The following is a 72,089-nucleotide window of genomic DNA, read 5'->3' as shown; positions in this document are numbered from 1 at the left end:
TTTGCTAGACATCTGGACTTTATGGAAATGAGCATGTTGATCACATTGTCATGTTATTTCCATAATTATACTTGTATACTACTACATGATCACGTGTTTATAAGTGTCTTGTTATATGGAGCATCCTGTCGGTGCACATATGATTTGATATTTATGGCACATTTTGGACTTGTTTATGTTTTGGGTGATTGCTTGTATTTGACCTTTTGTTATAGTCACATATTGATTAATTCGGTTGTTTTCAAAATATTATTTTATTTTAAATTTATCATTAGAGTGATTTTTGTCGTCCAAGTGGGAGATTGTTAGATTTATTTCTCACATTATGTGGACTGACATAAATCATTCTAATTATTTTCTATATTTTACCGAATTAATACGTGACTAAAGTCAAATATTGTTGAGCAATTTTGACATACCCTGTACAGTAGTATATTATGGACAAGTATATCCTTAATTGTGTTATTTTTGCCCATAATGGGATGGGCAATTTTGTACTAACACATGAGGGGTCCCTGCACTCAACCGCTGTATTTAAGTAACTTCAGCCCATTGGGAGTTAATTGTTGGAAAAATCAGTGGCATGAGTGTAGTGCACCTCTCTCTCTCCCTCTCCCTCTTTTCTCTCCCGTGAGTGTGTGTACAGCAAATTTTGAAGCAAGCCGATCCTTGAACTGAGGCAAGAGAAAGGAATTCAGAAGCTAGATCAAGCAACTAGCAACTCTCTTGAGGCTCCATAACAAGCTTTCAAGGTCGGATTCATGGGAGATCACGGTAATTTTCGAAATTCCTGAAAATATGTGTTTAATTTGGAAATGCACGATTAAGGGCATAAAGTTTGTGTTTGTTTCATCAATTCATTCGATGAGACGTAAGAAATGGAGGATTGGGCAGATGGCCATTAAGGTGGATTTGGAAAAGGCGTATGATCGTTTAAGCTAGGATTTTATTTATGAAACCTTGAGGGAGTTTGGATTGCCTACTGTTTTGGTTCGACTTATTATGGAATGTATTACAACGGCGACTATGCAACTTCTATGGAATGGAGAAATTACGGAGAGTTTTACCCCTTCTAGGGGTATTAGACAGGGAGACCCCATTTCCCCATATATCTTTGTGTTATGTATAGAAAGGTTAAGCCATGGAATAAATGACGTTGTGAAGAGAGGGCACTGGAAACCTATTAAACTGTCTCGTGGAGGTACCTCTTTATCTCACTTATTTTTTGCTGACGATCTTATCTTGCTTGCAGAGGCTTCCTGTAGGCAAGCAATGGTTATAAATGAAGTGTTGAATGTTTTTTGTATGAGCTCTGGAGAGAAAGTTAGTAAAACAAAGACACAAGTTTTTTTCTCCCACAACGTAAAGTCTGCTGAGGCTAAGGAAATTGGTGATTCTTTGGGTTTTTCTGTCACAAAAACCTAGGGAAATATTTAGGAATGCCAATTATTCATTCACGGGTTAATAAGCTGACTTATCAGGGAATTTTGGACAAAGTGAACCAACGTTTGTCGGGGTGGAATGCGATACATTTGTCCTTGTCGGGTAGGATCACTCTCACTCAATCGGTAATCCAGGCGATTCCTATTTATGCAATGCAGACCACGAGGATTCCGTTTGGTATTCGGGAGAAAATTGATCAGGCTTGTAGGAGGTTTATTTGGAGCGGGGCAGCAGACAAGAAGAAAATCAGTTTGGTGAAATGGGATACAATATGTCAACCGAAACCTAGCGGAGGCCTTGGTCTTAAGCAGCTTAATTTAATGAATGATGCTCTGCTCATGAAGATTGGGTGGGGTTTAATTGCTTCTCCAAATAGTTTATGGGTGAAGGTTCTCTTGTCTAAGTATGGGCTGGCTCCTAATGCTATCCCCAGCACATTACCTACGAAATATGGCTCTTACATGTGGAAGGCTGTGGGAGGCATTTGGCATGAGGTTTTAAAAGGGATCAAATGGGACATTGGAAATGGCAACCGAGTTAGATTTTGGTGGGATAATTGGGTAACAGAGGAATACCTTTTGTATACTTTCGCTTTGCAGCTGATACTTTTAGAGTGTGTGGCAAGGTTTATCACTGTTAAGGATACTTGGAATTGGCGGCTTTTTGAGAATTTATTGCCCCATCATTTACTTCTCAAAATTGCAGCCACCAAGCCTCCCAGTGTGAATGATGAGGATGATTACATGTACTGGGCATATTCTAAGTCAGGAGATTTCACTACTAATTCAGCATATAGGGCTTTGTCAAAAATGGAGGTTCACAATGAAGAATCCTTTTGGCGCATTCTTTGGCAGTGGAGAGGTCCCCAATGTATCAAAACCTTTCTGTGGGTGGTGGGTCAAAATAGACTTAAAACTAAAGCAGAACTTTTCTGGAGACATATTGTTGATGATATGAGTTGTGCAAGGTGTGGCTGTGTTGTTGAAAATACTCTTCATGTGCTGCGGGATTGCCCCAGTGCTAAGCATGTCTGGTCGTCATTGATACCCCATGGGATTAGTCATCAATTTTTTAGTTTGAATCTCCGAGATTGGATGCTATATAATTTGAGGAACTTGTGGAAGTATGATGGTATGTTTGATTGGCCGTGTCTTTTTGGGGTCACAGTTTGGAGGCTTTGGTTTTGGCGTAACCAAAATCTGCATAATGGTGTTTTTACCAGCAAGAGTACTGTTGTAATGGATATTAAGATCCGTACAGAAGAAATTCAAAAGGTTAATCAGAGTTGTTTGGTTCCTGCTGCCATGAAGATTGAGAAATATTTTGGATGGGTGGCACCTACTTGGCCTTGGTTTAAACTCAACACAGATGAAGCTCGTAAAAGTTCTGGTCTGTCTAGTGCGGGTGGCTTGATTAGAAACTGTTATGGAGAGTGGATAATTGGTTTTGGAATGAATATTGGTGTGGGTACCATCACTGGTGCTGAGTTATGGGGCCTTTATCAAGGGTTATGTCTGGCTTGGGATAATGGAATTCGACAGCTTCAGGTGGAGGTTGACAGCCTTTGTGTTACTCGTTTGGTGGCGGATGACGAGATTAGGCCAAATGCACATGCGTCTCTTGTCAGGAGTATCAAGGAATTGCTTAACAGAACCTGGCAAGTGCAAGTCAAGCATGTTTACAAAGAATCAAATTTTGCAGCTGACTTTCTTGCAAACTCTGCTCTTTCACTACCTGTTGGATTGCACATTTTCAATTCTCTTCCTTTAGGGGCTGGGTTTTGGATTCGTCATGATTGTATTGGGGTTTCACACCCCCGTTTTGTTTTGCCCTAGTCTATGCTAGGCACGTCTTTGTACCAAAAAAAAGAAAACATACTTAATATTTTTGGAAAAACCAAATCAATATTAGTAGCCCAACACACCTATCAGTTACGTCAGCTCATTTTGGGTCAATTATAAGTTACGGTTAATTTTATCGTGCTCTCTCTTGTAATGTGGCCACATAATTGCATATGGAAAATAATTTTTTTTTTTTTTTTGGGCCAGACAAATGAAATTTATAATTAGAAAATATTGCTCTTCCGATATGCTGCATAACAAATGCCACAATCCAACGTTTTCTGTTTAATTACACAATAGTTCAAAGATGAAAAAATGTATATCTGAAAACGAAAATTAATGGGAAGAAAAGAGAAAAGTTTAATATTTTTATTTTTTCAATTTATTGAATTAATTGATCTAATTGCAATCAGCTAAGTCATTAAGGTGATGTTTATTTTTTTGTCTGAAATTTGAATAGACTTGAATTGGTTTAAATTCCTAATAGAGTTGAATGTGTAAATCTAAATGGTATGTTTGTCTTTTTTCTCTGAATCGCTAAAAATAAATATTAAGTTGTTTATTTCATTAATTTAAAAAATCTGAAAACTAATATTTTTACATTTATGCCCTTGCAAATTCTAAATTTTAAACAAATAATAAACATCTCAAAGAATATAAATGAGATAATATATTATCATAACATAAATCATATTCAATTGAATAAAAATCTTAAATATTTTATATTATATATGTTAATCAATTTTATTGTATTTTATGATGTTTTTATATGAAAAATATTCATAAGAAATTATGGAAATAAATAATGCTAATTTGAAGCAAATAAAAAGATAAAATAATAATAATCTACAACTATCTATTATCACAAGTTATATAGAGATGGGTAATAATACTAATTATTAAATTTTATTTAGGTAAGGATGAAAATTAATTTATTAGATAATGTTATTTTGGAGAATAAATTTAATGATATTATTCAGACTTTTTAGATTAAGTAAAAAGTTAAAAAATTAGCTTAATAACCTAATGACTTAATGGTTGAAATTTTTTATTAAATTGAAAAAATAAACAAACTTAATGCTTAACTAATTAAAATTAATTAAATCAATTAAAAAATATCCCCACTTTATGCTTAACTAATTAAAAATAGACATTAAGTCAATTTTCAGGTAATTAAAAACAAACAGACTTAATGCTAAACTAATTAGTGACGTAAAGTGACTTGACTTAATTAATTAAGTTCATTAGAGGTGTTTTTTTATAACTTAATGAAACTTTTCAGATAATTTTGACTTAATAAAATAAACCAATTTTTTTTAATCTTTTCATTGAATGGGGAAATTTGAATTAGCCAACTAATTTCTATTGTAAAAAATGTCCCTACTTTATTATTTATTTTTCTACCTATCCCAAAACTCATCCATACACGTTTACCAGCTAATAATCTCATCTGTTTTTTTTTTCCTTGTCGTCATGGAATCCCTCCTCACTTTACTTCTCTCATCAAGTTCTTGAATCTCCCATTATCGGTAGTTAGGTATTGTTGTTAAGCTTTTTTTATGTAATTATATAATCTATTTTTATAAAAAAAATTATATATCATAATTTCAAAATCATTATTTATTCACTTGAATGTTGATTTACTTATTTAATTACATATAATATTATGGTACTTATGTTTATATATATCTGACATTCAAATTTCTAATAAGGATACAAATGAAAAAGTACATGTTTTTAGTTTTTAAACTTAAAAAAACAAGTGAATACTTATTTTCAAAGATTCAGACAAAAAGAACAACCATATTATTCAAATTCAGGCATTCAACTCTATTCAGAATTCAGATCAATTTAGGTCTATTTAGATTTCAAATAAAAAAATAAGTGCCAACATCATTAAGATATTAACCTTTTTCTGTGGGACTATTTGAACCCATCAAACTCATTAAACTCACTTTTGAAAATAAATTTTAATGACTAAAATACTCTTAAATCAAATCACAATCATAAACACTAAAATATAGTAAAAAAAAGGATTTTTTGCTCTTTGAACCCATCTTTTTTTAATTACAAATTAAAAGAACATTTATATATCTTAATTAGCATATCAATGATAGCCAATTGTTGCCTTGAAGACTTTTTCGTAATCATCTTCGAGATGCATTTCGTTATCAATAATATTCTTCCAATGGTATCTCGTAAGAACTTGATCAATTTCAAAATCAAAATAGCAATAAGATCCTCCATCAAGCCTTTGTTGCGGAAGTGTGTGGTTGAGCAATTACTAATATTCTGATGACTGCGATTTTTAGAGAAATATAAAGGTGGTAATAAACAAATGCAAAGAAAATAGGACACAATAATTTACATGGTTCGGCTTAAAGCCTACGTCTACAGGCAAAAACTAGAAGATAACTTTACTAACAAATGGGAATTTACAAAAGTAGGAAAAGCTCTCAAAACCCACAACCCCAATACACCCAATTGAATCCTCACTAGAACACTCAAGTGGAAGCTCTCTTAAATCTCCCAAATTGCTTCACTTGCAATTGATCTCAACTCTCTCAATTGGATTATTAAAAAATGAAGAATGACCCTTCTATTTATAGGGAGCATTGCTCACATACCATAAGTTTCAATTTGGCTTCAATTTGCCAAATTGGAAAAATTTGGCAATCAGTGCCAACTTTGTCATGCAATTGTAGTCAAAGTCTACATACTATCTCAACAATTGCATGCTTGAAATTTGCATGCTAGCTATCTCATGCAACTACTCAAAAATTGCATGCTTGAAGCTTGACTTTTCAACAATTCTCCACCTCGGCGAAAATTTTTAAATTTGAGCCGACTATCAATAAATCATCCTCCAGTCTATGCCTTCTCCGACTGCTTTCAAATGTGTAACATATTGATCAAGTTTAGACCATCCTCAAACTTGATCGCCGTCACTACCCTGGTTAACATATCTGTGGGCTTCTCTGCAGTCTTATTTTTTGTAAAAGAATCTTCCCCTCATCAATAATTTCCCGCAGAAAGTGAAATCGTACATCGATGTGCTTTTTGCATGCATGATAAATTTGGTTCTTTGCTAAGTGGATAGAACTTTGATTGTCACAATACACGTTAACATGTTCCTAGACCAATCCTAAGTTTTCAAGTAAGCCTTGTAACCAAATTGCCTCTTTAATAGCCTCCATAATTGCCATGTACTCAACCTTTGTGGTTGATAGTGCAACTGTAGACTATAGTGTAGACTTCCAACTAATTGGCCATTTAGCAAAAGTAAATATATATTAGGTGGTTGACCGTCGTTTGTCCAAATCACTAGCATAATCAGAATCGACGTACCCAATTACACTTTAACTAAGTGTATCATCTCGCTCAAATAGTAAACCAACATCCACGGTCTTATGAATGTACCGTAAAATCCATTTCACATCTTGCCAATGTCCTTTACCAGGATTATGCATATATCTGCTCACTATAACAACTGCATGTGAAATGTCAGGCCTTGTACACACCATTGTATACATCAAGCTACCCACTATTTTTTAATACGGAACTTGTAACATGTATTATCGTTATGCATTTGTCGAAGGAGATAGTTGTGCAGATAGCTTAAAATGAGAAGCCAACGGAGTACTCACATATTTTGTTTGCTCTGTCATGCCAAACTATTGTCGTACCTTCTTCAAATATTGCTTCTGAGATAAGTTGACTCTGCCACGAGCTCTATCTCTGCATATCTTCATGCCAAAAATCTTCTTAACTTCACCAAGATTTTTCATCTCAAACTCTTGATTGAGTTGAGTCTTCAACTTCTCGATCTCATCTTTATTCTTGGATGTTATTAGCATATCATCAACATACAAGAGCAAATATATGAAGGAACCCTCTTATAACTTTTGAAAATACACACAATAATCAAATTTATTTCTTGTAAACCTTTGCCCTCTCATAAACCATCAAATCGCTTATATCACTTCATCGGAGATTGTTTCAACCCATAAAGTGACTTTGTCAAATTTTCAAACCCAAGTTTCTTTTCCAACAACCTTGAATCCATTTGGCTAAGTTATGTAGATTTCATCTTCCAAATCACCATGTAAAAATGCAGTTTTTACATCAGGCTGACTTAACTCAAGATCAAATTACGCAACCATGGCTAGCAAAATTCGAATAGATGAGTGTTTCACAACTAGAGAAAATACCTTATTGTAGTCTATTCCTTCCTTCTGAGCGTAACCTTTCGCTACCAATCTGCCTTGTATCGAATTTTATTCTTATGAGGAAATCATTCCTTCTTTGCATATACCCATTTGCACCCAATTGCCTTCTTTTCCTTGGGTAGTGTAACTAACTCCCAAGTTCCATTTTTATAAACATACTGCATTTTTTCATCTATTGCTAGCTTCCACTAAACATTTTCAAGGCTGCTTACTGCTTCTCTATAAGTGGAAGGAACATCATCATTTATAATTGGAAGTGCATAAGTCATCATATCAATAAAGTGAGCAGACTTACAAATCTCTATTTGTGGCTTTCTATATACAATTGAATCTTGTTGCTCTGAAGGTTCATGGGTTAGAACCTCTTCTTCATCTCGTCGACACCAGCTGGATTAGCTTTAACATTTTCAAACTCCACTTGTTGCAAAGTTCTATTGGTCTTATCTTTTTCTTGAGAATCTTTTTGTTTCAATATGGCTGATTCATAAAAAGTCACATCTCTGCTGAAAATAATCTTTTTTGTAACAGGACAACAGAGATGGTATCATTTTACTCCACCAGTTATACCCATGAACAATGCTTTCTTTACTCTTGGGTCTAACTTAGATTCCTTTACATGATAATAGATAGTGGAACCAAAAATATGTAAAGAATCATAATTAGTAGCAGGTTTACCAGTCCACATCTCCATAGATGTTTTGTCCTCAATTGTAGCTGATGACAAACGATTGATCAGATGACACGCATATATAACTGCCTCAACCCAAAACTCTTTGTCCAATCCAGCATTGGACACATACATTGAACTTTCTCCAGTATAGTCTGGTCATACGCTGCTACCCCATTCTGTTGTGGTGTATCTCAAACAATGAAATGTCGCACAATGCCCTCATCTCTACAGATTTGTAGAAATGGATCATTCTTGTACTCACCATCATTGTATGAGTGAAGTCTTTTGATCTTTCGACCAGTCTGAGTCTCGACCATTTTATTCCATTTCAAAAATGTGCCCAAAACTTCATTTTTGTTCTTCATCAAATACACCCACACTTTTCTTGAATAATCATCAACAAAAGTAACAAAATAGTGCATACCTCCCAAATAAGCTATTTTGGTAGGTCCGCACACGTCATTGTGCACATAGTCTAGAATCCCTTTCGTATCGTGAATTGTTGAACCAAACTTTACCTTTGTTTGTTTGCCTAGAACACAATATTCATAAAATTCCAATTTGTAAGAATTTGCACCTTTCAATAATCCTTGTTTTACCAAAGTCTACAATGTTTTTTCACCAGCATGTCCCAAATGCATATGCCACAACTTGGTTACTTCTGAATCTACATCTTTTCCAGAAACTATTGATGGTGAACCAATAATTGTACTCCCTTAGAAATAATACGAATTATTTCTTCTTGTGTCTTTTATCACCGTTGGTGCACCAGCTACTACTTTTAAAAATCCATGCTATTACTTTTAAAAATTAATCTCTCAAAGTGATTGTGAGCCTTTTAGATTGTAGGACTCCTAATGACATGAGATTTTTCTTCAAGCTTGGTACGTAGCAAACGTCTGTCAAAACTTGGATTGAGTCGTCATGATTCTTTAATTGAATTGTACCTATACCCATAGTTTTACAAGCATTCTCATTGCCCATAAAAACAACTATACCTTTTAACTCCTTGAAGCTAGAAAATCAGCCCTTCTTAGGACACATATGATAAGTACAACTCGAATCCAAAATCTATTCATCTGAGTGACATGTCAACATCATGCTTACCAGACTAAAGTTTGACTCCTCATTATGTTTTGCTACACATGCAACCGAAATAGCCTTGCCCTTTTGTATTTTAGAACAATTCTTTTTTCCAATGCCTTTTCTCTTGACAAAAAGCACATTCATCTTTGTCAGGCCTCATTTTAAACTTACTTCTTTTTCCAGGTTTGTAGCTTTGTGAATGACCTCTCATTATCAATGCTTCTGCAACTGTATCTTTGTGATCCTTTCTATCTTTCTTTCTGGTATCAGAATTGTACAACGCACTGCATATAGCATCAAATGTGACATTGTCCTTCCCATGAAGCAAAGTAGTGGTGAGATGATCATACTCCTCAGGAAGGGAATTCAACAACAACAATTCCTTATCTTCATCTTCAAATTTATCATCCAAATTAGCAAATCCGCTAATATTTTGTTGAATGAGTCCACAAGATCATTCATCGGCATGTCAAGTGCATACATGAATCAATAGAGTTTTTTTCTTCATATAAAGCCTATTTTCAAGGCTTTTCTTCATGTACTTTTCTTTCAGGACCTCTCACAATTTCTTTGCTGATATCTCCCTCATGACTAAGTACTTCTTATCTTTAGCCAAACATAAGCAAACAATACCACATGCCTGTTTATTGATCTTTATCTACTCCTTGTCATCCATATTGTTAGGTTTTTCTTCAAGAGCAACATCCAACTGTTGCTGACATGAGATATCTAATACCTCACATACATACCAAAATTATTGGTACCATCGAATTTCTCCACTTCAAACTTCGCATTAATCACAGTAGTCCTCATTGATAAAGATGACGACGATGCCTTTGCCATTCTTCTTAATCCAAATGACCAATACCTTCAACAACTATTTACACTTAAGAAATAGCCTCTATGATGTTAATTTCGCATGAATAAATGCACCAGGAAAGTTCCCAAGAGAATGGAAGGGTGACAAGGGTTCCACTTAAATCCCAAACTCCTTAGGCTCTTATCACCTTATTGTCAGAACTTTCCTAGACATGCATAAATACACACTACTTATAAAAGATTGTCTCTCAAGTACAAATGGCCGTCTCCACTGTATGCGTGAACAGTACCGTATACGTCAATGGTACCATATATGTGCATATTTTCGTATCTATGAACAGTGCCGTATACTACAAGCACAAACCTCCTGCTCTGATACCAATTGCTGCAGAATCGTGTGGTTGAGGAATTACTAATATTCTGATAACTACAACTTCTGGAGAAATATAAATGTGGTGATAAACAAATGTAAAGAAAATAGGACAAATTATTTACGTGTTTTGGCTTAAAGCCTACGTCCATGGGCAAAGACTGGAAGATAATTTTATTAATAAATGGGAATTTACACAAGTGTGAAAAGCTCTCAAAACCCACAACCCCAATACACCCAATTGAATCCTCACTAGAACACTCAAGTGGACGCTCTCTTAAATCTTTCAAATTGCTTCACTTGCAATTGCTCTCAACTCTCTCAATTGGATGATTAACAAATGAAGAATGACCCTTCTATTTATAGGGAGCATTAGTCACCTACCACAAGTTTTAATCTGGCTTCAATTTGCCAAATTAGAAAATTTTGGCAATTGGTGATAACTTTGTCATGCAATTGTAGTCAAAGTCTACATACTAGCTCAAAAATTGCATGCTTGAAATTTGCATGCTAACTGTCTCATGCAACTACACAACAATTGCATGCTTGAAGCTTGACTTTTCAATAGTCTTCCTCTTAGACTAAGAGTTACATCACATATATATTAATATATGGATGAGAATCAAACCAATAATACTGATCAATACCGTCTGATGGATCAACAAGATCCACAATTTGATAATCCAGTTCTTATGTTTTCATAATTGGCGAAGACAATACTTTAGTTATATTTTCATAAATATGTAATGTATAGCCTCCCAACTTTAGTATCTTTTCTTGAAAAAGATTCTTCTATGTGATAGCCCTACTAGCATTACTCGTTTCTTCATTATATATTCTTAGACATTTCATATAAAGAGAAGAGCATATTTTAGTTACCTCTTCTATAATATTATATGTGAAGTACTGGCATGTGACTCCTATAAGATATATAAATTCAATAGTCTTCCAATTATGCATTATTGGGCGGGTGGTTCTTTTCTTTGACGTCAATCATTTGGCTTACTTGAAAGGTGATATTTTGATTTTGAGGTGAATGGGTCATCTTCTAACTTGACCATGGCATCACCAACATGAGTATGAGTTTAGTGATTGATGAGCTGCTAGATATATTTTTTGGATTTTGAATAACTACATAAAAAATTCCATGCAACATTCATTAAGGGCTTATAAATGAATTTAATGGGTTCAATCAGTAAAACCACTATTATTATATAAATTAGGTTTAGTAAGGGTATATTGGGTATTTAAGTGAGTTTATCGAGTAAAATTTAAAATTTCAAAATATGAGGATGGGTTTATTTCGTAAATAGGTTTAGTGAGTAACTTAGTAGGTTCAAATAGCCGCACCTTTTTTTTTAACTTTTTTTTTAATCTAAAATGTCTAAAGATGTTCTCTAAAATATCCCTATTTAATTAATCTATTTTCATTCATACTAAATAAAATTGATCAATTGGCATTATTATTCATCTCCATAACTTATGATAATAGAGTAGCATATTATTATTTTTTTATCTTTTAATTTTCTTCAAATTAGCATTATTTATCTCTACAATTTTTAGGAATGTTTTTTCATTTAATACATTATTACAATAAAATTGATTAACATGTTCTGATTCAGAACATTAGAACTATATTCACTTATATATGATTTATGCTCTGATAAAAATATTATCTTACTCATGTTTATTGAGACTTACTTAATATTTAAAATTTTTAAGAGAACAAAAATGTAAAAGTACTGATTTTCAAACTTTTTAAGTTGAAAAAAACAACCATTTGATACTTATTATTAGACATTCAAACAAAACAACAAATATACCATCTAGATTCAGACATTAAGCTCTATTCAGAATTCAAATTAATTGAAGTCTATTTAAATCTTAAAAAAAAGAAAAAAGAAAAACATACTCCAAAGTTACCAGGGAAGCATAGTAGTGAGTCAGGTTTATAAAATTAATTTATTAGTCTTTTTGGTACTAGCCCTTTTGTTGGTCCAGATTTTAAAACTTACCTCATGACATCAAAATACACTCACCGTTACATGATTAAAACACATAATCTACCTAAATTCCATCAGAAATTTAATATTTTCAAAAGCCTATTGACTTGAACGAAGACTTGTAGAGAAGGACATGATTTTAGCTACTTCAGTGCACATTATAAATCAAGAGGCAAATGGGCTTCCACTTCAACTTCGGGGTAAACACTCACACATAAATTAGTTGGATAGACTATACGGATGACAATTGCACAAGCAACAAGATTTTATAAAAGGACTAATGAATGGTGTTGAAGTTATGAATCTTTTTAAGCAAAGCAATACCAGTTTTATTTTATTTCTATCAGGCTTTTTCATTATTTTTTGTGTTCACCACCTCCCCATTTCAATTGAGATGGCAAAGCCTAACTTGAGGGGTGTTTGGAACTTCACAAAACCTAAGGTCGTGAGCGGCAATGAAATCCTTGAGATGTACACGAAGTACATTAACCCATAATTCAAGCGGGTGAACTTCACATTAGAAGAGCAAGCAAAAGTGATGGTTGCCCCAAGAAGCAACAACGAGATGGATGCTTCCATGTTGAAGGAGTTCCCTGAGTTGCTATCCATCAAGGATTCAATCATCATCTTACCTTGAGCAGTTGGTTCACATAAAATAACCAAGAACCCAATACTAGAGGGAAAATTGTGTTCCAATTTAGACAGTGTCTTTGCTAATTATTTCTTGACGCAATTGGTCAAGAATTTATCGATCTCGCAATTCGAGCTTTTCAAGTTGAAGGTGGCAAATTTTTTATTCTAGTTGAAGTATGGATAATGAGAATAACCATGGTCATTCCAACCCCCACTGAAAGGCTGTAAGTACAACTTTTTCGATCCTTGCTCGATATTCCAGTTAATTATTTAAATATTTATTTTAAGATTAAATATTAATCATGCACATTAATTTATCGTATAGTATATTAAAATTTATATATTTTTCTTTTAATTTATCCCTTAAAGAAACCATTATTAAAAGAGGACTATATATATATATATATATAGACTTCCCCGCACTTTAAAATCTTAGATTGAAAATTTTCTATATATATCCATTTAACTACAGCATAATCATTAGATACTCTCCTTAGAGACTCTTCTTCTGTTTCTGGAACATTGATTACACCAATAAATTTGGCTGAACAGGATCTTCGTGGCATGTGTGAGCAAGACATGGGATGTCTTCCTTCAATCTGGCATCTTTCACATGGATACACTAGCCTAGTTTCCTTAGGAAAGGAAACTGATTTTCTGTCATCTTTTAGCCTGTCTACTTTTGTTACTTCATGGACTTGCAAGGGCTTGTTATTCTACTCATATTCATTTATCCATTGTGGGGGAAAGCTCAATTGGTTTTGTTTGAAAGTTTTGGGTTGGATAATTCTTCATTCTCCAGCAGTAAATCTAGTGATAAGAAGGTTACTATGGCTCATGGAAAACATGTGGGTTTGGACTTTGTAGGTCATGGTATGGTGAACTGCAAGAGCTAATTCATTTGGCTTCATGGTTAGTCCATTTTTTTAGACTAAGACTTTCATGGTTTCTGGAAGGGTTAGTTTGTGTAGATTTAGGGTGAAATTTGGTTCCACATGGACAACTACATGCCCATGGTTCAGTCCTACCTCAACTGCTGAGATCAAAGCTTTTTCAAAAGTTTGCCATCCTGTATCAAGAATGGCAAGAAAGCAAGTGACATTTTTGCTTGTAAGGAATAAAGGTTGGATCCCAAGACTAATTGCACCTAAATGCAATCCGTTGTATCCTGCAGTCCTAATCTCTTGATATCTTGTAGAGAGAGAATATGAAGATAGGTTTCTTTAGAGCTAGAGGAAATAGACTATACTACAACTTCAGAAGACTTATACACAGACTTGAGTTTTGGCTTATGGAAAGGAACAACAGACTTTATGGAAGAAATTAAGGTATTTACATCATAGGACTTGTAAGGATTTGGAGGATCTAATCTAAGAGGTTGGATAGCTTTTTGGTTGATTTCTTCTTGGGTTTCGAAATGGAAATTTACAATAGCAGAATTATTATTTAGAGAAGAAGAAAAGGAAGCCTCTATACTAGAGGTCTGTACCGCAGACTTGGTTATATTTCGGTTGTCCATGGTCCTCAACCGCCCTAACACCGGGTCTTAATATCCAGGAGGATACACAATAGACTTATTTTACTAGTGATAAGCCCAAAACCAACATAGCTCTCCTTGACCTAATAACAGGGCGCCACACCTCATAAGGAAATATTTTCTATGTATCTCTTGACCAAATAACCTAGTTTTGATAACACAAGCTTTATAGTCTTCTATAATGTTTCTAATGTAGCAAATCCGTTCTAACGACGACCACATAGCATACTTTATTATAGAAGGGTTTTTGGAAACTCCTTTTGGGAGTACTAGCTCTGATACCAATTTAAGATTAAGAAGATTTAGCGGATGATTTTATTACAAGAAAAGAGAATACAAGTTTCACCAAAGAACTCTTACTACAACTCAAGACTTAAAGTCTCGATGATCCAACGCACTACTAGGGAGTCCTTTTTTACCATACATTCTTATCTTTAAAGAATCTACTTTACAACTCAACACATGTGACTCCACACACTTGTCACTTATAAATTGGTAATTATAATTAAGTGACAAGTAGATTCCTTGTGTGATGTAACATTAAGGAGTAATGAGTCATAAAGTATATTATTTTAAGATAAGATGTAATGATGTAAATAGTGAAAGGAGATTTCTAGAAATTTTTCAATCCAAGATTTTAAAGTGTGGGAATTTTCAAGAAAACTTTAAAATCCTACGATTTTAAAGTGTTAATTTATATATAACTCCTTAATTTTAGTTAAAAGAGAAAATAGAGTGTATCATAATTGACAAACAAATACATTAGAAGAATCATTTTGAAAGCTACAAGTAAAAAGGAGGTGGATGAATTATTATGATAAATAATATAAACAAAATGATAGTTTGAAATATTTTTTGAAATTTATTCAACTTACATGTTAGTGTAAGCTTAAGTATGACCTTAACTTTTATAATAAATGTGCTTGACGAATGAACTACATAAGCAGTTTTTTTCTTTATAGAATACAATATATGAAGAATAATAATTTTAAAAAATGTATGTGGATGGTCATCATCTTTTTTTTTTTTTGAGTGATTATTGGTTACGATAGCCCAGCTATTATATCAGACCGTCTATCAAATATGCGCAATTAAAGTTTAGTTATTTAATTATTTAATTGAATGAAATATCTCTGGTTTTAAAAAAGATTAATAGGATGAAATTTTTTTCCTCAATGTTTTCATAATTCAGTGACAAAAACTGGTTTGCTTAAAAATAATAAGGTAAAAAAATTTAAAAAAAAAAACCTAATCTTAACCGCTCAAAAAATAAAGAGAACCAAAGGAAAAATAAAAAGATAAAGAAAAAGATCTCTGTGCAAAAACAAATTTCGGAATATCTTTAACTCCAACAACCCATTATTTGGCAATTACAATTACCCCATAATTTTATTGCAAATAAAATAAAGTCAGCCAATCAGAATGTTCAGTCAAACTCAAGTCCAAATAGGCAAATACCCACTTCCCATGAGAAAGTCAAAAGCCCAGCAAACCCCAAAACAATCGGATTCGGATTCAAACCTTCACGGGTCGACCCAACCGCCCAATAGACTTTACAGGTTACAACGAGGCAACCAGCAAAGCAAAAGCAAAATATGTTTCAAACTTTTGTTGGTTCATCAACAAAATTGTTTGTATCAAAACACGTGTGATTTTGAGCATTAAATAATTGAATTCTCTTAAATATACATAACATCAGTGAAATAATACAAAGTAGTGGTGTGCAGAGCCATGCGTATATGAGAACTGAGATTAACAACCCTACAAATAACTGACATGCCGGAAGTGGTTATGTCAAAGACTTACACTGTGGGAGCAAGCTTCAAGGGTTAAGTTTCAATCTTATCTTTTACAGATATATACTTTTTTTGTAAATATATCGTTGTTTATTTGCTTGATTGTACCTGGTTCAAATCCAGCGAAACTAGAAGCATCGAATTCTTTTCTTACTAGCATTTTGTGTTTATCCACCCTGGAAAGGAGTCTAATTGAGGCTCTGAGTTGACAACTCCATTAATGGGAGTTGGTTATTAGAAATGCCTTGAAAAAATAAAAAAGGCATATTTCAATTGCTTTATAGAGTAATGATCGGTACATGCTTTCATTTACTTTAAACATCTAAACTTTTTCCTCAAGATAAGGCGCATCAATAATATCGTCAAACTAAAGATTAAGCATATTTGCACGTGCCAGTTACTTTTTGGATGTGATTATATTATAGACTGGATTTCAAGTTTTCCATAATAATTTTCAACTCCTATGTTAGTTTTCAAGTTTTGACTCTCGCGTTAAAATTTTTATGTCAGTAACCTAGACCTATGAACTAGCAAATTCCTTATTGTAAAGGTACAAAACGCAAACATCACTTTCCAAATATCTAAATATTATTGTGTGCGAAATACAGAATCAAGCGCACCAAATAATTACAGAAAAATAAATAACATAATTATTTAACGTAATTCGGTAACTAAACTATATCCACAAAAGCAAGAAAGAATAATTGTTTATTTAACAATTAATAAAGTACAAATATTTGAGTAACAAATCTCACTTTCCAGAAACTCAAATATACTCAGTACTCTTTCACTCTGCAGGAAAAATAAATTCCCTAAACACACTTCTCTCACTTCTTTCAAAAGCTTAAAAACTTATAAGTTTAACAAATTTTATAGCCAAAATGGTTGTACTGTTGCACCAAACCCTTAGTCAAATTGTCAATTAAATCTGCAACTAAATTCTTCAAAATTGGCAAACACATGCATGCGGTGCCAACTTCTTCCAAATTGTCAATTATGCATGTGGCTTACCTTTTCTTTTTCAACCAATTTGAATAAACAACTCACCAAAAATCTTTGACTTTTCAATAATTTTCCACCTCGACGAAGATTTGTCTAAATCTGAGCCGACTACCAATAAACCATCATCCCCAAAGTGGCTGCATCTCTGTGAATGCCTACATTCCCAAATTTAGGATCAAACCAACTGTAGTTCAAAATTCTCCAAACTCAATGCATTCGAAGAATTTGAATTAGTTTCAATATGTACAAAGATTTAATCATTCTGCACACACGATTCTCATTTCTAGCAACTTTGAAACCACAAGGCTGAGTCATATCAATTTCTTCCTCCAAATCTCCATGCAAGAATGCCGTTTTGACATCCAATTGAGCCAACTCTAACTCATATTTAGCTACCAAGGCAAGTAGGATACGAATGGAAGTATGTTTTACAACTGGAGAAAATACTTCATTATAATCAATACCTTTCTTCTGAGCAAAATATTTTGCAACGAGCCTTTCCTTATATCGGAGAGTTGATTGATTTAGAGATCCTTATTTCTTGGTGTAGACCCATTTATTACCAATAACCCTTTTCCCCTTTGGTAACTTCACAAGTTCCCAAGTCTGGTTTTGATGGAGATATTTCATATCTTCCTCCATGGCTAACTTCCACTGATCACTTTCACTGCTGTGCAATGTTTCACCAAAAGTGTTGGGGATGTCATCATCAATAACTGGAAGTGCATAGGCTACCACCATGTCTTTAGTAAGCCATTCGGATTTCTTTATCTCTCTTCTTGGCCTCTTTGTTGCTATAGAATCATCATTATCTACACCATCAATTGTTTCTTCATTTTGTGAGACATCAGAAAAAACAACTTCTTCTTCAACTCTATATGTCACCTCCATAGTTGAACCTTTCTCTGATGTAAAACCAACTGGTACATATGGAGTTGTATCAAACTCCACCCGCTGCAATACTTATGTGGTCTTGTTCTCCACTTGCTGAGAACTTGAAGCTTTCATCATTGAAGCTTCATCAAATATGACATCTCTGCTACACACAAACTTTTTACCTTCGAGATCCCAAATCTTGAAGCCATTTACTCTACCTTTGAATCCCACAAAGATAGCTTTTCTAGCACAAGGATCCAGTTTACCATCTTTGACAGGATAATAAGCTGAACACCCGAATATACGAAGGGAATCATAGTCTTGCGCATGCTTTCCAGACCATATTTCCATAGGAGTTTTACCTCCAATTACAGCAGAAAGCAACCGGTTTATCAAGTGACTTGTGTAGCTCACAGCTTCAGCATAAATTTTTTTATCTAAACCAGCATTAGATAACATACACCGTACTTTCTCTAGCAAAGTACGATTCATATGCTCAGCCACATTGTTCTGGTGCGGAGTATGTCTCACCGTGAAATGTCTTTTAATAACCTCCTTCTAGCATACTTGGGAAAATGGATCAGAAGTATATTCACCCCCATTATCATATCGTAATACTTTGATCTTTCTACCAGTTTGAGTCTCCATCAGTTTCTTCCATTTCACGAAAATCTCTAAAACCTCATCATTTGCTCGCATGGTGTACACTCACACATGTCTAGAGAAATCATCAACAAATATAATAAAATCATGGCTTCCACTAATTGATGCAGTCTTGGTTGGTCCACATACATTACTGTAAACATATTCAAGGATCTCATAAGTCTCGTGATTAACTGTACCAAATTTGATCCTTATTTTCTTGCCTACTACACAATGCTCACAGAAATTTAATTTATAGGCTTTGATACCTTTTAAGAATCTATGCCTCATCAGAATTTGCAAAGACTTCTCTTCATCATGTCTCAGTCGTACATGTCATAGCTTGGTGGTGTTACTGTATGCCGCAATAACATTTGCTTCATCAATTGTACCTCCCTTCAAATAGTAGATATTGTGATGTTGATATCCTTGCAGAATCATCATAGCTCCATGTGTAAACTTCATTGTGCCATCTTCAATGGTAACCTTGTAGCCTTTAGCTTTTAGAGTACCCACAGAAATTAGATTTTTCTTTAAAGTTGTAACATATCTAACCTCTTTCAGTTCTCTGACCATTCCATCAAACATTTTGAGTCGAATTATTCTTATCCCCATTGTACGACAAGGTTGATCATTCCCCATCACAACTGCACTGGATTCCAGATTACAAAAATCTGTTAACCATTCCTTAATGGGACACAAATGATAGGTTGCTCTAGTATCAAGTATCCACTCGCTCGATCTTGCAACATACGGCGTAGACGTAATAGATAATGAGTAGTCAGAGTCTCCATCCACATGTGTCATGTTTGCTACTACTGGTTTCTTCCCATTTCTCTTTTGAGCCTTTGGACAATCATTTCTCCAATGGCCTTTTTCATGACAAAATGCACACTCATCTCTAGCTATATTTATGATTCTCGATTTAGACCGAGAGTTCTTTCCACCATGCTTCTTCTTTTTCTCCATCGCCATTTCTCTAGTTAACAAAGTTTCAAACGATGCTCTTTTGGAATGTTTATCATTATTTCGAATTTTCAAATTGGTCAATGTTATATAGACATATTTGAAGATGGTCACACTTTTCCCATATATCAAGGTAGTCATAAAATGACTATATTCCTCTAGTAGTGAGTGTAACAGAATTATAACCTTGACTTCATCCTTAATATCTTCATCAAGATTCTTCAAATCAGCAAGTAACTTTTTAAATTTTAAGACATGATCATGCATTGACACCTCAGGCTTCATTCGAAAGCCATATACTTGGCTCATTGCATGAACGCGATTTTCAGGACTTTTCAGCAAGTACTTCTCCTCCAATGTACGCCACAAAGTCATCGCACACTCCTCATCTTTCACCAAGTATTTCACCCCCTTAGTCAAACAAGATCTAATTTGACCACAGGCTTTTTCATTCATACAATCCCAAATTTCTTCATCATACAAGTGCCTTTTATTTTTCAGAACAATATCGAGATCGATTTGAATAAGGACATCTATAACTTCGCGCCTCCACATGCCGAAGTTGATTTTCCCATCAAATTTTTCAACATCGATCTTTTGGCCTCCTACAGTAGGTGTTGAATGGCGATCTGACAAATCTCGCCTCCCACCTGAAGTATCTCCTGAAATAGGCTCGGTAGATCTCTCCGCAATGCTGGAAGTTTCACCTTTTACCATTTTCTCAACGAACTATTTCCACTTCAAAAACAACCTTTATGATGTTAATTTCACGTGAATAAATGCACCAAAAAAGTTCCCAAGAGAATGGAGGAGTCATAACGATCCCACTTAAAACCGAGACTACTTAGGCTCTTATTGTCTTGTTAACAGAACTTTCCTAGACATGCAAAAATACACACTACTTACAATAGATTGTTTCCCAAATATAAATGGTCATCTCCACCGTATTCGTGAAACAGTACCGTATGCAGGAATAGTACCGTAAACGTGAACAGTATCGTATTCCCCCAAGTATGAACTGTCGGCTCTGATACCACTTATTGTGCGCGGAATGCGGAATCAAGCGCACCAAATAATTACAGAAAAATAAAGAACACAATTATTTAACGTGGTTCGGTAATTAAATCTACATCCACGGAAGTAAGGAAGAATAATTATTTATTTAACAATTAATAGAGTATAAATATTTGAGTAACAAATCTCACTTCTAAGAAACCCAAATATACCCAGTACTCTCACACTCTGCAGGAAAGATAAATTCTCCAGATACACTTATCACAAAAGCTTAGAAACTTATAAGCTTAACAAATTTTAAGGATGATTTCCAAGTGAAGAATGCATCTTTATTTATAGGCAAAATGGTTGTACTGTTGCACCAAACCCTTGGTCAAATTATCAATTAAATCTACAACTAAATTCTTCAAAATTGACAAACACATGCATGCGGTGCCAACTTCCTCCAAATTGTCAATTATGCATGTGGCTTACCTTTTCTTTTTCAACCAATTTGAATAAACAACTCACTAAAAATCTTTGACTTTTCAACAAATACACCTAATACTCTCACAAACTCTTGAAGAAAACAATTTTCCCAAGACAAATTCTCTCACATCTCTCAAATGTAGATCACAGCTGAGCACCCAAGGAAACACTCTTCCAAACCTTTTAAGAGTTCACTTGCAAATGTTTCTTTTCTATGTACTCTCTCACAAAAAAAACTAAATTTTTTAAACTCTCTCTATTTTAGGATGCTTTCAAATAAAAAAAAAATTGCTTCTCTATTTATAGCCGAAGCTTACCATGCATGCTTTTATTTCTATAGCAAAAGTTTTGGCCACCTTTCAACAACTCTATCGGATTCTTTAAATTTAATGGCTTTGATGTTGAAGTTAAAAGTTGTATACGAAAGTAAAAAATTACATGCTAACCACTGCAATTGCATGCTACATGCATGTGCATGCTCAACGCACTTAGCATTTAATTGCATGAACAAAATTGTCGAACAATTTTAGTATTTCATCTTCATGCTTTTACCATATAATTACCTCGCCAAATTGTCTTTAATGTTTTCCACATTCAAGTCAAATTTTCGACAATGTACATATATCACTGAATATATATTTTTTTTTTCCCAAGAGACTTTCCAAACCTTGTTTTTATGAATTACGAACGTATCATCACATATTATCACATCCAATTTCAGCGTTTATAATTAATCTCTATTCTGGTAAGTTTGGGAGGAGTCTTTAAAACAAGGTAGACGAATCAAGAGAAGAAATAGAAACAACTATAGATGAAATATCTTCAACTTCTTGCGTCGAAATCAGAAATTTAGTTTATCATAGAAACTTAAAAATAAATTCAATACAACGGATCCCAACAACTTCAATTGATTATGTATTTCAATTAAATTCTCATAGAGAGGGAATTAAATTCTTTAACTCATAGGAACATTTCAATTAAGTTTACGGGGCAACATGGGCTTAAATAATGGATGTGTAATTTAAGGGTTCTTTTAATCAACCCCGGGCAGGTGCCCCCGCTTCGCCAAGGCTAGCTCCGAGCGTGACACTGACAGCAGTATAATTCTAAATAACATAGTATTTTCATATGGCACTTGATTTTGAGTGGGTACTTAAAGGAGCTTCTATTTGGTTGGGCTTATATACGGACCATCTTCTTAAATACATATGTAATTGCATGTGCTTGGTTTACTCTAATAATATCCTTTGTTACAGATCGATGTCCGCATTTTTAAATTCCCAGAGTGAATAAACATTTTCATTTTTGCAAAGTGAAAATCACCTCTGTTGCTTTCTGCATGCTATAAGCATATTGATAAGAATAATTGGAATATCATACTGAAAGTGATAACCCTGCTCGGCAAGATAGGATATTATCATCTTAAATATCAGTTTCTTGTTTTATTATAGGAAAAAAGAATCAAAGAATTAAGTAATTGGTACAGAAATGTGAAATAAGAGAGTCAAAAGTAATAAGAACAGAGCATTTTCCAATAATTAACGCTCAGTCAACGCTCATTCGCCAGAGACTTCTCTTGATTTTTATCATCTGATACTGTCATATCCTAACGAACAATGAACGTTCTGACTGAAGACTTTTCTTGGCTTCAATAATTAATACAGATTATACCCAGTATAAATTGGCATGGATTGCAGGATTTTTTATATCCTAAAAACTAATGATAATTAAAATGTCATCGAAATTGTTCCTTCTACTTCAATATATGGCTTTGTTTTCTGTGCTATTATGTCAATTGGAGCCCAGAATTACTGAATCTAACAGCACAATAATCAGGTGCATTGATGAGGAGAAAGAAGCGCTTCTCACTTTTGAACAGAGCCCGGTGGATGAATATGGCGCTCTGTCTTCATGGGGAAGAGAAGATGACAAAAGAAATTGCCGTAAATGGAGAGGAGTTTGCTGTAACAACACAACTAGCCATTTCAAGGTGCTTAATCTTCGAAGTTCCAACGATGAAAATGCTCGAAGAAAGATCTTGAAAGATACAATTAGTTCTGCTCTGCTGCTCTGCTTAAATTGCATGATTTACGGATTGCACTTCAATTTGAGTACATCTATCGAGAATCTTATCTCTGTAACAACAATCTCCCTTCTTCTTCAGTAGACCTTGGCTTTTTAATCTTAGTAGGAATATTCTTCATCTTAACTTGGCTATAACCAATTAAGAGGTTCAATTCCAGAGACTTTTCAAGACATGGTTTCTCTCAGATATCTGTCTCTCCCTTCTACTGAACTTGAAGGTGGGATTCCAAAATTCTTCGGAAACAGCTGTAGCTTGAATATATTACGCTTGCCTTTCAACTATCTCAATGGACAGCTCTCGGAGTTGATTCAAAGTTTGTCCGGTGGATGCATGGTGAATTCACTGGAGTCGTTGTATTTAGGTGCCAATGACCTCACCGGGCCAATACCTGATTTTGAGGGTTTTCATCCCTGAAAGAATTAAGACTTAGAGAAAATCGACTAAATGGAACAATAAACAAAAGACTCAGCCAATTGTCGAAGCTCGAGTCTCTGTCACTTGGTAGGAATTCATTCACAGGTGTCATCTCTGAAACTTTTTTTAACAATATGTTCAACTTGCAGATACTTAATTTAGCTTATAATTCTTTGGACTTTGAAATTGAGCCATGATTGGGTTCCTCCTTTGCAACTGAAAATATTAAGTCCTGCCTCTTGCAAGATGGGACCTCATTTTCCAAAATGGCTTCAAGCTCAGAATGAACTTCTTTCACTTGATATTTCGAATAATGGAATCTCGGATAGTGTCCCTGACTAGTTTTGGGATTTGTCTATTGAACTCTCTTTTTTAGATCTCTCTAACAACCATATCAAGGGTAAACTTCCCGATTTGTCCTTATTAAGGTCTGATAATATTGTCATAGATATCAGTTCAAACCACTTTGAGGGCCTAATTCCACCGCTTCCTTCAAATTCTATATCATTGAAACTCTCAAAAAATAAGTTCTCAGGGTCAATTACTTTCTTATGTTCAATCAGTCAAAATACATGGAAGTTTTTTGATTTCTCAGATAATTTATTATCTAGAGAGCTTCCTGATTGTTGGTTGTACTTTGATAGCCTATCCATTCTTGACTTGGCAAACAATAGCTTCTCCGGAAAAATTCCAAACTCGATGGGTTTCCTACGTAATAGCCGAACACTGAGTTTACACAACAATAGGTTAACTAGGGAATTGCCTAAAGAAACAAGTGTTTTTCATTTCTTAAGTAAAACATTATACATTGAGCATATTTATAGATGCAGATGTTACAATTTTTTTCAAAAATTAGATACACGTATTACGGAAGGATCTCACCAACCGTGTTGTTGGTGTTCAGTGCGGATCGTGTCTTTGACAACTTTTATTCAATGTCGTTTTACTTGACATTCTCAACATTGCCTTCATCTTCAAGGAATTGCTCACAACTGAGAGCTTTGGATCTCAAGAAGAATGCATTTTTTGGTGAGATACCAATGTGGATAGGGGGAAGTCTACAAAATTTGACAGTTCTTAGCCTAAAATCTAACAAATTTCATGGAAATATACCTTATCAATTGTGTAATCTGCGATTTATTCAAGTCTTGGATCTTTCTTCAAACATTTTATCGAGAAAGATACCAAAGTGTTTCAATAATTTTTCAGCCGTAACCCAAGAAAGAAGTTCCAATCCTACCATCGGGTTCGGGCAATACGTCGTCGTTCACCTTGGAATTGCATATGAATTCAGCTATTTGGACACTTTACAGTGGACTTGGAAAGGAAGTGAAACGAGTACGAAAATACTTTGGGACTTGTAAAGTGCCTTGACCTTTCGAATAACAAATATGCGGAGCAATTCCTGAAGAGATTATGGATGTTTTGGGGTTGATTGCCTCAAACCTTTCGAGAAACAATTTAATTGGAGCAATCCCTCCAAAGATTGGTCAGTTAAAATCATTGGATTTCCTGGATTTATCTAGAAACCGGTTTTCTGGAAGCATTCCGTCTGGCCTTGCTCAGTTAAGTCGTCTTGGTGTCTTGGACTTGTCGGACAACAGCTCGTCAGGAAAAATCCCATTAGGCACTCAGATCTAGAGCTTCAATCCTTCAGTGTATGCTGGAAATCTTGAACTTTGTGGCCTTCCACTTCAAAATAAGTGCCCGGATGAACAATCAGCTCCATGTCCAGGCATCGAAGATGATGCAAACACTCCAGAAGATGAGGATGATCAGTTTATAACTCTCGGATTTTACATGAGCTTGATTCTTGGTTTCTGTGTTGGATTCTGGGAGTCTGTGGAACTTTAATGCTGAATCAACTTCTTGAATGGTATGAAAGATTCGCTCTATGTGACAGCAGCTGTGAATATTGCAACACTGCAAAGAAAGTTCAGGAGCTAATTAAACGGTAATACTCCTTAATTTCAATCGTGTTTCAGTCATCGTAATCGGCTCACATGCTTTTAATTTCTTCATCCTTGAATTTTGGTCTTTCCTCTTGCAAGCTTTTGTTCCTCTAATCACTTGTTCATATTTTTTTTTTCCAATTAATCACCATCTTTTTAGCAGGGTCTCTCTGGGAGGACGGCTCGCGTTATGTCGTTTATTTTTCAGAGTGCTCATTTGATATTAGGAATCTTTCTAAAATTAAAATGTGCTCTCATACGCTGCAAAGAAACTTGTATGTGGTTCTCTTTAGACCATCGTTGATATATGCGTCTATATACTTTGGTTAGAGTTTAATTATACTATTAACCCATTATAGCAATAAAGATCGTCAAATTCTGTTCTGCTATTGATCAATGCTAGCTTTTTTGCTTTTCATTGGGTGAATAAATTTAACTTTTATTTGGCAAATAAAAAATATCTCAGAATTTTGAATGTATTACACCTCTCCATTACTATTAACCGATTATTAAGATAAACTCCTTTTTATTTCCTTCATATTAATTGATCCCGCAAACGGAATAAACTTCAATAAGAACAATAGAGATCTAGGTAAACAATATTCAAAGCGACATGGTAAACATAAGCATAAAGCTAAAACACACAACACTCAACACAACTACGAAAAATTAAAACAACTATTGTGCATCCGTAGAGAATTTGTATCTCGGAAATCTATTAATGTCTCATTATTCGGTAGAAGAAAGTAAAGCCAAATTAGCCATTAGAAAAGTCTTGGATGTTTTTAGAGTATCGTTCTTTTTTTATTTATCACTTGTCACGTGTATCATTTAACCAATCATAATCTTATAAAGTAGTGAATATAATTAAGGAACAATGGTCCAGGAGCACCGAAAACCCATCATGTCATGAGCACTATTTGATTCCGGCAAAGTGGATGATAATAAATAACAAAAGACAAAAAAATTATATTAAATTAAAGAGTCGGTGACTAATAAAATTATTAAATGGATGGTAAAATTAATTGATATTTAAACTAGAATAACCTTATTAACAGAGTAGGGGTAGGTTCGTATGATTCCAGATCATTGGTACTAAAATGTGAACAAAGAGATCGAACTTTACAAGAAATTGCGCTTACTGTAGTCGAACTAGTTATTGATTAAATTTCCACGAAGATGACATGCAATGATGACGATCAAAGAAATAGAAGACCATTGACTTGAATGAAGACCCTGTAATATCATTGAATTTTTCTATCCTATTTTTTTATCAATTTTACCAACGTATCACCACAAACCATCACATTCAAGTCCCAGCTGATTCTAGCTAACGTGTTACTACTAAAGTCTATTAATAATGCATTGCATTTTCACAGCCATGGTCAATTTCAGCGTTTCTCATCATTGCACTCTGTTTCGGTAAGTTTGGTAGGAATCTTTAATACAATGTATAAGAATCAAGGGAAGAAATAAGAAATTATAAAGGAATGCAAGTGGAAGATATAAATTGTGAGAGCATTTCGATTCAGTTTTATAGGGGCATAAGCTTGACTTAGATTGCCAAATTGTTAATACTTATAGTTTACTAAATATGTACCTGACTACATTCTTGTCTAATTGATTATTTCCAAAAATGGAGCTAGTATTACACAAGTGGGGGCAGTTGCCCACGCTTGATTAAAACAGCCCATAAATTGCATTCATTATTAAAGTTTCTGTTCCTATGAGCTGAATTGAAACACCTCCATGACACAGGAAAAGGAGATTCCCATTATAAACATGCTCTTAAAGAGTTAAAGAGACAAGTACATGAGGATATGGCAATTGTATGGTTCCCTTGGGCATCCCAACCAACTCAAAATGGGATTTTGGCAGAATTAGGCACTAGAATCCACCACCATCCTGCTTTATTTTCAAAATATCCCAGGTGGATTATCTATATTCTAATTCTTCGCACCCTCCATTCTCCATACTCTTCTTCTATATATTATCTTATCGTTACTCTCTATTTTGGTAAGTTTGGTAGGAATCTTTAATACAAGAATCAAGGGAAGAAATAGAAGTGGAATATATAGTTTGTGACAGCACTTCAATTAAGTTCATGGGGGCGTAAACTTAAATAATGGATGCAATTTTAAGAGCTTTTCTCTTAATCAACTGGCGCAACTGCCCCCACTTGCACAAGACTAACTCCATGTGTGACACTGACAGCACACAGCAGTGGTGAATAATATTGCCAAATTGCAACAAAGCTTCGGGAGCTAAATTGATGATGCTTATAGTTTACCAGACATGTACCTCACTTCATTTTTGTCTAATTGATTATTTCCAAGGATGGAGCTAGCATTAGGCAAGTGGGGCCGGTTGCCTTCACTTGATTAAGACAGCCTGTAAATTACATTCATTATTTGAATCTCTATCACTATGAACTAACTTGAAATAACTTAATGAGTTGAGGTTACAATCCCTTGTCCCCTACTACACTAGTACCAATAGGTGGCATAGGGGAAGAGTCTCTACGCCTATATCTCCAGGTGACAAGCTATCCGCCCCTACTCCTATAAAATAAAGGTAGGCTGCCCTGACGACCGACGCTCTACCTCGGGCTTTTGTTCTTGGTCGGAATCTCATTTCCTGGAGGGCTAAGAAGCAGCCCCTTACTCACCTCTTAATTTATAAAAAAAAGCCCTATTAGTAAAGCTTTGAAGCAAGCTAAATTTAATACATTATTAAATTGTCCCTATAAACTAAACTTCTGGTTCGTCCTTTACTATCTCATCAGCCCAATAAAAGTGAATAACTTTATAAGCAGCATGCAACAACCTCAAACTGAGTCTAAGAATGAAGTTTATTTTATTTCTCTAAAAATTCTATAAAAAACTTCTATTTTTTAACAACCATTTAAAAAGACTATCAAGAAATTTCTTTTTCCAAAGGCATATTGACCTGAGCAAAGACTTGTTGAGGACAAGGTTTAGCTACTTCTGTGCAGAATATAAACCACGAAAGGCAAGACTTGACAATATATCCTCAATACTAATGATAACTACAATATCATTTTCAGAGACCTTGTTAATTTACATTATAATGTAACTTAACACCACTTCATTTTCTTGAGACGATTATTGATTCGACTGAAGACTCTGTTGTTGACTCAAGACTATTGACTTGAATGAATTGTTGATCTTTCTTGTGCATGCATTACCACCTTAGTAATTCAATTTCAACCCTCTGACTGTTTTGCAAACTGATTATGACAAAAGGGTCCTCTGAATTGATAAGTTACTAATTAAGTATTTCTATATTAGTTAATTGTATTGAAAATAAGGGAGAAACTTATCCTTCTCTGCAATATACATTTGCAGCCACACCAATCACTTCTTAAAATCGCACAAGAAAAATAATATGTGTTAATCCAGGACAACAGCCTCATCCAATTTGAATGTGGCATCATCATATCTTAAATAGATAATGTTATGATTTTTATACCACAGAATATATGCCTTTTTAACTGAATACATCAACAAAAGTATGCTGGCAAATATATTTATCAAGAAGACGATTACTGGCCATTTCATTAAAGACTTAAAAGGCATGTAAGTTGTTGAAGGGTCAGAATTGTATCTAATCTCTCTATTCACATACTTCAACAGAAACCATCTTTCTTCTATCATCTCTCATCTCTCATCTTTTCACCTTTTCCATTCTTCTAAAATTCTGTATTTTCTGATTTAAGGGGTTGCTGGAATTATGAATCTAGTTTGTACTCTTATAGGTATTGGAAATAATCAAAAGCCACAGAGCAAGCAGAAAGTCAATGAAGCCTTTGGATTGGATTGCTATTGCATATTAAGCTCCTGTTGCAGCATCTACTGCTATTTTTTTAAATCTACTCAATTGGTCAACAAAGTTTTTCGGATGCTTCTAAAAATATTTATACGTATAATAACTTTTACTTAAGATTGTCCTCCAAGCTGAGAACCAAGAAACAGTTAAACAAAAAGGTTTTCTTTCTGCATTAGTATTTATAAACTCAAAACTTGACACACTAGACTAAATCTCTATCTAACTTTCACACAAACGGCAAAAGAGGAGTCCACGCAATTGTGTCACAAAATCCACAAGCATGTCATCACAAAAACATGTAGAGAATTTAGATTATTAATTTTCAACAAAGAGCATCTGAATTTTTTCAGCATCAATATCAGAACCAAACTAGATAACAGATATACAATAAGGCAAGTGGTGAAGAAATAGAGCAAAGACACTCGGAAAAGGCAGATTTAAGTTCGATGAGCTCTAGATGCTTAACCCAAAAATAGCAGATATTGCAGGTTTATATAATAAGAAAGATGACACAGAAAAAGCATGGACAAACTCACAGCTCTGTTGAAAGCAGAAACTCCAGCATTGGCTTGCAGCCACACTCAGTCTAGTCCTGAAATCAGACTGAATTTGGGTAGGCGTAAAACAGGACAGCAGCCTCATCCAATTATGTTCACCTACAAACATTCAAAGCCATACAAGTTTCTTTCTATAAATGAGAAAAATACAGTAATTTTGAGAAACATAAAGATAATTCAAACTTAAAAATAGCATAAGAACAAAAAAAATTTCAATTTCATTGGATTTATAGAATTAATTTGCCACAGAGCTTCCAGTATAGAGCAGTATTCTTCAATATCTTATCTTAGGCCATGCAAAAGAGACATAACATGTTAATGCTAGTTGGACAAAAAGCATGTTGTTCTTATAAATATGGTATGTGAATAATGTGCTACTAACACCTAGAATATTTTCATATTTTATGACATAAAAACAAGTACATCAATGTAATTCTGAGTTCTTTACAGTCATAACCTCAATTCTTTGGGGATCATCTCTGATACTCTGCATCTTAAGTTAACCATTTTCTGTACCAATTTATAATTACAAAACAAAGATTATCAGTCACTCCTTATACCACCAAGGTAGATACAAATAAAGCAATGAGATAACTTTTACAACAACCTTCTCAGATTCGAGTTTGTACCCACTAATCCTTTAAACTATGGTCTTTCTATTTCTTGATTACTCTACTTATATCACAATCATCTTGTCCAAGAATTGTTATAGCTAGTGACCAAAACCTAACTTCGGGCTGGCTTTACTCCATTTAGATTTTTAACTCCCAGGTCATTAACTGACAACACTAATTTTGATGAATCACAAGGAAGCCACTTGGACTTCAGGCTCTTTGCTCTCAAAGAAACCAGGGTCCCGATTCTCAAATTCCAAAAAGTTAAGCTCACCAGAAAACCAGATTATGTTTGCATTGTCTCATAGATGTCAGTAAAACCCAAATTCTAAAGAACTACAAACGAATTTGATTCGGTTCTGAATTAATTCAAAAATGAATCAATACAATACAGTAGTAAAATATTTCATTTATGAATGAAACTACAGGATTTTCATGATGTTTAAAAATAATAGTACAATAGGATCCAACCAACATAAACCAGTGGCCAACCTGTTATGAACCTCTCACAAAACCCTGGAGCCCTTACAACTATTTCAAGATGTTTTCTCCATCAGTTTTATTGGGGTGTCAGAATGGTTGACTTGCTTGGCTCTGCCATACACCCATCCATGACCTTCTCCTGCACTATAAAACGGGCCTCTCCAAATGGAACGTGATGTCCAGCTCACACTACATATTAAGTAATTAAACAAGAAACTGAATCAACTTTCTTAAAATTGCAAAACAGTAGGGACCCGAAACAAAATCAACAAGCTCTGTATTTTCAAGATGCGCCTGAAATTTATTCATCTATACCATGAGAGATTTTACCATAATTCCAAATCCACACTCCACGGTTTCAACTAACAAGTATGTGACCTCCAAAATAGGAAGCTCATTTTGCAACAAGAAAGAAATAATCAAACATAGAAAATGATTTGTCGGAGAATGTTGGTGACTGTTCAAGACATACAAGATCAACATTAAGAAGGTGTACTACTTTTCAGTCAATTTTGCATCTACCAATAAAAGCTCCATTGATACTTTATATGATCCAATTATTTCTTCGAAACATGAAAATCTTCAAGTAAGTTTATAATTCATGTGCTTATACTTAAATTCCAGAAGCACTCACTTTTATTTGCAAACAATTGTTTACAAACCATCCCCTTACTTATATTTGACAATTACTGATCTCATTCTTTCCAAACCAATCATTTACTATTAACCACTGTTGATAATCAACCCCAAAATCCCAGGGAACAAATTGAAACCCAAAAACATACCAAGGCAAAAACGATATCATTGCAACACATACACACACAAGAAGCATATAAATATACAGTGTGTGTGAGTAAGTACAAAATAAAAGGAGACCCAGCAAATAAAGACTAAATCTTCAAAAACCCATTAAACAAAATCACCAAAAAGCACTTATTGTCAATGTCAGCCTTACATGTCACACCACAACAAGATTTTGATACCTGGCATAGACTAAGATCTCTGAGGCGCAGCTTGGCAACGAGGAAGCACGGTCACTACAGACATTGTGTACCCAAAAGCATATAATTTTATCATCTTGATTTCAATTTCAAGCATCACAAAATGAAACGCACTTCGCTTGTAAATCTATCTAGCGGTTTCCAATTTTAAAATAAATTATAAATAAAACGGATTTATAAATGCTTAAAAAAATTTAAAAAAAAAAAACAACAATAAATTTAATAATATCACGTACTTACACCGCACGTGCGTGTCAAACAACACGTGGAAATTCAAAATGCAACTTCAACGGCTAACAAACAACACGCTGTGCCTGTGGCTTTGGCGCCCAAACCCTAACCCTAACAAGCAGCACCGCCATAGTATCGGGCAGCAGGCGCCTGAATTTTACGCGTCAAAATTATAACTTACTGTGCACGCAACAAAATACCCACATTCCTGACCCCAAATTCAAATCAGATATCAAACTAAAAATCTTCTTATTAAGATTTCCGACTCAGTCTCGATTCAGTCTAAAAATCTTCTTATTAAGATTTCCGATTCAGTCTCGATTCAGTCCAAAAAACACCAACACAATGCCTTCTCACGTTGGATTAAGATTTTATCCAACGGAACAGGAACTGCTGGAGTTCTATCTTCTCCACAAAATTACTGAAAACCCTAATCTTTACCAAGCCGGCGATGATATTCCAGTGAAAGATTGCGATCTTTATGGCCCTCATGAGCCGAATTTGATTTGGGATTTATACGAAGGAGACCAATTAATGGCGGGTCAAGCACTCTACTTTTTCACTCAGTTAAAGAAGGTGTCTCCTAAGGGTTCGAGATTCAACAGAAAGATTGGCTTCGGTGCGTGGCAGGGTGAGGACGGAGCCAAGCCTGTTCTCGCTGTTGGCTCCGATGATCAAATTTTAGGGTTCAAGAAAAGGTTTAGGTATGAAAGTCGTAAAAATCCGGAACAGAATGGGAGGTGGATTATGCATGAATTCACCATTAATCCAGCCTTGTTGGGTAATCAATATTCGCATAAAGCGCTCGATTTTGTTCTATGCCGCGTCAAAAAGAACGAATCAGAAAACCATTCGGAGAAAGCCAATTTGGGCGGGAAGCCGAGGAAGTCGAAACAAGTCGGCGAGACGAATGACTGTAGAAGGAGATCTTCTGGTTCTAAGAGAAAGCCGAAAGAAGTAGTGGCCTCCAGCAGCCACATTGATCTCGATGATGAGTGCTTTCAGAGCAAGCGCTTAAAGGCTGAACAAAATTCAGTTTTGATAGAACAAAGCCACTCACCATGCTCGACTAACAGTCTGAACACAGTGGACCACCAAGGGGAGATCATACATTCAGTGCCTGAATATCCAACTCTTTTTGACGTTGAAGAATATATGGCCAGTCTTGTTCAAATCTTGGAAAAGGATCAGCATGATGAGGGCAGTCAAAATGGTCAACAGGGGGCTGAAGCAGAGGCAGTTTGTATTCAACAGAACCAAGCAAATGACATCCCATGCTCCAGTAACAACAATGTGCAGACTGTGGAATTTGAAGGGGAGATGGAGCACTCATTGTCTGAAGTTTATGACATATTTGATGTGGAAAGGTATTCTTCCAGTCTGGATCAGATTTTAGAGAGTGAGAGGACTGAGGGTCATGGTGATGCAGCAGTCCAGAACAAGCAGCAAGAGGCTGTTGAAGAAGAGGCACTTTTGGCTCAACAAAACGATCCGATTGAGTTGCCGTGCCTTGATAACATCTTGGAAATTGTGGAATCCGAAGTGGAGATTGATTCTTTACCTGACAGACTTGTTTTTGATGTGCGAGAGTTTTTGTCTGAACTCGATAAAATTGCCGAACCTAGGGATGAAGAAGGTGGGAAACTGCAAGCTGTGGCATGGGAAGAGGAGATGGGGCCGCTGCCTGTAGAGTTTCTATCGAGGGTCAATCAAGTGCTTAATCGAGTAATGTAATTGCAAGCAACGCACCAGAAAGGAGCGGGAAATTCTGATCGCACTCTTGCTCTCTGCTTTGTTTTGTGATTTTATGAAAGCAATACTTAGATTGCTAGTGTATGTTATGTAAACAATTTGTTTCATTTTCAATTGTAATATAATCACGTTGTCTTCCATTTTGTAAATGAAGTTATGGCTCTAAAAGAGCTGTTTTTATATATGATCTTTACAAGAATTGTTGTGCTTTGTATATATATCTAATAGATTAAGTTGAAAAGCAGGGGAACATGAAAGTACAATGATGTTACATGTTCTAATTTTTTTTTTTAATTGATATTCAACAGGACTCTTAGTTATGCTAAAACATGCAAAGAATTAACAACTATGATACAAAATACGATTGAATTTGTGTCATATACAAAATATAAGCAACTTGCTTCATTACACTGACTTACTAAACCAAAGTGCTAGTTAGCTTAAAAAGTGGATTACAGCCTTAAAAATAATCTTTAAAACTTGCTGTCGAATACAAAACCAACACCAAAAAGTAAAAATAACTGAAAAGATGCATTAAGATTGTACGTAAAGTAATCATAAAGCTGAAACAATCTAACATAGTGGCTCCCGATGTCATGAAAATTGGAGCAGGAATTGAATAAAGATAACCCCTTTTGCAAGATCTGAAAGCTGAATGTTCAAGATAGAATGCCAACTATTACAAATACAGACCTTACTGATTGACAAATGCATTAGCTTGCCTCGTGATATACAAGTGACAACAAGTTTTAATCTCAGTATAATTTGAAGGGCTGTTCAAGTATCAACAACACCAGCATATACAACCATAGGCACTGGATACTATGGATGGTACTATGCTGCTTGATAGTTGTTTACTATCAGTTACAGCATATATAACCGTAGATACTGGAGACTGTCCTATTGGATGATAATTGTCCATTTGATTGAGATTCAGTAGGAGAAACAAGATTTTTAGAATCAAGTGATGGATGATTCATTGATAGCAATGTGTCATATTCATAGAGAGATCTTATACCATATTTACAGCCGGTAAAGTTCAATCTAAGGGCTAAGCATTGCTGTAGCTAGAAACAAAGATTCTAATGTTTGTTATGTACTAGTGTTTTATTCTTCTGCCAATATCAACCCTTGATATTCCCTGATTCTAGAAACTTCAAGAGCTTTCATTCCCATGCCTTGTTGGTGTCTTTATTGCTTCAGAATTCAAATATAAGCTTTCCCGCCAAGTATTTCTTCGTTGAGACATTTTATCGAACAGTTTGATACTTACATCAAACACCTTTATTTTAACTAACAAGGAGCCATCGACAAAAGTCAGGGGTAAAACTTTGGTTGGGGAACAGTTTTATCAGTCAAGCGAATTAATGCAGACATTTTATTTATCTTTATTCATGTAGATAAATACAAAGCTGCTTTAATAAATATATGCATCATTCAACCAGTATTGATTGAAGTTGATGCCCTTGAGAGTATATTAACTGACTTATTTTAGTTCTATGCCTGAGTAAAAACTCATTGCTCAATGTTTATATCCAAACACAATCAGCCAACTCGACATAGTAGATGGTCAAAATGTTCGAAAGTACTTGAATGACTACCATGTGATATTTGGATTCAGTACTTGATCTATTGCTTGTGTTAAAATGAAACAAACAGCATCATAACATTGACTAGCTAGATAAAATTGTGTCATTTCTGGTGTTAATTATTGATAATAGCAATAATATTGATTAATTATTGTGAAAATAACTGAGGAGAAAAATATGCTGAGGCAGCATAAGATATATATGAATGTGTTTTGAGTAAATATATACATAACTGCAGCTAGGTGCCAACGGGATAGGACAAGCTGTTAGTGTTATTATCTCAGTGGAAGCTGGGAAACCATTGCTATGTCCTGCACACTCTGTGCCTAATGTGGCTTCTCATTGGACTGGGTCTATCTCAGAATCTATATAGGTTTGGCAAGATGATGAGTTGTTTCCATGGTAAATTAATGCATATGGGTTAGGTATATAAAAGTGGTTACTCACTCACACATTGCTTGCATGCTGCACCTAATATTAAGCTTTTAACAGAGGGGGTCCCCTTCCCCTAGTCCTGGGATTCTTGGAGAGACTATAGTGAATATGACAGGTGAAAGATGAATGTCTACTGAGAGCTCAAGCCCTTGAAGAAAATTATATGTGGAAAAGGAAGAGAGACAGAGTTAGACAGAGACCAGCGTTCAACATCAAAGAGGTGGCATTTTAAAGCTTGTGTTGCTCAATTCTTTTTTTTCCCTTTGTTCCCACACAGGGTGATAGACTGATAGTGGATATGAAATTCCAAAAGAAACTTCTCTCACAGCCAAAGTTGATCCTTTCTCAAAGATTCAGCTGCAGGAACCTGAGCTTGCCAAAACTGTGGAAGCCAATAGCATGTATAAACCCCAGCAAAAGAGGTGAATAGCAGGAACACCCATTATTAATAATTTAAAGTTTAAAATTTAAATAATGTTTATATAACATGAGTACTACAATTACACTTGTAATGTACAAACATGAAGCAAATGAAATATCATACGCAAGGACATCAGTGTCGGTAGTATATGCCTTACTTCCTGAAGAATTTCACACTTGTCAGTTTCTTTCTAAAATTACGCACGCAAATGCAAGAAAATCAATGGCTAAAGGTGAAGTTGCAACAAGAGAAAAGTTTGAATGCATAAAATCATCACTAGAGACGGTGCAAAGAGATATTCCTACTGCTAGATCAGCCTAAAATATGCTGAGGCCGAAGCTCAGAATAAGGAACTTGTCATGAAGCTTAAGACAGCCAAAAATTGCAGGAAGTGGTTACAGTGGCATCTCAAACCATCCCTTCTGCTTCAACAACAATTTCTATTTCATGTTCCTTTCTCAAAGAACCATTTACTGTATTAAAAGTTTCAATTTCCATCGACATTCATGACCTAAATTTTGGGAAGAGAATAACAGAGAAACGACCCCAGTTTATAAATTTATGAATTAACTGAGAGGAGTGTCTGAATGAATGGATCACTTTCCAGGATTATGAGCTGAAATTTGATTAGCGACCTAGTTGAATAAATCAATCAATCCGGATGATGTAGCTTAGCAGATGGGATTTTGTGCAAAGAATTGGATAATTGTTTCTGAATTAGAATAATAAACCCAGCATCAACAGTACGTTGATCGAGTAACCATTTCAGCTTAGCACAGCTCCATTTATAATAACATATGATAATTACAAAGAAATTTAAAAAAATGTTATCAAAATCACAGAACCAGGCACAATTAAATTAACATCAACGGCAGGCGCAACAAACTACTAAATGAATGATGACATAAGAAGAAGAACATTTTTCATAAAGAGAAATGAGAAAATCCAAAATAATAATGTAACATATAAATACTTTAATTTTTCTAGTTAAGTATATTATTCAATTTTTCTCTTCGATATTAATTTCAAAATTGTCAGACTTATTACAAATCGTTACCAACGAAGTTGATGTAACTTAATTATCTGACATTAATTATGGATATGAATAATTAAATTTTGTGTGTTTAATAAGTGGGTTGGGTTCGAATCCATTTAATCCCGTCATGACACGAATCAAGAACATGATTATTAGCTTAATTTGTATAAAGTTTTAGGAAAAAAAGGGTGTCCGTTATAAAACCGGAGAGAGAGATGAACCGGGTCGACCCGCCATCATCGCCAGAAACCGGACGGAGCGTCGCGTTTGAAGCACGAAAATTGCGGCTAAAACCCATCACCATCACCGTCGATCTCGCCGGAATTAGGCCTCGCCACCGCCTGGATCTTTTTCCTCAGCTCACCCTCATCATTTTCAGACGGGTCCCGTCACCTTAAACGGTCGTTTAGCCGCCGGTCGGCCGCCGGGAGTTCACTTTTTTGAAGCTCGATCCGTCGTCGTTTCTGCGCGTGAATTGTCACCGCTGGCGCCATCGGCCTCAACGTGGTCAGCACTATCAGAACTGAGTTTCCCGACCACCATTGACTGAACTATGGGCATTTCGGTAATTTCACATATTGGTGGATAATTTAGTAATTTCAGACTAAGGGCAGTTAGTTAACCTAGATTTTGGGGTAATTTGGTAATTTAAGTCTTTTCGGGCATTTTGGTAATTTCATACTCCGAGGGTAATTTCATAAATTCATATCTTAGTAGACAATTTGGAAATTAGATTGAGGGCAGTTTAGCAATTCGCCACTTCAGGGTAATTTGATAATTTATGTTTCAAGGGTGTTTTGTAATTTTAAGAGATAGGAGTGTTTTAGTAATTTTAGAGAATTAGGATATGTGTAATAGGAATAAATAATCATTTCGAGTTTTATTGCATAGCGTTATTGTATTTCACATATACAGGTAGTAATTATGTCGTTTCCTTCAATTAAAAGGACCCTCAAACGAGAATCAACTAACAGACATGAACAAAAATCGAGTTTGAATATTGTAACTGTGAGTGAAATGTACAAAATATATTTTCTTTGTAGTTTATTATGATTTTAAAGTATGGTAAAGTATGTTTATGAAATAAGTTTTTTAATACCGTTATTTAATGATTTTTCTAGAATAGATTTTATCTACATATTGAATACTTATTATTAAAAATGTTTATAATTATTGATTTTATTATCGATTTTCAGTAATTGCACAACAATATCTTTAAAGAAAAGAAAATTAAATTTAAAATATGTTAAATGGAAACGAAATGAGATTTAAAGTATGAATGTATGATTATATACTTATATATGTGTGTATAAAGGTTGTTTGTAAAATTATTAGACATTATCATTTTCCTCCAGATACAGAGATACAGTTGAGATAACAGGTCTTTAGAACTTGTCTAAACACATATGGAGGTTTTGGGCCGTTTATTTGGGCGCTTTTACCTTTTGAAGGCATATGTATGCAGTATGATGATTATAAAGATACAGATGATACAGATGAGATATAGGTCTTTGGGCCGATACACAAAGGTTTTAGGCCGTGTACTTGAGCGTATTTTCCCAATAGGAGATTTACAGGTACAACAATCGATCCAATAACAATAATTATTTTAAAATTATGGTCAGGTGATGGTGCCAGGAGTCGTAAATGTTTTATTGGGATATTTCAGATTGTATAATTTTATTATAATTTGTGACCAAGGATAACCTACTGTACTTTGACATTAGAATGTTTGGATGATATTTGGTACTTTGATCAAGAAAGTTGGTTGTAACTGTTGGTTGAGTATTGAATTCTTTTGGGAGTGTTTATTTTTTATAAATTTACAGGTTGGGAATATTACCTTAAGAGGGAAGATTCAGCTGAATTTTCAGTAGAATCTTTGGATATTAGATTTATTATCAAACGGTTAGATGAGATTAGATAGGCCGGTTCGTGGCAAGTTGTGAATCGTCATGATTCATCACTGACCAGGCATGCACTAAAATAGTTAAAACAATACTCTGTTCCCGTTCAAATTAACCTTGGCTTCTTGCCATTATTATCAAAGGTATATTAATTGATCAAATAAAATTTGAACACCACTGAACTGATCGATCCATCATGCATTCTTCAGTACGACAATAGATGATTGCCAAATTAAACAAACAAAAAAGCATTAACCATCAATCATATGTACTTGGTACTAATTAGTGTCTACTTATTCGAATTTTGTGGCCGGCAAATCAAAATCATTAGCACCTCCATGATTAGTGCCCCAACTGTAACAATAAAAAAAAAAAAAAAAGTTTGGCAAAATAATGGGAAATCCATGATGCACTAGTGAGAGTTAGTTTATTTTAACTATTTAAAAAAAATGATAAATTGTATGCTTAAATTATAAATATTATTTGCAGTACTGCTCCATTGTACAACTAATTTAACTCTTGATAGCTTTTATTAGTAAACAATGCCATGGAATTGTGATACAATAAAAAATATAATATACAATAATAATAAATTAAACAAATAAAAAGGGGTCATTAAACCCAGATCAGATTCTCTCTGGTTAACTGTGATTCCGTATAGAACTTAACGACATGCACACGTGCCCCGGCGCATGATGAATGGCCAGTTTCAGTTTGCATGGAAGATGGCATATCATTTTCAAGATTTATAAAATGATCAATACCTTCAACAATTATTTATACTTGACAAACAATCTCTATGATGTTAATTTCACATAAATAAATGCATTAGGAAAGTTTTCAGGATAATAGAGGAGTCACAAGGGTTCTATTTAAAACCGAAACTCCTTAGACTCTTGTCGCCTTATTGACAGAATTATTCTAGACATGCATAAATACACACTACTTACAATAGATTATCTTCCAAGTACAAATGGTCATCTCCACTATATGCGTGAACAATACTGTATATGTCAATAGTACCGTATACGTGAATATTGTCTTATCCGTAAACAATGTTGTATACCCTAAGCACGAACCTCCTGCTCTGATACCAATTGTTGCGGAAGCGTGTGGTTGAGGAATTACTAATATTCTAATAAATGAGACTTCTGGAGAAATATAAATGAGGGGATAAACAAATGCAAAGAAAATAGGACATATAATTTACGTGTTTCAACTTAAAGCCTACATCAACGGGCAAAGACTATAAGATAATTTTACTAATAAATGGGAATTTACAAAATTGTGAAAAGCTCTCAAAACCCACAACCCCAATACAGCCAATTGAATCCTCACTAGAACACTCAAGTGGAAGCTCTCTTAAATCTCTCAAATTACTTCACTTACAATTACTCTCAACTCTCTCAATTGGACGATTAACAAATTAAGAATGACATTTCTATTTATAGGGATCATTGTTCACCTGCCACAAGTTTCAATTTGACTTCAATTTGTCAAATTGGAAAAATTTGGCAATCGGTGCCAACTTTATCATGCAATTATAGTCAAAGCACTACAAGAAAAAAAGGATACAACAACGATTTAAATGCATTGTTAATTACATACAACAACGAGGACCTGCACGTTGTTGATGTTGATGTTGTTGAATGTCCATGACCTTTGACAACGGACAATTCACGTAGCAAAATACAACCTTGCCTGTTGTCATTTGTCATGTAACCACGCTCTATTTTCGTAGCTGATGTCTCACGTTTCAACACTTTTCACTACAAACTTTTTGATGTTGTCATTTTCTATACAACAACAATACATGCTCGTTATTATTTGTAACATTTAACAACAATAGCGTACTCGTTGCTGTTTTTAACATTCAACAACAATAAATTCTCGTTGTTGTTTCTAACATTCGACAACAGTGAATGCTTGTTGCTAGTTGTAATATTTTAGACAATTAAACATTACCTATTGTTAATTTGCAAGTTGTTAAATGCGCCTTTTTTTTTCTTATTTCATACATTAGTTTTATCATTGTATACTTTTGTCCTACACAAACATATGCACAGTAATAACACATTTCCAAAATATAATTTCATTAAAAATGTATTCAAGCATAAAGTTAATACATTTGAAGTATCATTATCACAATAGTTTCTAAAATCTTAAATACATATAAAACAACAAAATGAGATATGAACAACCAAAACATAAGTTAAAACATCTTTGAGTGATCTTTAAAAAAAAAGTTTCTTTAAAGCTCAATACCGCCAAGGAAACCTCCAGCAAAACAAAATTAATTCCTACACAACAAAGTTCAAGGAAAAGAAAATAAGTAAGCATTTTATAAAAACATAAATTAACTCTATATGTGTGTGTACGTGTGTGCATGTGTACTTATATATTTGTTGATCAATAAAATATCATAGCAAGATGAATCACAACTATTACTTTGTCTAAATTAATTTGATGCAACTCCTAGGCCAAGCAACAGTACTCCCCAAAGCTTCATTGATTATTCGAGCTTCATCTGTCATCTTGTACAATTCAACATCTTCCTTACCAAGAGTAATTGACTCCACCCAAACTTTCCAACAATCCCTACCAAGAGGCACGTGATGGACTCTTGCCTTAGGATCAGTTGATGCAACCTTCCCCTCAGCCACAACCTTAACTGGATCATCTGAGTACCAATGCAATAGTTGACAGCTTGCATTTTCTAGCTCAAGATTTTCATGCATTGTACCACTTCCTTGTTGTGACTACAAGTATAAAAAATAAAATAAAATAAAATAGCAAAACTTATCACAAACTATAGAAGTGGGATATGGTAGGAACAAAAGAAACTTACTCGAGGAGTGCATTCATGAGCGCTCATCACATCATCAGGTCTACCAAGATTCTGTAAAATTAAAAGTAACTATATTGAAGTGAAAGTAAAATAAAAATGATTTTATATTACCTAATATTGTTGATGCATATATACTTTATCTTTTTTTTTAGTTTAAAAAAAATAAAAATAGTAAATGATTTACCTGTTTTGACATAAAAGCAGTCATTTGTTCAAACTTTTGTTCAAGTATCTCCACTCTTTGAGATTGAGTATGCAACTGGCTTTCAAGTTCTCTCACTTTTTGAGTAGATCGATTATGCAAATTCTCCGCAGTAGGAGTAACCCCAAATCCACGTGCCCGAACTCGTCCAAGTTTTTCAGAACCATAAGCTTTTGCAACAGCATCATTTCTTATGTCTATGTTCTCATTCGGATTATTATCTATTTCTTGATACTCTACAACCTTTTCCTAAAGCATAAATTATTTATATATTAGTTACATGGAAAAATAAAAGTCATAGAAGTAATAAATATATGATTTGGTTTCAACAGTTGCGAACCATTCTTCTTCCAACTGCTTCATTAGCAGGCTCACCGTTCTTTTTACGATGTCCCTGAAGCCAAACATCTACCCTTGTTATTTTTGTTGGATCTGAACATTTCTTTTTCTACAATAAAAAGAATAGAAATTGTAAATTATAGCAAAATCAATAAAAATACAGCAAAATTATTTTTTGTATCTTACCATATTATGCTCTGTACGAGCATAGCCTCTTCGACCCATTGTATGTACCTCTTCTTGTTCATTTCGCATATTTCGAAACTTCTTGCTTATTTCCTATCACGTAAAAATAAAGTCTTGTATTGATATGAATTTATCTTAACATAAATAATAGATATAATTACTTACTTCAAACTCTGGAGACAATCTATGTTTCACAAAAGCTTCCCAATCTTCATCAAATATAACATTTTTTGGCCGAATAAGAGCAAGGGCACGTGACCTATTCGTTTTCTTGTTCGCTTCCTTAATCTTTGTTGTTATCTCTAATTTGTATTGTCTCCATCGATCTCCTAGATTTCGAAGTGCTAAGTGCTTTTGGGATTCATTTACAATAAATCTTTGCTGTAAAATAAAGAAGCATCTTAGTAGTTAAAACAATAAATTATTATTAATATGAATACAGAATATAACTTAATTAATGACCAAAGATCTTCTTTAGTTTTTGAAGGAACAAAACGCCAATCTTTGATCACAATAGGCACATGCTCTCTTGCTGCAACTCCAGCAAAAGTGGCGTACTTCTCTGAATTAACTCCCACTGGTTGACCTCTTTCATTGAATTCAACAAGTAAGGGAGTATGATCTCGAATCACTGCCAGTGTAGTAGGGCCTCTTTTTCGTTTGCCATTGTTAGTGCTAGGTGTAGATGTTTCGACGTTCTCATGACTGTTAATTGTTAGCCTTACATTTTCTTCTCGAGTGGCAGCAACAAAGAGGGCTTGCTGTTGTTTTTTGGCTCTTTTTTCAGCTTTTTTAGATGACTGTATAATGAAAACTTTATATTTAGGTAATATTGTGAAATACAGTATGAATAAAATAATTAATGTATTAAAATAAGTAACGAATTCACTTACCTCTGCACCTGTCATCTTCTCCCACTTTTAATGCTTGCTGCAAAATACAAGAAAATAGCGCAAGACTTTTGCAAGTATGCCTTGATGAATCTTATTAGTTCGTTCATCAACTTTCCAGCGAGAAGAACCACATTTAAGACATGTATTTGCATGTTCCAAGTCTTTTCTAAATAGACAGCAATCATTTATACAAGCATGTATCTTCTCGTACCCAAGTTGAAATGCCTTCAACAATTTTTTTGTTGAATAAAAAGAATCTGGAAGTGTATTTTCTGGTGGTAACATATCACAAAAAATTTGAAGCATCTCATTAAAACTACTGTCAGATAACCCATGGGTAACTTTATGCTTGAATAACACTACAGTTGCTGACATTTTAGAGTAGTTTGTACAGCCTGGGTACAATGGAGTCTCAGCATCTCTAACTAAATTTTGAAGTTCCTCTCTTTCTACATATGTATTCTCTGTAGCATTTGCTTCTTGAAAACATGCTTGATCTTTATACATCCCATAAGTTTCTGTCATTTCAAAATTTATGTATTGATTTGATGTGTATGTATTCCCCTCACCCCTGTATTGCATTGTTGTAGTAGAACTCTCCCCATGAAGGACCCAATTTGTATAAGTCGGATCCATGCCCTTAATAACCAAGTGCTCGTAGACTATATCAAAATGATGGCGTTGTAAATTCTTACAATATCTACAAGGACATACTATAACATCTAAGTTTCCCAAACAAGCACGTGCATTATTGACAAAGTTACGCACTCCCAACCTATAATCCTCTATGTGTCTACAATAAAGATTTTACCAAACTGGAAAGTTAATTGAATTTCACTAATTTCGTACAAACAAACTGTTTTTTTTTTTTAAGAGGAAAAATGAAAAATAATATTTAGAAATAAGGCAAAATAATACCTTGATAGGTGAACCCACCCTTTATCCATTTTCGAAACCTGTTTACATGAGCAAATAGTAAGTTGAAAATATAAAAAGTTACATAACAATATATTCAAGACAAGAATAAAGTTACACATGACTCTTGCTATTTTATTTTCATAAGACTTTGTATAATTGTTATTTTTTAAATTCAATATCTTCTATATTATTTACTAGTTTAAATGTCAACACAAAAGTAAATAAGAAAAAAATTTATTTATTTTGTAATAAGAAAATAGACGAATAGTGTATTATTACTATTATTATTTTTTATAAACAAACAATTATCTAAGAGTAAAAGAGACATCTTTGACTAAGAGTAAAACTCGACGATACCCATTATTGACAAAGAGTAAAAGAGACACCTTTTCATGTTATTTTACTTGCAAAAAAACAATAAAGAATGAAATATATATACACCTTTTCAATTTCAAGGATGTTGTCTTCTTTGTTCTGGACCACAATCAAAAGCTTCTTCTTCTTGGGACCACAACGTATACACCTGGAATTTTAGATAAAAAATCAAAGAGTAACTCAATTTAAGTTCCAATAGAGAGAATGTGTGTTGAACAAAAGAAGACCCAAACCTTATTTCTTCTTGACAGTCACGAAGGGGAAGGAATAGTTGAGGGATTTTCACCAAGAGGAAGAAGACAAGTAAAGAGAAAGATAATGCTGGAAAGTGAGAAAGTGAAAAAGTGAGATCAGGTAACTTTACCAAGTGCTAACGTTTTGTCTTATTAGTAATTAAGATATTATTTTTTATTAATTGATAATGTAGAGTTTTTTTTATTTGTGCCCTTTGTTTTTTTGGGCTAACAAAAGAGATTTTCATTAGTTGAAAATAATAAATAGATTTGAATGTATTTATGTCATTTTTTATTTAAAAAAATTATTTGTGGTAAAAAAAATTATTTACATTTTATACAAAAATAAATTAATGATTTAATAGGATAGATTCAATAATTATATGAATAACCACCTATAATTTAAAATTGGTTGGTTACTTTTTTATTACTAGTTTTTTAATTTGAAAAGGCTTTATTATTACTATAGAGAAATTATATATATAAACATTTTTCACCTATGGCAAATTATTTCATGGTTGAAAACAATTGACAACAAACTAAAAAATGTTGTGCTACATTCTAGATAGCAACGTGCCTTTTAGAACGTTGTCGAAAATGAATTTTTTAACAACATGCTTATATTGTATGTTGTTATTTGTCTTACCAAAACCGCCACAATCAGAAAACTGTTGTAATAATATTTTTCACAACGCACCTTAAAGCATGTTGTTGAAAGTAAACTTTAAGCAATTTTTAACAACGCACGATCTTAAAATGTTGTTAAACATCATATTTTACAACACGCGTAGCATGCATGTTGCTAAATTCCTGTTGCTATATCTCTTTTTTCTTGTAGTGAAGTCTACATACTAGCTCAAAAATTGCATGCTTGAAATTTGCATGCTAGTTATCTCATGCAATTACTCAATAATTGCATGCTTGAAGCTTGACTTTTCAACAGCCTTCCTCTTAGACTAAGAGTTACGTCACATATATTAACATATGCATGAGAATCAAACCAATAATACCGATCAATACCGTTTGATGGACCAACAAGATCCACAATTTGATAATCCAGTTCTTCTGTTTTCATAATTGGGGAAGACGATACTCTAGATATATTTTCATATATATGTAATGTATAACCTCCAAACTTTAGTATCGTTTCTATATATATCCATTTAACTGTAGCATAATCATTAGATACTCTCCTTAGAGACTCTTCTCTAGTTTCTGGAACATTGATTACACTAATAAATCTGGCTGAACAGGATCTTCGTGGCATGTGTGAGCAAGACATGGGATGCCTCCTTCAATCTGGCATCTTTCACATGGATACACTGGCCTAGTTTCCTTAGGAAATGAAACTAATATTGTGTCATCTTGTAGCCTTTCTACTTTTGGTACTTCATGGACTTGCAAGGGCTTGTTATTCTACTCATATTAATTTATCCATTGTGGAGGAAAGATCGATTGGTTTTGTTTGAAAGTTTTGGGTTGGATAAGAAGATTACTATGGCTCATGGAAAACATGTGGGTTTGGACTTTGTAGGTCATGGTATGGTGAACTGCAAGAGTCGATTCATTTGGCTTCATGGTTAGTCCATTTATTTGGACTAAGACTTTTATGGTTTCTAGAAGGGTTGGTTTGTGTAGATCTAGAGTGAAATTTGGTTCCACTTGGACAACTACATGTCCTTGGTTGAGTCCTGCCTCAACTGCTGAGATCAAAGCTTTTTCAAAAGTTTGTCATCTTGTTTCAAGAATGGCAAGAAGGCAAGTGATATTTTTGCCTGCAAGGAATAAAGGTTGGATCCCAAGTCTGATTGCACCTAAATGCAATCCGTTGTATCCTTCAATCTTATATCTCTTAATATCTTGTGGAGAGAGAATAGGAATATAGGTTTCTTTAGAGCTAGAGGAAATAGATTGTACTACAACTTCAGAAGACTTTTACACAGACTTGAGTTTTGGCTAACGGAAAGGAACAACATACTTTATGAAAGAAATTAGGGTATTTACATCATAGGACTTGTAATGATTTAGAGGATCTAATCTAAGAGGTTGGATAGCTTTTTGGTTGATTTCTTCTTGGGTTTTGAAATGGAAATTTACAATAGGAGAATTATTATTTAGAGAAAAAGAAGAGGAAACCTCCATACTAGAGGTATGTTCCCCATACTTGGTTATATTTTGGTTGTCCATGGTCCCCGACAACCCTAACACCAAGTCTTAATATCTAGGAGGATACAAAATAGACTTCTTTTACTAGCGATAAGCCCAAAACCAACACAACTCTCCTTGGCCTAATAATAGGGCCCCACACCTCTTAAGGAAATCTTTTCTATACATCCCTTAACCAAATAACCTAGTTTTGAGAAAACAGGTTTTCTAGTCTTCTATAATGTTTCTGATGTAGCAGATCCGTTCTAACGGCGACCACAGAGCATACTTTATTATAGAAGGATTTTTGAAAACTCCTTTTGGGAGTACTGGCTCTTATACCAATTTCAAATTAAGAAGATTTAGAGGATAATTTTATTATAAGAAAAGAGAATACAAGATTTCACCAAAGAACTCTTACTATAACTCAAGACTCAAAGACTCGATGATCTAACACACTACTAGGGAGTCCCTTTTATAGGCACCATACATCCTTATCTTTAAGGAATCTACTTACAACTCAACACATGTGACTCTACACACTTTTCATTTATTTATTGGTAACTATAATTAAGTGACAAGTAGATTCCTTGTGTGAAGTAACATAAAGGAGTGATAAGTTATAAATTAAATTCCTTCAAGATAAGATGTAATTATGTAAATCGTGAAAGGAGATTCCCATAAATTTTCCAATTCAAGATTTTAAAGTGTGGAAAATTTTAAGAAAACTTTAAAACCCTACGATTTTAAAGTGTTAATTTATGTATAACTCCTTAATTTTAGTTAAAAGAGAAAACAGAATGTATCATAATTGACAAACAAATACATTAGAAGAATCATTTTGAAAGCTAGAAGTAAAAAGGGGGTGGATGAATTATTATGATAAAAAATATAAACAAAAAGACGAACCAACAAAGTTTGAAATATTTTTTGAAATTGATTCAACTTACATGTTAGTGTAAGCTTAAGTATGACCTTAACTTTTGTAATAAACGTGCATGATGAATGAGCTACATAAGTAGTTTTTTTCTTTATAGAATACAATATATGAAGAATAATAATAAATAAATAAATTGTCTGTGTGGATGATCGTGGATGGTCATCCTCTTGTTTTTTTTGAGTGATTATTGGTTACGATAGCCCAGCTATTAGATCTGTCCGTCTATCAAATATGTGCAATTAAAGTTTAGTTATTTAATTATTTAATTGAATGAAATATCTCTCGTTTTAAAAAAGATTAATAGGATGAAATACTTTTTTTTCTCAATGTTTTCATAATTCCGTGACAAAAACTGGTTTGCTTATAAATAATAAGGTGAAATTTTTTTTTTTAAATAAAAACCTAATCTTAACCGCTCAAAAAATAAAGAGAACCAAAGGAAAAATAAAAATATAAAGAAAAAGATCTCTGTGCAAAAACAAAGTTCGGAATATCTCTAACAACCCATTATTTGGCAATTACAATTACCCCATAATTTTATTGCAAATAAAATAAAGTCAGCCAATCAGAATGTTCAGTAAAACTCAAGTCCAAATAGGCAAATACACTCTTCCCATGAGAAAGTCAAAAGCCCAGCAAACCCCAAAACAATCGGATTCGGATTCAAACCTTCACGGGTCGACCCAACCGCCCAATAGACTTTACAGGTTACAACGAGGCAACCAGCAAAGCAAAAGCAAAAAATGTTTCAAACTTTCGTTGGTTCATCAACAAAATTGTTTGTATCAAAACACGTGTGATTTTGAGCATTAAATAATCGAATTCTCTTAAATATACATAACATCAGTGAAATAATACAAAAGTAGTGTGTGTGCTGAACCATGCGTATATGAGAACTGAGATTAGCAACCCTACAAATAACTGACATGCCGGAAGTGGTTATGTCAAAGACTTACAGTGTGGGAGCAAGCTTCAAGGGTTAAGTTTCAATCTTATCTTTTACAGATATATACTTTTTTTGTAAATATATCGTTGTTTATTTGCTTGATTGTACCTGGTTCAAATCCAGCGAAACTAGAAGCATCGAATTCTTTTCTTACTAGCATTTTGTGTTTATCCACCCTGGAAAGGAGTCTAATTGAGGCTCTGAGTTGACAACTCCATTAATGGGAGTTGGTTATTAGAAATGCCTTGAAAAAATAAAAAAGGCATATTTCAATTGCTTTATAGAGTAATGATCGGTACATGCTTTCATTTTCTTTAAACATCTAAACTTTTTCCTCAAGATAAGGCGCATCAATAATATCGTCAAACTAAAGATTAAGCATATTTGCACGTGCCAGTTACTTTTTGGATGTGATTACATTATAGACTGGATTTCAAGTTTTCCATAATAATTTTCAACTCCTATGTTAGTTTTCAAGTTTTGACTCTCGCGTTAAAGTTTTCATGTCTGTAACCTAGACCTGTGAACTAGCAAATTCCTTATTGTAAAGGTACAAAACGCAAACATCACTTTCCAAGTATTTAAATACTGTTGTGTGCGAAATACGGAATCAAGTGCACTAAATAATTATAGAAAAATAAATAACATAATTATTTAACGTAATTCGGTAACTAAACCTATATCTACGGAAGCAAGAAAAAATAATTGTTTATTTAACAATTAGTAGAGCACAAATATTTGAGTAACGAATCTCACTTTCCAAAAACTTAAATATACCAAGTACTCTCTCATTCTGCAGGAAAGATAAATTCTCTAGACACACTTCTCTCACTTCTTTCAAAAGCTTAGAAACTTATAAGTTTAACAAAGTTTAGGGATGATTTCCAAGTGAAGAATGCATCTCTATTTATAGCCAAAATGGTTGTACTATTGCACCAAACCCTTTGTCAAATGGTCAATTAAATCTGCAACTAAATTCTTCAAAATTAACAAACACATGCATGCGGTGCCAACTTCCTCCAAATTGTCAATTATGCATGTGGCTTATCTTTTCTTTTTCAACCAATTTGAATAAACAACTCACCAAAAATCTTTGACTTTTTAATAATTCTCCACCTCGGTGAAGATTTGTCTAAATCTGAGCCGACTACCAATAAACCATCATCCCCAAAGTGGCTGCATCCCTGTGACTGCCTACGTACCCAAACTTAGGATCAAGCCAACCGCAGTTCAACTCCAAACTCAATGCATTCGAAGAATTTAAATTAGTTTCAATCCGTACAAAGATTTAATCATTCTACACACACGATTCTCCTTTCTAGCAACTTTGAAACCACAAGGCTTAGTCATATCAATTTCTTCCTCCAAATCTCCATGCAAGAATGTCGTTTTGACATCCAATTGAGCCAACTCTAACTCATATTCAGCTATCAAGACAAGTAGGATACGAATGGAAGTATGTTTTACAACTGGAGAAAATACTTTATTATAATCAATACCTTCCTTCTGAGCAAAACCTTTTACAACGAGCTTTGCCTTATATCGGAGAGTTGATTGATTTGGAGATCCTTATTTCTTGGTGTAGACCCATTTATTGCCAATAACCCTTTTCCCCTTTGGTAACTTTACAAGTTCCCAAGTCTGATTTTGATAGAGAGATTTCATCTCTTCCTCCATCGGTAACTTCCACTGATCACTTTCACTGCTGCGTAATACTTCACCAAAAGTATTGGGGATGTCATCATCAATAACTGGAAGTACATAGGCTACCACCATGTCTTTAGTAAGCCATTCGGGTTTCTTTATCTCTCTTCTTGGCCTCATTGTTGCTATAGACTCATCATTATCTACACCATCAGTTGTTTCTTCATTTTGTGGGACATCAGAAAAAACAATCGCTTCTTCAACTCTAGATGCCACCTCTATAGTTGAACATTTCTCTAATGTAAAACCAACTAGTACATATGGAGTTGCATCAAACTCCACCCGCTGCAATATCTATGTGGTCTTATTCTCCACCTGCTGAGAACTTGAAGCTTTCATCATTCAACCTTCATCAAATATGACATCTCTACTACACACAAACTTTTTACCTTCGAGATCCCAAATCTTGAAGCCATTACTCCACCTCTGAATCCCACAAAGATAGTTTTTCTAGTACGAGAATCCAGTTTACCATCAGGATAATAAGCTGGACACCCGAATATACGAAGGGAATCATAGTCTTGTGCATGCTTTCCAGACCATATTTCCATAGGACTTTTACCTCCAATTGTAACAGAAGGCAACCGGTTTATCAAGTGACTTGCGTAGCTCACAGCTTCAGCCCAAAACTTTTTATCTAAACCAGCATTAGATAACATACGCCGTACTTTCTCTAGCAAAGTACGATTCATACGCTCAGCCACACTGTTCTATTGCAGAGTATGTCTCACTGTGAAATATTTTTTAATAACCTCCTTCTGCCATACTTGGAAAAATGGATCAGAAGTATATTCACTTCCATTATCATATTGTAATACTTTGATATTTCTGTCAGTTTGAGTCTCCACCAGTTTCTTCCATTTCACGAAAATCTCTAAAACCTCATCCTTTGCTCGCATGGTGTACACTCACACACGTCTAGATAAATCATCAACAAATATAATAAAATAATGGCTTCCACCAATTGATGCAGTCTTGGTTGGTCCCCATATATTACTGTTAACATATTCAAGGATCTCACAAGTATCGTGATTAGCTATACCAAATTTGACCCTTATTTTCTTACCTACTACACAATGATCACAAAAATTTAATTTACAGGCTTTGGTACCTTTTAAGAGTCTATGCCTCATCAGAATTTGCAAAGACTTCTTTCCAGCATGTCTCAGTCGTACATGCCATAGCTTGGTGGTGTCACTGTGTGCCTCAACAACATTTGCTTCATCAATTGTACCTCTCTTCAAATAGTACATATTGTGATGTCGAACTCCTTGCATAATCATCAGAGCTCCATGTGTAAACTTCATTGTGCTATCTTCAATGGTAACCTTGTAGCCTTTAGCTTTTAGAGTACCCACAGAAATTAGATTTTTCTTTAAAGTTATAACATATCTAACATCTTTCAGTTCTCTAACCATTCCATCAAACATTTTGAGCCAAATTATTTTTATCCTCATTGTGCGATAAGGTTGATCATTCCCCATCACAACTGCATCGGATTCCAGATTACAAAAATTTTTAACCATTCCTTAATAGGACACAAATGATAAATTGCTCTAGTATCAAGTATCCACTCGCTCGAACTTGCAACATACGTCGTAGACGTAATAGATAGTGAGTAGTCAGAGTCTCCATCCACACGTGTCGTGTTTGCTGCTACTAGTTTCTTCCCATTTCTTTTTTGAGCCTTTGGACAATCATTTCTCCAATGACCTTTTTCATGACAAAATGCACACTCATCTCTGGCTATATTTATGCTTCTCGATTTAGACCGAGAGTTCTTTCCACCATGCTTCTTCTTTTTCTCCATCGCCATTTCTCTAGTTAACAAAGCTTCAGACGATGCTCTTTCGGAATGTTTATCATTATTCCGAATTTCCAAATTGGTCAATGTTATGCAGACATCTTTGAAGATGATCACGCTTTTTCCATATATCAAGGTAGTCACAAAATGACTATATTCCTCTAGTAGTGAGTGTAACAGAATTATAACCTTGACTTTATCCTTAATGTCTTCATCAAGATTCTTCAAATCAGCAAGTAACTTTTCAAATCTTGAGACATGATCATGCATTGACACCCCAGGCTTCATTCGAAAGCCATATACTTGGCTCATTGCATGAGGCAATTTTCAAGACTTTTCAGCAAATACTTCTCCTCCAATGTATGCCACAAAGTCATCGCACACTCCTCATTTTTCACCAAGTATTTCACCCTCTTGGTCAAACAAGATCTGATCTGACCACATGCTTTTTCATTCATACAATCCCAAATTTCTTCATCATGCAAGTGCCTTTTATTTTTCAAAACAACATCGAGATCGATTTAAATAAGAACATCCATAACTTCGCGCTTCCATATGCCGAAGTTGATTTTCCCATCAAATTTTTCAACATCGATCTTTTGGCCTCCTACAATAGGTGCTGAATGGCGATCTAACAAATCTCGCCTCCCACCTTAAGTATCTCCTGAAATAGGCTGGTAGATCTCTCCGCAATGCTGGAAGTTTCACCTTTTACCATTTTCTCAACGAACTATTTCCACTTGAAAAAAAGTCATGTTAATTTCACGTGAATAAATGCACTAAAAAAAGTTCCCAGGAGAATGGAGGGGTCACAACGGTCCCACTTAAAACCGAGACTGCTTAGGCTCTTATCGCCTTGTTGACAGAACTTTCCTAAAATGCAAAAATACACACTACTTACAATAGATTGTTTCCCAAATATAAATGGCCATCTCCACCGTATTCGTGAACAGTACCGTATACGGGAATAGTACCGTAAACGTGAATAGTATCATATCCTCCCAAGTATGAACAGTCGGCTCTGATACCACTTGTTGTGCGCGGAATGCGGAATCAAGCGCACCAAATAATTATAGAAAAATAAAGGACACAATTATTTTACGTGGTTCGGTAATTAAACCTACATCCACGGAGGTAAGAAAGAATAATTGTTTATTTAATAATTAATAGAGTATAAATATTTGAGTAACGAATCTCACTTCAGAGAAACCCAAATATACCCAGTACTCTCACACTCTGCAGGAATGATAAATTCTCTAGATATACTTCTCTCAAAAGCTTGGAAACTTATAAGCTTAACAAATTTTAGGGATGATTTCCAAGTGAAGAATGCATCTCTATTTATAGCCAAAATGGTTGTACTGTTGCACCAAACCCTTGGTCAAATTGTCAATTAAATTTACAACTAAATTCTTCAAAATTGACAAACACATGCATGCGGTGCCAACTTCCTCCAAATTGTCAATTATGCATGTGGCTTACCTTTGCCTTTTCAACCAATTTGAATAAACAACTCACCAAAAATCTTTGACTTTTCAACAAATACACCTAATACTCTCACAAACTCTTGAAGAAAACAATTTTCCCAAGACAAATTCTCTCACATCTCTCAAATGTAGATCCCAGCTGAGCACCCAAGGAAACACTCTTCCAAACCTTTTAAGAGTTCACTTGCAAATGTTTCTTTTCTCTGTACTCTCTCACAAAAAAACTAAATTTTTTAAACTCCCTCTATTTTGGGATGCTTCCAAATAAAAAAATTGCTTCTCTATTTATAGCCGAAGCTTACCATGCATGCTTTTATTTCTATAGCAAAAGTTTTGGCCACCTTTCAACAACTCTATCGGATTCTTTAAATTTAATGGCTTTGGTGTTAAAGTTAAAAGTTGTATACGAAAGTAAAAAATTACATGCTAACCACATGCAATTGCATGCTACATGCATGTGCATGCTCAACGCACTTAGCATTTAATTGCATGAACAAAATTGTCGAACAATTTTAGTATTTCATCTTCATGCTTTTACCATATAATTACCTCGCCAAATTGTCTTTAATGTTTTCCACATTCAAGTCAAATTTTCGACAATGTACATATATCACTGAATATATATTTTTTTTTCCCAAGAGACTTTCCAAACCTTGTTTTTATGAATTACGAACGTACCATCACATATTATCACATCCAATTTCAGCGTTTATAATTAATCTCTATTCTGGTAAGTTTGGGAGGAGTCTTTAAAACAAGGTAGACGAATCAAGAGAAGAAATAGAAACAACTATAGATGAAATATCTTCAACTTCTTGCGTCGAAATCAGAAATTTAGTTTATCATAGAAACTTAAAAATAAATTCAATACAACGGATCCCAACAACTTCAATTGATTATGTATTTCAATTAAATTCTCATAGAGAGGGAATTAAATTCTTTAACTCATAGGAACATTTCAATTAAGTTTACGGGGCAACATGGGCTTAAATAATGGATGTGTAATTTAAGGGTTCTTTTAATCAACCCCGGGCAGGTGCCCCCGCTTCGCCAAGGCTAGCTCCGAGCGTGACACTGACGGCAGTATAATTCTAAATAACATAGTATTTTCTATTTGGTTCGGCTTATATACGGACCATCTTCTTAAATGCATATGTAATTGCATGTGCTTGGTTTACTCTAATAATATCCTTTGTTACAGATCGATGTCCGCATTTTTAAATTCCCAGAGTGAATAAACATTTTGATTTTTGCAAAGTGAAAATCATCTCTCTTGCTTTCTGCATGCTATAAGCATATTGATAAGAATAATTGGAATATCATACTGAAAGTGATAACCCAGCTCGGCAAGATAGGATATTATCATCTTAAATATCAGTTTCTTGTTTTATTATAGGAAAAAAAAATCAAAGAATTAAGTAATTGGTACAGAAATGTGAAATAAGAGAGTCAAAAGTAATAAGAACAGAGCATTTTCCAATAAATAACGCTCAGTCAACGCTCATTCGCCAGAGACTGCTCTTGATTTTTATCATCTCATACTATCATATCCTAACGAACAATGAACGCTCAGGCTGAAGACTTTTCTTGGCTTCAATAATTAATACAGATTATACCCAGTATAAATTGGCATGGATTGCAGGATTTTTTATATCCTAAAAACTAATGATAATTAAAATGTCATCGAAATTGTTCCTTCTACTTCAATATATCGCTTTGTTTTCTGTGCTATTGTTTCAATTGGAGCCCAGAATCGCTGATTCTAACAGCATAATAATCAGGTGCATTGATGAGGAGAAAGAAGCGCTTCTCACTTTTGAACAGAGCCCGATGGATGAATATGGCGCTCTGTCTTCATGGGGAACAGAAGATGACAAAATAAATTGCTGTGAATGGAGAGGAGTCTGCTGTAACAACACAACTAGCCATTTCAAGGTGCTTAATCTTCGAAGATCCAACGATGAAAATGCTCGAAGAAAGATCTTGAAAGGTACAATTAGTCCTGCTCTGCTTAAATTGCATGATTTACGACATTTGGACCTTAGTAACGATCAACATCGGTGGAATCCCAGTTCCTGAGTTCATTGGTTCCCTCAGCAAATTGAGATACCTCAATCTCTCTTGTGGTACCCCTTCAATCCCTCATCTTCAAGACCTTTCAGGATTGCACTTCAATTTGAGTACATCTATTGAGAATCTTATCTCTATAACAACAATCTCCCTTCTTCTTCAGTATACCTTGCCTTTTTAATCTTAGTAGGGATATTCTTCATCTTGACTTGGCTATAACCAATTAAGAGGTTCAATTCCAGAGACTTTTCAAGACATGGTTTCTCTCAGATATCTGTCTCTCCCTTCTACTGAACTTGAAGGTGGGATTCCAAAATTCTTCGGAAACAGCTGTAGCTTGAATATATTACGCTTGCCTTTCAACTATCTCAATGGACAGCTCTCGGAGTTGATTCAAAGTTTGTCCGGTGGATGCATGGTGAATTCACTGGAGTCGTTGTATTTAGGTGCCAATGACCTCACCGGGCCAATACCTGATTTTGGAGGGTTTTCATCCCTGAAAGAATTAAGACTTAGAGAAAATCGATTAAATGGAACAATAAACAAAAGCCTCAGCCAATTGTCGAAGCACGAGTCTCTGACACTTGGTAGGAATTCATTCACAGGTGTCATCTCTGAAACTTTTTTTTACAATATGTTCAACTTGCAGATACTTAATTTAGCTGATAACTCTTTGGACTTTGAAATTGAGCCATGATTGGGTTCCTCCTTTTCAACTGAAAATATTAAGTCTTGCCTCTTGCAAGATGGGACCTCATTTTCCAAAATGGCTTCAAGCTCAGAATGAACTTATTTCACTTGATATTTCGAATAATGGAATCTCGGATAGTGTCCCTAACTAGTTTTGGGATTTGTCTATTGAACTCTCTTTGTTAGATCTCTCTAACAGCCATATCAAAGGTAAACTTTCCGATTTGTCCTTATTAAGGTCTGATAATATTGTCATAGATATCAGTTCAAACCACTTTGAGGGCCTAATTCCACCACTTCCTTCAAATTCGATATCATTGAAACTCTCAAAAAATAAGTTCTCAGGGTCAATTATTTTCTTATGTTCAATCAGTCAAAACACAGAGAACTTTTTTTATCTCTCGGATAATTTATTATCTAGAGAGCTTCCTGATTGTTGGTTGTACTTTGATAGCCTATCCATTCTTGACTTGGCAAACAATAGCTTCTCCGGAAAAATTCCAAACTCGATGGGTTTCCTACGTAATAGCCGAACACTAAGTTTACACAACAATAGGTTAACTAGGGAATTGCCTAAAGAAACAAGTGTTTTTCATTTTTTAAGTAAAACATTATACATTGAGCATATTTATAGATGCAGATGTTACAATTTTTTTCAAAAATTAGATACACGTATTACGGAAGGATCTCACCAACCGTGTTGTTGGCGTTCGGTGCGGGTCGTGTCTTTGACAACTTCTATTCAATGTCGTTTTAGTTGACATTCTCAACATTGCCTTCATCTTCAAGGAATTGCTCGCAACCGAGAGCTTTGGATCTCAAGAAGAATGCATTTTTTGGTGAGATGCCAACGTGGATAGGGGGAAGTCTACAAAATTTGACTGTTCTTAGCCTAAAATCTAACAAATTTCATGGAAATATACCTTATCAATTGTGTAATCTGCGATTTATTCAAGTCTTGGATCTTTCTTCAAACATTTTATCGAGAAAGATACCAAAGTGTTTCAATAATTTTTCAGCCATAACCCAAGAAAGAAGTTCCAATCCTACCATCGGGTTCGGGCTATACGTCGTCGTTCACATTGGAATTGCATATGAATTCAGCTATTTGGACACTTTACAGTGGACTTGGAAAGGAAGTGAGAACGAGTACGAAAATACTTTGGGACTTGTAAAGTGCCTTGACCTTTCGAATAACAATTTATGCGGAGCAATTCCTGAAGAGATTATGGATGTTTTGGGGTTGATTGCCTCAAACCTTTCGAGAAACAATTTAATTGGAGCAATCCCTCCAAAGATTGGTCAGTTAAAATCATTGGATTTCCTGGATTTATCTAGAAACCGGTTTTCTGGAAGCATTCCGTCTGGCCTTGCTCAGTTAAGTCGTCTTGGTGTCTTGGACTTGTCGGACAACAGCTCGTCAGGAAAAATCCCATTAGGCACTCAGATCTAGAGCTTCAATCCTTCAGTGTATGCCGGAAATCTTGAACTTTGTGGCCTTCCACTTCAAAATAAGTGCCCGGATGAAGAATCAGCTCCATGTCCAGGCATAGAAGATGATGCAAACACTCCAGAAGATGAGGATGATCAGTTTATAACTCGGATTTTACATGAGCTTGATTCTTGGTTTCTGTGTTGGATTCTGGGAGTCTGTGGAACTTTAATGCTGAATCAACTTCTTGAATGGTATGAAAGATTCGCTCTATGTGACAGCAGCTGTGAATATTGCAACACTGCAAAGAAAGTTCAGGAGCTAATTAAACGGTAATACTCCTTAATTTCAATCGTGTTTCAGTCATCGTAATCGGCTCACATGCTTTTAATTTCTTCATCCTTAAATTTTGGTCTTTCCTCTTGCAAGCTTTTGTTCCTCTAATCACTTGTTCATATTTTTTTTTTCCAATTAATCACCATCTTTTTAGCAGGGTCTCTCTGGGAGGACGGCTCGCATTATGTCGTTTATTATTCAGAGTGCTCATTTGATATTAGGAATCTTTCTAAAATTAAAATGTGCTCTCATACGCTGCACATTGTATTGTTGAGTGTAGGCTTTAAAGAAACTTGTATGTGGTTCTCTTTAGGCCATCGTTGATCTATTCGTCTATATACTTTGGTTAGAGTTTAATTATACTATTAACCCATTATAGCAATAAAGATCGTCAAATTCTGTTCTGCTATTGATCAATGCTAGCTTTTTTGCTTTTCATTGGGTGAATAAATTTAACTTTTATTTGGCAAATAAAAAATATCTCAGAATTTTGCATGTATTACACCTCTCCATTACTATTAACCGATTATTAAGATAAACTCCTTTTTTATTTCCTTTATATTAATTGATCCCGCAAACGGAATAAACTTCAATAAGAACAATAGAGATCTAGGTAAACAATATTCAAAGCGACATAGTAAACATAAGCATAAAGCTAAAACACACAACACAACTACGAAAAATTAAAACTATTGTGCATCCGTAGAGAATTTGTATCTTGAAAATCTATTAATGTCTCATTATTCGGTGGAAGAAAGTAAAGCCAAATTAGCCATTAGAAAAGTCTTAGATGTTTTTAGAGTACCGTTTTTTTTTTATTTATCACTTATCACGTGTATCCTTTAACCAATTATAATCTTATAAAGTAGTGAATATAATTAAGGAGCACCGAAAACCCACCATGTCATGAGCACTATTTGATTCCGGCAAAGTGGATGATAATAAATAACAAAAGACAAAAAAAATTATATTAAATCAAAGAGTTGGTGACTAATAAAATTACTAAATAGATGGTAAAATTAATTGATATTTAAACTAGAATAATCTTATTAACAAAGTAGGGGTAGGTTTGTATGATTCCAGATCATTGGTACTAAAATGTGAACAAAGAGATCGAACTTTACAAGAAATTGCGCTTACTGTAGTCGAACCAGTTATTGATTAAATTTCCACGAAGATGACATGCAATGATGACGATCAAAGAAATAGAAGACCATTGACTTGAATGAAGACCCTGTAATATCATTGAATTTTTCTATCCTATTTTTTTATCAATTTTACCAACGTATCACCACAAACCATCACATTCAAGTCCCAGCTGATTCTAGCTAACGTGTTACTACTAAAGTCTATTAATAATGCATTGCGTTTTCACAGCCATGGTCAATTTTAGCGTTTCTCATCATTGCACTCTGTTTCGGTAAGTTTGGTAGGAATCTTTAATACAATGTCTAAGAATCAAGGGAAGAAATAAGAAATTATAAAGGAATGCAAGTGGAAGATATAAATTGTGAGAGCATTTCGATTCAGTTTTATAGGGGCATAAGCTTGACTTAGATTGCCAAATTGTTAATACTTATTGTTTACTAAATATGCACCTGACTACATTCTTGTCTAATTGATTATTTCCAAAAATGGAGCTAGTATTACACAAGTGGGGGCAGTTGCCCACGCTTGATTAAAACAGCCCATAAATTGCATTCATTATTAAAGTTTCTGTTCCTATGAGCTGAATTGAAACACCTCCATGACACAGGAAAAGGAGATTCCCATTATAAACATGCTCTTAAAGAGTTAAGGAGACAAGTACATGAGGATATGGCAATTGTATGGTTCCCTTGGGCATCCCAACCAACTCAAAATGGGATTTTGGCAGAATTAGGCACTAGACTCCACCACCATCCTGCTTTATTTTCAAAATATCCCAGGTGGATTATCTATATTCTAATTCTTCGCACCCTCCATTCTCCATACTCTTCTTCTATATATTATCTCATCGTTACTCTCTATTTTGGTAAGTTTGGTAGGAATCTTTAATACACGAATCAAGGGAAGAAATAGAAGTGGAATATATAGTTTGTGACAGCACTTCAATTAAGTTCATGGGGGCGTAAACTTAAATAATGGATGCAATTTTAAGAGCTTTTCTCTTAATCAACTTGCGCAACTGCCCCCACTTGCACAAGACTAACTCCATGTGTGACACTGACAACACACAGCAGTGGTGAATAATATTGCCAAATTGCAACAAAGCTTCAGGAGCTAAATTGATAATGCTTATAGTTTACCAGACATGTACCTCACTTCATTTTTGTCTAATTGATTATTTCCAAGGATGGAGCTAGCATTAGGCAAGTGGGGGCGGTTGCCTTCACTTGATTAAGACAGCCTGTAAATTACATTCATTATTTAAATCTCTATCACTATGAACTAACTTGAAATAACTTAATGAGTTGAAGTTACAATCCCTTGTCAACCCTACTACACTAGTACCAATAGGCAGCATAGGGGAAGAGTCTCTACGCCTATATCTCCAGGTGACAAGCTATCCACCCCTACTCCTATAAAATAAAGGTAGGCTGCCCTGACGACCGACGCTCTACCTCGGGCTTTTGTTCTTGGTCGGAATCTCATTTCCTGGAGGGCTAAGAAGCAGCCCCTTACTCACCTCTTAATTTATAAAAAAAAGCCCTATTAGTAAAGCTTTGAAGCAAGCTAAATTTAATACATTATTAAATTGTCCCTATAAACTAAACTTCTGGTTCGTCCTTTACTATCTCGTCAGCCCAATAAAAGTGAATAACTTTATAAGCAGCATGCAACAACCTCAAACTGAGTCTAAGAATGAAGTTTATTTTATTTCTCTAAAAATTCTATTAAAAACTTCTATTTTTTAACCATTTAAAAAAACTATCAAGAAATTTCTTTTTCCAAAGATATAGTGACCTGAGCAAAGACTTGTTGAGGACAAGGTTTAGCTACTTCTGTGCAGAATATAAACCATGAAAGGCAAGACTTGACAATATATCCTCAATACTAATGATAACTACAATATCATTTTCAGAGACCTTGTTAATTTACATTATAATGTAACTTAACACCACTTCTTGTTAATTTACATTATAATGTAACTTAACACCACTTCATTTTCTTGAGACGATTATTGATTCGACTGAAGACTCTGTTGTTGACTCAAGACTATTGACTTGAATGAATTGTTGATCTTTCTTGTGCATGCATTACCACCTTAGTAATTCAATTTCAACCCTCTGACTGTTTTGCAAACTGATCATGACAAAAGGGTCCTCTGAATTGACAAGTTACTAATTAAGTATTTCTATATTAGTTAATTGTATTGAAAATAAGGGAGAAAATTATCCTTCTCTGCAATATACACTTGCAGCCACACCAATCACTTCTTAAAGTCGCACAAGAAAAATAATATGTGTTAATCCAGGACAACAGCCTCATCCAATTTGAATATGGCATCATCATATCTTAAATAGATAATGTTATGATTTTTATACCACAGAATATATGCCTTTTTAACTGAATACATCAACAAAAGTATGCTGGCAAATATATTTATCAAGAAGACGATTACTGGCCATTTCATTAAAGACTTAAAAGGCATGTAAGTTGTTGAAGGATCAGAATTGTATCTAATCTCTCTATTCACATACTTCAACAGAAACCATCTTTCTTCTATCATCTCTCATCTCTCATCTTTTCACCTTTTCCATTCTTCTAAAATTATCTCTTCTGTATTTTCTGATTTAAGGGGTTGCTGGAATTATGAATCTAGTTTGTACTCTTATAGGTATTGGAAATAATCAAAAGCCACAGAGCAAGCAGAAAGTCAATGAAGCCTTTGGATTGGATTGCTATTGCATATTAAGCTCCTGTTGCAGCATCTACTGCTATTTTTTTAAATCTACTCAATTGGTCAACGAAGTTTTTCGGATGCTTCTAAAAATATTTATACGTATAATACCTTTTACTTAAGATTGTACTCCAAGATGAGAACCAAGAAACAGTTAAACAAAAAGGTTTTCTTTCTGCATTAGTATTTATAAACTCAAAACTTCACACACTAGACTAAATCTCTATCTAACTTTCACACAAACGGCAAAAGAGGAGTCCACGCAATTGTGTCACAAAATCCACAAGCATGTCATCACAAAAACATGTAGAGAATTTAGATTATTAATTTTCAACAAAGAGCATCTGAATTTTTTCAGCATCAAGATCAGAACCAAACTAGATAACAGATATACAATAAGGCAAGTGGTGAAGAAATAGAGCAAAGACACTCGGAAAAGGCAGATTTAAGTTCGATGAGCTCTAGATGCTTAACCCAAAAATAGCAGATATTGCAGGTTTATATAATAAGAAAGATGACACAGAAAAAGCATGGACAAACTCACAGCTCTGTTGAAAGCAGAAACTCCAGTATTGGCTTGCAGCCACACTCAGTCTAGTCCTGAAATCAGACTGAATTTGGGTAGGCGTAAAACAGGACAGCAGCCTCATCCAATTATGTTCACCTACAAACATTCAAAGTCATACAAGTTTCTTTCTATAAATGAGAAAAATACAGTAATTTTGAGAAACATAAAGATAATTCAAACTTAAAAATAGCATAAGAACAAAAAAAATTTCAATCTCATTGGATGTATAGAATTAATTTGCCACAGAGCTTCCAGTATAGAGCAGTATTCTTCAATATCTTATCTTAGGCCATGCAAAAGAGACATAACATGTTAATGCTAGTTGGACAAAAAGCATGTTGTTCTTATAAATATGATATGTGAATAATGTGCCACTAACACCTAGAATATTTTCATATTTTATGACATAAAAACAAGTACATCAATGTAATTCTGAGTTCTTTACAGTCATAACCTCAATTCTTTGGGGATCATCTCTGATAATCTGCATCTTAAGTTAACCATTTTCTGTACCAATTTACAATTACACAACAAAGATTATCAGTCACTCCTTATACCACCAAGGTAGATACAAATAAAGCAATGAAATAACTTTTACAACAACCTTCTCAGATTCGAGTTTGTACCCACTAATCCTTTAAACTATGGTCTTTCTTTTTCTTGATTACTCTACTTATATCACAATCATCTTGTCCAATAATTGTTATAGCTAGTGACCAAAACCTAACTTCGGGCCGGCTTTACTCCATTTAGATTTTTAACTCCCAGGTCATTAACTGACAACACTAATTTTGATGAATCACAAGGAAGCCATTTGGACTTCATGCTCTTTGCTCTCAAAGAAACCAAGGTCCCGATTCTCAAATTCCAAAAAGTTAAGCACACCAGAAAACCAGATTATGTTTGCATTGTCTCATAGATGTCAGTAAAACCCAAATTCTAAAGAACTACAAATGAATTTGATTTGGTTCTGAATTAATTCAAAAATGAATCAATACAATACAGTAGTAAAATATTTCATTTATGAATGAAACTACAGGATTTTCATGATGTTTAAAAATAATAGTACAATAGGATCCAACCAACATAAACCAGTGGCCAACCTGTTATGAATCTCTCACAAAACCCTGGAGCCCTTACAACTATTTCAAGATGTTTTATCCATCAGTTTTATTGGGGTGTCAGAATGGTTGACTTGCTTGGCTCTGCCATACACCCATCCATGACCTTGTCCTGCACTATAAAACGGGCCTCTCCAAATGGAACGTGATGTCCAGCTCACACTACATATTAAGTAATTAAACAAGAAACTCAATCAACTTTCTTAAAATTGCAAAACAGTAGCGACCCGAAACAAAATCAACTAGTTCTGTATTTTCAAGATGCGCCTGAAATTTATTCATCTATACCATGAGAGATTTTACCATAATTCCAAATCCACACTCCACGGTTTCAACTAACAAGAATGTGACCTCCAAAATAGGAAGCTCATTTTGCAACAAGAAAGAAATAATCAAACATAGAAAATGATTTGTCGGAGAATGTTGGTGACTGTTCAAGACATACAAGATCAACATTAAGAAGGTGTACTACTTTTCAGTCAATTTTGCATCTACCAATAAAAGCTCCATTGATACTTTATATGATCCAATTATTTCTTCAAAACATGAAAATCTTCAAGTATGTTTATAATTTGTGTGCTTATACTTAAATTCCAGAAGCACTCACTTTTATTTGCAAACAATTGTTTACAAACCATCCCCTTACTTATATTTGACAATTACTGATCTCATTCTTTCCAAACCAATCATTTACTATTAACCACTGTTGATAATCAACCCCAAAATCCCAGGGAACAAATTGAAACCCAAAAACATACCAAGGCAAAAACGATATCATTGCAACACATACACATACAAGAAGCATATAAATATACAGTGTGTGTGAGTAAGTACAAAATAAAAGGAGACCCAGCAAATAAAGACTAAATCTTCACAAACCCATTAAACAAAATCACCAAAAAGCACTTATTGTCAATGTCAGCCTTACAACAAGATTTACAACAAGATTTTGATACCTGGCATAGACTAAGATCTCTGAGGCGCAGCTTGGCAACGAGGAAGCACGGTCACTACAGACATTGTGTACCCAAAAGCATATAATTTTATCATCTTTATTTCAATTTCAAGCATCACAAAATGAAACGCACTTCGCTTGTAAATCTATCTAGCGGTTTCCAATTTTAAAATAAATTATAAATAAAACGGATTTATAAATGCTTAAAAAAATTTTTAAAAAAACAACAATAAATTTAATAATATCAATTACTTACACCGCACGTACTTACACCGCACGTGCGCGTCAAACAACACGTGGAAATTCAAAATGCAACTTCAACGGCTAACAAACGACAACGCTGTGCCTGTGGCTTTGGCGCCTAAACCCTAACCCTAACAAGCAGCACCGCCATAGTATCGGGCAGCTGGCGCCTGAATTTTACGCGTCAAAATTATAACTTACTGTGCACGCAACAAAATACCCACATTCCTGACCCCAAATTCAAATCAGATATCAAACAAAAAATCTTCTTATTAAGATTTCCGACTCAGTCTCGATTCAGTCTAAAAATCTTCTTATTAAGATTTCCGATTCAGTCTCGATTCAGTCCAAAAAACACCAACACAATGCCTCCTCACGTTGGATTAAGATTTTATCCAACGGAACAGGAACTGCTGGAGTTCTATCTTCTCCACAAAATTACTGAAAACCCTAATCTTTACCAAGCCGGCGATGATATTCCAGTGAAAGATTGCGATCTTTATGGCCCTCATGAGCCGAATTTGATTTGGGATTTATACGAAGGAGACCAATTAATGGCGGGTCAAGCACTCTACTTTTTCACTCAGTTAAAGAAGGCGTCTCCTAAGGGTTCGAGATTCAACAGAAAGATTGGCTTCGGTGCGTGGCAGGGTGAGGACGGAGCCAAGCCTGTTCTCGCTGTTGGCTCCGATGACCAAATTTTAGGGTTCAAGAAAAGGTTTAGGTATGAAAGTCGTAAAAATCCGGAACAGAATGGGAGGTGGATTATGCATGAATTCACCATTAATCCAGCCTTGTTGGGTAATCAGTATTCGCATAAAGCGCTCGATTTTGTTCTCTGCCGCGTCAAAAAGAACGAATCAGAAAACCATTCGGAGAAAGCCAATTTGGGCGGGAAGCCGAGGAAGTCGAAACAAGTTGGCGAGACGAATGACTGTAGAAGGAGATCTTCTGGTTCTAAGAGAAAGCCGAAAGAAGTAGTGGCCTCCAGTAGCCACATTGATCTCGATGATGAGTGCTTTCAGAGCAAGCGCTTAAAGGCTGAACAAAATTCAGTTTTGATAGAACAAAGCCACTCACCATGCTCGACTAACAGTCTGAACACAGCGGACCACCAAGGGGAGATCATACATTCAGTGCCTGAATATCCAACTCTTTTTGACGTTGAAGAATATATGGCCAGTCTTGTTCAAATCTTGGAAAAGGATCAGCATGATGAGGGCAGTCAAAATGGTCAACAGGGGGCTGAAGCAGAGGCAGTTTGTATTCAACAGAACCAAGCAAATGACATCCCATGCTCCAGTAACAACAATGTGCAGACTGTGGAATTTGAAGGGGAGATGGAGCACTCATTGTCTGAAGTTTATGACATATTTGATGTGGAAAGGTATTCTTCCAGTCTGGATCAGATTTTAGAGAGTGAGAGGACTGAGGGTCATGGTGATGCAGCAGTCCAGAACAAGCAGCAAGAGGCTGTTGAAGAAGAGGCACTTTTGGCTCAACAAAACGATCCGATTGAGTTGCCATGCCTTGATAACATCTTGGAAATTGTGGAATCCGAAATGGAGATTGATTCTTTACCTGACAGACTTGTTTTTGATGTGCGAGAGTTTTTGTCTGAACTCGATAAAATTGCCGAACCTAGGGATGAAGAAGGTGGGAAACTGCAAGCTGTGGCATGGGAAGAGGAGATGGGGCCGCTGCCTGTAGAGTTTCTATCGAGGGTCAATCAAGTGCTTAATCGAGTAATGTAATTGCAAGCAACGCACCAGAAAGGAGCGGGAAATTCTGATCGCACTCTTGCTCTCTGCTTTGTTTTGTGATTTTATGAAAGCAATACTTAGATTGCTAGTGTATGTTATGTAAACAATTTGTTTCATTTTCAATTGTAATATAATCACGTTGTCTTCCATTTTGTAAATGAAGTTATGGCTCTAAAAGAGCTGTTTTTATATATGATCTTTACAAGAATTGTTGTGCTTTGTATATATATCTAATAGATTAAGTTGAAAAGCAGGGGAACATGAAAGTACAATGATGTTACATGTTCTAATTTTTTTTTTTTAATTGATATTCAACAGGACTCTTAGTTATGCTAAAACATGCAAAGAATTAACAACTATGATACAAAATACGATTGAATTTGTGTCATATACAAAATATAAGCAACTTGCTTCATTACACTGACTTACTAAACCAAAGTGCTAGTTAGCTTAAAAAGTGGATTACAGCCTTAAAAATAATCTTTAAAACTTGCTGTCGAATACAAAACCAACACCAAAAAGTAAAAATAACTGAAAAGATGCATTAAGATTGTACGTAAAGTAATCATAAAGCTGAAACAATCTAACATAGTGGCTCCCGATGTCATGAAAATTGGAGCAGGAATTGAATAAAGATAACCCCTTTTGCAAGATCTGAAAGCTGAATGTTCAAGATAGAATGCCAACTATTACAAATACAGACCTTACTGATTGACAAATGCATTAGCTTGCCTCGTGATATACAAGTGACAACAAGTTTTAATCTCAGTATAATTTGAAGGGCTGTTCAAGTATCAACAACACCAGCATATACACCATAGGCACTGGATACTATGGATGATACTATGCTGCTTGATAGTTGTTTACTATCAGTTACAGCATATATAACCGTAGATACTGGAGACTGTCCTATTGGATGATAATTGTCCATTTGATTGAGATTCAGTAGGAGAAACAAGATTTTTAGAATCAAGTGATGGATGATTCATTGATAGCAATGTGTCATATTCATAGAGAGATCTTATACCATATTTACAGCCGGTAAAGTTCAATCTAAGGGCTAAGCATTGCTGTAGCTAGAAACAAAGATTCTAATGTTTGTTATGTACTAGTGTTTTATTCTACTGTCAATATCAACCCTTGATATTCACTGATCCTAGAAACTTCAAGAGCTTTCATTCCCATGCCTTGTTGATGTCTTTATTGCTTCAGAATTCAAATATAAGCTTTCCCGCCAAGTATTTCTTCGTTGGGACATTTTATCGAACAGTTTGATACTTACATCAAACACCTTTATTTTAACTAACAAGGAGCCATTGACAAAAGTCAGGGGTAAAACTTTGGTTGGGGAACAGTTTTATCAGTCAAGCAAATTAATGCAGACATTTTATATGCATCATTCAACCAGTATTGATTGAAGTTGATGCCCTTGAGAGTATATTAACTGAAGTTGATGCCCTTGAGAGTATATTAACTGACTTATTTTAGTTCTATGCCTGAGTAAAAACTCATTGCTCAATGTTTATATCCAAACACAATCAGACAACTCGACATAGTAGATGGTCAAAATGTTCGAAAGTACTTGAATGACTACCATGTGATATTTGGATTCAGTACTTGATCTATTGCTTGTGTTAAAATGAAACAAACAGCATCATAACATTGACTAGCTAGATAAAATTGTGTCATTTCTGGTGTTAATTATTGATAATAGCAATAATATTGATTAATTATTGTGAAAATAACTGAGGAGAAAAATATGCTGAGGCAGCATAAGATATATATGAATGTGTTTTGAGTAAATATATACATAACTGCAGCTAGGTGCCAACGGGATAGGACAAGCTGTTAGTGTTATTATCTCAGTGGAAGCTGGGAAACCATTGCTATGTCCTGCACACTCTGTGCCTAATGTGGCTTCTCATTGGACTGGGTCTATCTCAGAATCTATATAGGTTTGGCAAGATGATGAGTTGTTTCCATGGTAAATTAATGCATATGGGTTAGGTATATAAAAGTGGTTACTCACTCACACATTGCTTGCATGCTGCACCTAATATTAAGCTTTTAACAGAGGGGGTCCCCGTCCCCTAGTCCTGGGATTCTTGGAGAGACTATAGTGAATATGACAGGTGAAAGATGAATGTCTACTGAGAGCTCAAGCCCTTGAAGAAAATTATATGTGGAAAAGGAAGAGAGACAGAGTTAGACAGAGACCAGCGTTCAACATCAAAGAGGTGGCATTTTAAAGCTTGTGTTGCTCAATTCTTTTTTTTCCCTTTGTTCCCACACAGGGTGATAGACTGATAGTGGATATGAAATTCCAAAAGAAACTTCTCTCACAGCCAAAGTTGATCCTTTCTCAAAGATTCAGCTGCAGGAACCTGAGCTTGCCAAAACTGTGGAAGCCAATAGCATGTATAAACCCCAGCAAAAGAGGTGAATAGCAGGAACACCCATTATTAATAATTTAAAGTTTAAAATTTAAATAATGTTTATATAACATGAGTACTACAATTACACTTGTAATGTACAAACATGAAGCAAATGAAATATCATACGCAAGGACATCAGTGTCGGTAGTATATGCCTTACTTCCTGAAGAATTTCACACTTGTCAGTTTCTTTCTAAAATTACGCACGCAAATGCAAGAAAATCAATGGCTAAAGGTGAAGTTGCAACAAGAGAAAAGTTTGAATGCATAAAATCATCACTAGAGACGGTGCAAAGAGATATTCCTACTGCTAGATCAGCCTAAAATATGCTGAGGCCGAAGCTCAGAATAAGGAACTTGTCATGAAGCTTAAGACAGCCAAAAATTGCAGGAAGTGGTTACAGTGGCATCTCAAACCATCCCTTCTGCTTCAACAACAATTTCTATTTCATGTTCCTTTCTCAAAGAACCATTTACTGTATTAAAAGTTTCAATTTCCATCGACATTCATGAGCTAAATTTTGGGAAGAGAATAACAGAGAAACGACCCCAGTTTATAAATTTATGAATTAACTGAGAGGAGTGTCTGAATGAATGGATCACTTTCCAGGATTATGAGCTGAAATTTGATTAGCGACCTAGTTGAATAAATCAATCAATCCGGATGATGTAGCTTAGCAGATAGGATTTTGTGCAAAGAATTGGATAATTGTTTCTGAATTAGAATAATAAACCCAGCATCAACAGTACGTTGATCGAGTAACCATTTCAGCTTAGCACCCCTCCATTTGTAATAACATATGATAATTACAAAGAAACAAAAAAAATGTTATCAAAATCACAGAACCAGGCACAATTAAATTAACATCAACGGCAGGCAAAACAAACTACTAAATGAATGATGACATAAGAAGAAGAACATTTTTCATAAAGAGAAATGAGAAAATCCAAAATAATAATGTAACATATATACTTTAATTTTTCTAATTAAGTGTATTATTTAATTTTTCTCTTCGATATTAATTTTAAAGTGGTCAGACTTATTACAAAATGTTACCGACGAAATTGATGTAACTCGATTATCCGACATTAATTACGGATATGAATGATTAAATTTTGCATGTTTAATAAGTGGGTTGTGTTCGAATCCGTTTAAACCCATCATGACACGAATCAAGAACATGATTACTAGCTTCATTTGTATAAAGTTTTAGGGAAAAAAGGGTGTCCTTTATAAAATGGGAGAGAGAGATGAACGCGGTCGACCCGTCATCATCGCCGGAAACTGGACGGAACACCGCGTTTGAAGCACGAAAAGTCGCGGCCAAAACCCATCACCATCACCGTCGATCTCGTCGGAATTAGGTCGCGCCACCACCTGGATCTGTTTCCTCAGCTCACCCTCATCATTTTCAGACGGGTCGCGTCACCTGAAACGGTCGTTTAGCCGCCGATCGGCCGCCGAAATTTCACGTTTATGGAAGCTCGATTCGTCGTCGTTTCCGCGCGTGAATTGTCGCCGCCGGCGCCATCAGCCTTAACATGGTCAGCACTATCGGATCTGAGTTTCCCGACCACTGTTGACTGAACTACGTGCATTTCGGTAATTTGACGTATTGGTGCATAATTTAGTAATTTCAGACTAAGGGTAGTTAGGTAAATCTAGATTTTGGGGGTAATTTGGTAATTTAAGTATTCCAGGGCATTTTGGTAATTTCACGCTCTGAGAGTAATTTCGTAAATTCATATCTTAGTGAACAATTTGGTAATTTTAGATTGAGGGCAGTTTAGCAATTCGCCACTTCAGGGTAATTTGGTAATTTGTACTTCAAGGGTGTTTTGATAATTTTA

The 72,089-nt window shown here is 34.7% G+C and overlaps 1 protein-coding gene and 1 long non-coding RNA gene across 6 annotated transcripts; one reads left to right on the top strand and one right to left on the bottom strand.

Annotated features, from left to right (window-relative positions):
- Nucleotides 1-29,979: 29,979 nt before the first annotated feature.
- LOC102614038 (uncharacterized) lies at nucleotides 29,980-65,971 on the bottom strand. 5 transcript variants are annotated; one of them, XR_008052064.1, is made up of 3 exons: nucleotides 65,799-65,971; nucleotides 64,825-65,004; nucleotides 29,980-30,352 (listed from the first exon to the last, which is right to left on the bottom strand). It is a non-coding gene; the product is annotated as an uncharacterized LOC102614038 (long non-coding RNA). The 5 variants fall into 5 exon arrangements; XR_008052066.1 differs by lacking the exon at nucleotides 64,825-65,004 and adding an exon at nucleotides 31,360-31,539 and having other exon boundaries at nucleotides 65,799-65,967; XR_008052068.1 differs by lacking the exons at nucleotides 64,825-65,004; nucleotides 65,799-65,971 and adding exons at nucleotides 31,360-31,539; nucleotides 65,146-65,186.
- Nucleotides 65,972-66,405: 434 nt separating this feature from the next.
- On the top strand, nucleotides 66,406-67,794 carry LOC107175213 (NAC domain-containing protein 53-like). Its single transcript, XM_015526583.2, has one exon. The coding sequence runs from the start codon at nucleotides 66,406-66,408 to the stop codon at nucleotides 67,792-67,794; it is 1,389 nt and encodes a 462-aa protein (XP_015382069.2).
- Nucleotides 67,795-72,089: the final 4,295 nt, after the last annotated feature.

This window comes from Citrus sinensis, chromosome 9 (assembly GCF_022201045.2).
Source record: "Citrus sinensis cultivar Valencia sweet orange chromosome 9, DVS_A1.0, whole genome shotgun sequence".
NCBI lineage: Eukaryota > Viridiplantae > Streptophyta > Magnoliopsida > Sapindales > Rutaceae > Citrus > Citrus sinensis.
Note: the sequence above shows the minus strand (reverse complement) of the source record. Positions and strands in the feature narration are given on the sequence as shown.

Coding starts and splice junctions, on each gene's coding strand:
- LOC107175213 (XM_015526583.2), top strand. CDS start 66,406: ATGCCTCCTCACGTTGGATTAAGATTTTATCCAACGGAACAGGAACTG.